The sequence below is a fragment of the Bombina bombina genome, chromosome 6, assembly GCF_027579735.1.
Source record: "Bombina bombina isolate aBomBom1 chromosome 6, aBomBom1.pri, whole genome shotgun sequence".
In the NCBI taxonomy this organism is placed as follows: domain Eukaryota; kingdom Metazoa; phylum Chordata; class Amphibia; order Anura; family Bombinatoridae; genus Bombina; species Bombina bombina.
In genome coordinates, this window is record NC_069504.1 from 572,687,213 (window position 1) to 572,759,301 (window position 72,089).

Here is a 72,089-nt window from a genome sequence, read left to right on the forward strand (position 1 = left end):
TTACAACCCACCACCCACATACCCCTAATCTAACCCAAACCCCCCTTAAATAAACCTAACACTAAGCCCCTGAAGATCTCCCTACCTTGAGTCGTCTTCACCCAACCGGGCACCGATGGACCAAAAGAAGACATCCGGAGCGGCAGAAGTCTTCATCCTATCCGGGCAGAAGAGGGCATCTGGACCGGTAGACATCTTCATCCAAGCGGCATCTTCTATCTTCATCCATCCGGAGCGGAGCCGAGCCATCTTCTTCCAGCCGGCGCGGATCCATCCTCTTCTACCGACGCCTACTCGCCGAATGACGGTTCCTTTAAATGACGTCATCTAAGATGGCGTCCCTCAAATTCCGATTGGCTGATAGGATTCTATCAGCCAATCGGAATAAAGGTAGGAAAGTTCTGATTGGCTGATGGAATCAGCCAATCCGATTGAGCTTGCATTCTATTGGCTGTTCCGATCAGCCAATAGAATGTGAGCTCAATCTGATTGGCTGATTGGATCAGCCAATCCGATTGAACTTGAATCTGATTGGCTGATTCCATCAGCCAATCAGAATTTTCCTACCTTAATTCCGATTGGCTGATAGAATCCTATCAGCCAATCGGAATTCGAGGGACGCCATCTTGGATGACTTCATTTAAAGGAACCGTCATTCGGCGAGTAGGCGTCGGTAGAAGAGGATGGATCCACGCCGGCTGGAAGAAGATGGCTCCGCTCCTGATGGATGAAGATAGAAGATGCCGCTTGGATGAAGATGTCTACCGGTCCGGATGTCCTCTTCTGCCCGGATAGGATGAAGACTTCTGCCGCTCCGGATGTCTTCTTTTGGTCCATCGGTGCCCGGTTGGGTGAAGACGACTTAAAGTAGGGAGATCTTCAGGGGCTTAGTGTTAGGTTTATTTAAGGGGGGTTTGGGTTAGATTAGGGGTATGTGGGTGGTGGGTTGTAATATTGGGGGGGTATTGTATGTTTTTTTTTTACAGGCAAAAGAGCTGAATTATTTGGGGCATGCCCCGCAAAAGGCCCTTTTAAGGGCTGGTAAGGTAAAATAGCTTTTCTATTTTTATTTTAGAATAGGGTAGGGCATTTTTTTATTTTGGGGGGCTTTGTTATTTTATTAGGGGGCTTAGAGTAGGTGTAATTAGCTTAAAATTGTTGTAATCTTTTTCTAATGTTTGTAAATTATTTTTTTAATTTTTTGTAACTTAGTTCTTTTTTTATTTTTTGTACTTTAGTTAGTTTATTTAATTGTATTTATTTGTAGGTATTTTATGTAATTAATTTATTGATAGTGTAGTGTTAGGTTTAATTGTAACTTAGGTTAGGATTTATTTTACAGGTAATTTGGTAATTATTTTAACTAGGTAGCTATTAAATAGTTATTAACTATTTAATAGCTATTGTACCTGGTTAAAATAAATACAAAGTTGCCTGCAAAATAAATATTAATCCTAAAATAGCTACAATATAATTATTATTTCTATTGTAGCTATATTAGGGTTTATTTTACAGGTAAGTATTTAGCTTTAAATAGGAATAATTTATTTAATAAGATTTATTTCGTTAGATAAAAATGATATTTAACTTAGGGGGGTGTTAGTGTTAGGGTTAGACTTAGCTTTAAGGGTTAATAAATTTATTAGAGTAGCGGCGAGGTCCGGTCGGCAGATTAGGGGTTAATACTTGAAGTTAGGTGTCGGTGATGTTAGGGAGGGCAGATTAGGGGTTAATACTATTTATTATAGGGTTTTTGAGGAGGGAGTGAGGCGGATTAGGGGTTAATAACTTTATTATAGTAGCGGTGAGGTCCGGTCGGCAGATTAGGGGTTAATAAGTGTAGGTAGGTGGCGGCAGCAGATTAGGGGTTAATAAATATAATATAGAGGTCGGCAGTGTTAGGGGCAGCAGATTAGGGGTACATAGGGATAACGTAGGTTGCGGCGGTGTACGGAGCGGCAGATTAGGGGTTAAAAAAAATATGCAGGTGTCAGCAATAGCGGGGACGGCAGATTAGGGGTTAATAAGTGTAAGGTTAGGGGTGTTTAGGCTTGGGGTACATGTTAGAGTGTTAGATGCAGACTTAGGAAGTGTTTCCCCATATGAAACAATGGGTCTGCGTTAGGAGCTGAACGCTGCTTTTTTGCAGGTGTTAGGTTTTTTTTTCAGCTCAAACGGCCCCATTGTTTCCTATGGGGGAATCGTGCACGAGCATGTTTTTGAAGCTTGCCGCGTCTGTAAGCACCGCTGGTATTGAGAGTTGCAGTGGCGGTAAATATGCTCTATGCTCCTTTTTGGAGCCTAACGCAGCCCTTCTGTGAACTCTCAATACCAGCGGTATTTAAAAGGTGCGGGAGAAAAAAAAGCACACGTAGCTAACGCACCCCTTTGGCCGCAGAACTCTAAATCTAGCGGTTTGTGTTTAAAGCGCCATTTTGAAACCTAGGTATTGTAAACGGATTGGTACAGAGCAAAGGATACCCACGGAGTGGGTTTGGAAAACAATTACATTTGCAGACAAGATTTCTGATATACGGTAGAGATATGTTAATGAAATGCTATTGATAAAAAGTGTATTTGGGGTAGTTAGTTAGTAACAGGCATAGAAAATATTTACTTACTTTTTTTGTAGTGTTAGGTTTTTTAAATTTGTAATTTAGATTTTTTAATTGGTAGTTTTTTTTTTTATTAGAATAGTTATGTTAGATTAATTTATAGTTTAAACTTAGGTTTTTCTTTATTTCACAGGTAAGTTTTTATTTATTTTAAGATAGTTATATTGTAATTTTAATTTAAAGTTAGGAGGGTGTTAGGTTTAGGGGTTAATAGTTTAATTTAATGTTTTGCGATGTGGGGGGCGGCAGTTTAGGAGTTAATAGGTTTTGTTTAGTAGTTACAATGTGGGGGGCTGGAGGTTTAAGGGTTAATACTTTATTATAGTGTTGGCGATGTGGGGAACCGGGTTTTAAGGGTTAATAAGTTTATTTAGGTGTCAGCTATGTTTGGGGCAGCGGATTAGGGGTTAATAACTTTTATTAGTGTCGGCGATGTCGGGGAGCGGCGGAATAGGGGTTAATAATTATATTAAGTGTCGGCGATGTTGAGGAGCGGCTGATTAGGGGTTAATCACTTTATTTAGTGTTGGCAATGTCGGTTGCGGCGGATTAGGGGTGTTTAGACTTGGGGTTTATTTTAGGATGCTAGGTTTAAATGTAACTTTCTTTCCCCATAGACATCAATGGGGTTGCGTTACAGAGATCTCCATTCCGTGATCGCAGGTGTTAGTTTTTTTTCCTAACACCTTCTACCCATTGATGTCTATGGGGTAAAGCGTTCACGAGCACGTCAAATTAACCCTTGGCTTTTGTGCGGAATGGAGCTTAACGCACCATAACGCACAGCGCAAGAGGTTTTTCAGTAACTCGTAATGGCAGCGTTATAGAGAGTGCAATAACGCAATTTTTGTGGCGTTATTTTTGCACCCTGTTTAGCACAAAACTCATAATCTAGGTGAATATTAGATATTAATATTGTAAAAAAATAAAATTAAGGTATATAAAAGAAAAGGGTTGCAAAGTATGTATACATTTGTATATATCTGTATACATGTGTATATATGTGATTAAATGTTGATATATGTATGTATATACACATATCTATACCCACAAACACATATGTGTTACTGCCCTTTTCATTCAAATACCTTGTCATACCATATACCGTTTAAGCCTTATAACTTTTTTCTTAATAATTATATGAATAATTTTTATCAGATGGTGTATATATATGAGTGTAACAGTTTATTTAAATTTATTTTGTTGTGTTTGGTGCAACTTTTTTTCAAGCCCTAACCCTTTACGCAAAGTCATTAGAGCTAACCAGACGGGCACAACATTGGATTGTGCTCAGCAGTATGCAATTACTTTTAAAGGGACACAGAACCCAAATTTTTTATTTTGTGATTCAGATAGAGCATGCAATTTTAAGCAACTTTCTAATTTACTCCTATTATCAATTTTTCTTTGTTCTCTAGCTATCTTTATTTGAAAAAGAAGACATCTAAGCTTTTTTCTTTTGCTTTAGTACTCTGGAAAGCACTTTTTATTGGTGGATGAATTTATCCACCAATCAGCAAGAACAACCCAGGTTGTTCACCAAAAATGGGCCGGCATCTAAACTTACATTCTTGTATTTCAAATAAAGATAGCAAGAGAATGAAGAATATTTGATAATAGGAGTAAATTAGAAAAATGCTTAAAATTTCATGCTCTATCTAAATCATGAAAGAAAGATTTTGGGTTCAGTGTCCCTTTAACTTAATATAAGCAAAGGTTAATGCGGACGTAATATAACTTATTGTGTACCATGCTAACGATAGCACACCACTTGTAACCTAGCCCTGTGTGTTTAAGGACCCTTTAAAAATGTGTTGCAATTATATTACTAAAAAGTTTATTTAATTAAATGTTTGATTATGATAGCTCACTGATTGTGCAACATGCAGACGCACTGTAGGATTTAAATAGACCTTTTGATTAACCAAGGTCACATGTGCTGAGCAGAATTTAAAGTTTTAGTAAAACTGCTGTAGATTATTTTTTATTAAAAAAAAAAAAAAAAAAAATGACGAAGTTCCAGGTGCACTTTTTTAGCATCCAGCTATTTTAAGAACCCATGACAGCTTCAGATATCTGTAGAACTGCAATGATTTCCTTAGTAAAGCAAACTTCAAAATCCAGATTTACATAATTACTTTTCTCTTTTTTCTTTTTTTTTCTTTGAAAAGTATAGGCATATAAAGTTTCATTTTTACACCTTCAGTTTGAGCTGCTATGTAAGAAAATATAGGGCTAGATTACAAGTGTAGCGCTAAATTATTGTGCTCCTGCAAACGGGCAAATTTACAAGTAGCTGTCTATTGCTACCGAGAGCTTGTGATAGCAATTAGCGCTCAGAAAATTAACCAGAGATTATATAGAGGGCATTACAGTTTTTTTTATTAGAATAAAACTAGCATTTTTTTTATTAAAAAAAAAACGCACTAGGCAGTTTGGGGGCTATAAAGTGGGTGTTCTTTTAGACCGCAATGTAAATATACTTTATATGTATATACTTATTTACATATATATTTATGTGTTAATATGTGTATATGGATGTTTGTTTTTATCCTTGTTTTGGCGGACTCTTTAATAAATTGAATGGAGTCTTACCTCCGTGCCCGCTTCATCTTGTATTTGCTGAATATGTGTATAAACACATATTAAGAGATAAATATATATTTAAATATATATTTAAAAATGCTGTCCATTTGCCATAGGAGCCTATAGAAGCACGCCCTTGTGAGTATAATGCTTCCTCGCAATGTGAATGTGAGCTTGCGTCCTCATTGCGATTTACTTGTAATACCAGCGCGCATTATTGTGCGCTGGTATTACAAAGTGAAGCGCTAATATCGCTTGCACACAAGCGTTATTTAGCGCTCCGCTTGTAATCTAGCCATAATGTTTTCAAAACCCACAGCTCAACCTAAAATATTATGCAGTAGCTTGTTACAAATAAAGCAGGTTCCTTTGCCATACAAATCTATACGCATTTGTTGCAAAAAAATCTGAACATTTGGGCTTCAGGTTCATTAATCTTTTTACAACAGAAGCTGATTTGCAGATAATTAGGTTGACTACTGTTGTAAAATAATTGGAGGTTACTGTTAAATGTCATTTGCAATTTGGGTAATGAAACAAAGTTCTGAATTGCATTCATAAATAAATGACACAGACAAAGTCACACAGGATAAAAGATAAAATAAAAAAGTTCATGTTTTGGCTCTTCTGGGTATTATATCCAAATAAATTAAAAATATATATATATTGAATTATTATTTACTGGAACTTTAGTCTTGGTGTTTATTTATATTGACAACATCTCCCAATTGTTATATACAAAGCCAATTTCTTGGAAATATCTCACAGCACATTAAACACTAGGGCCTAGATTTGGAGTTCGGCGGTAGCCGTCAAAACCAGCGTTAGAGGCTCCTAACGCTGGTTTTGGCCGCCCGCTGGTATTTGGAGTCAGTGATTAAAGGGTCTAACGCTCACTTTTCAGCCGCGACTTTTCCATACCGCAGATCCCCCTACGCCATTTGCGTAGCCTATCTTTTCAATGGGATCTTTCTAACGCTGGTATTTAGAGTCGTTTCTGAAGTGAGCGTTAGAGCTCTAACGACAAAATTCCAGCCGCCGGAAAATAGCAGGAGTTAAGAGCTTTCTGGCTAACGCCGGTTTATAAAGCTCTTAACTACTGTACCCTAAAGTAAACTAACACCCATAAACTACCTATGTACCCCTAAACCGAGGTCCCCCCACATCGCCGCCACTCTATTTAAATTTTTAACCCCTAATCTGCCGACCGCCACCTACGTTATACTTATGTACCCCTAATCTGCTGCCCCTAACCCCGCCGACCCCTATATTATATTTCTTAACCCCTAACTTGCCCCCCACAACGTCGCCGCAAGCTACTTAAAATAATTAACCCCTAATCTTCCGACCGCAAATCGCCGCCACCTACGTTATCCCTATGTACCCCTAATCTGCTACCCCTAACATCGCCGACCCCTATATTATATTTATTAACCCCTAATCTGCCCCCCTCAACGTCGCCGACACCTGCCTACACTTATTAACCCCTAATCTGCCGAGCGGACCTGAGCGCTACTATAATAAAGTTATGAACCCCTAACCCGCCTCACTAACCCTATCATAAATAGTATTAACCCCTAATCTGCCCTCCCTAACATCGCCGACACCTAACTTCAATTATTAACCCCTAATCTGCCGACCGGAGCTCACCGCTATTCTAATAAATGTATTAACCCCTAAAGCTAAGTCTAACCCTAACACTAACACCCCCCTAAGTTAAATATAATTTTTATCTAACTAAATAAATTAACTCTTATTAAATAAATGATTCCTATTTAAAGCTAAATACTTACCTGTAAAATACATCCTAATATAGCTACAATATAAATTATAATTATATTATAGCTATTTTAGGATTAATATTTATTTTACAGGTAACTTTGTAATTATTTTAACCAGGTACAATAGCTATTAAATAGTTAAGAACTATTTAATAGTTACCTAGTTAAAATAATAACAAAATTACCTGTAAAATAAGTCCTAACCTAAGATATAATTAAACCTAACACTACCCTATCAATAAAATAATTAAATAAACTACCTACAATTACCTACAATTAACCTAACACTACACTATCAATAAATTAATTAAATACAATTCCTACAAATAAATACAATTAAATAAACTAGCTAAAGTACAAAAAATAAAAAAGATCTAAGTTACAGAAAATAAAAAAATATTTACAAACATAATAAAAATATTACAACAATTTTAAACTAATTACACCTACTCTAAGCCCCCTAATAAAATAACAAAGCCCCCCAAAATAAAAAATTCCCTACCCTATTCTAAATTAAAAAAGTTACAAGCTCTTTTACCTTACCAGCCCTGAACAGGGCCCTTTGCGGGGCATGCCCCAAGAATTTCAGCTCTTTTGCCTGTAAAAGAATAAATACAATACCCCCCCCCAACATTACAACCCACCACCCACATACCCCTAATCTAACCCAACCCCCCCTTAAATAAACCTAACACTAAGCCCCTGAAGATCTTCCTACCTTGTCTTCACCATACCAGGTTCACCGATCCGTCCTGAAGAGCTCCTCCGATGTCCTGATCCAAGCCCAAGCGGGGGCTGAAGAGGTCCATGATCCGGTCAAAGTCTTCATCCAAGCGGGGCAGAAGAGGATCTTCCATCCGATTGAAGTCATCATCCAGGCGGCATCTTCTATGGTCTTCCATCCGGAGCGAAGCGGCAGGATCCTGAAGACCTCCAGCGCGGAACATCCATCCGGACCGACGACTGAACGACGAATGACTGTTCCTTTAAGGGACGTCATCCAAGATGGCGTCCCTCGAATTCCGATTGGCTGATAGGATTCTATCAGCCAATCGGAATTAAGGTATGAATTTTCTGATTGGCTGATGGAATCAGCCAATCAGAATCAAGTTCAATCCGATTGGCTGATCCAATCAGCCAATCAGATTGAGCTCGCATTCTATTGGCTGTTCCGATCAGCCAATAGAATGCGAGCTCAATCTGATTGGCTGATTGGATCAGCCAATCGGATTGAACTTGATTCTGATTGGCTGATTCCATCAGCCAATCAGAAAATTCCTACCTTAATTCCGATTGGCTGATAGAATCCTATCAGCCAATCGGAATTCGAGGGACGCCATCTTGGATGACGTCCCTTAAAGGAACAGTCATTCGTCGTTCAGTCGTCGGTCCGGATGGATGTTCCGCGCTGGAGGTCTTCAGGATCCTGCCGCTTCGCTCCGGATGGAAGACCATAGAAGATGCCGCCTGGATGATGACTTCAATCGGATGGAAGATCCTCTTCTGCCCCGCTTGGATGAAGACTTTGACCGGATCATGGACCTCTTCAGCCCCCGCTTGGGCTTGGATCAGGACATCGGAGGAGCTCTTCAGGACGGATCGGTGAACCTGGTATGGTGAAGACAAGGTAGGAAGATCTTCAGGGGCTTAGTGTTAGGTTTATTTAAGGGGGGTTTGGGTTAGATTAGGGGTATGTGGGTGGTGGGTTGTAATGTTGGGGGGGGGGTATTGTATTTATTCTTTTACAGGCAAAAGAGCTGAAATTCTTGGGGCATGCCCCGCAAAGGGCCCTGTTCAGGGCTGGTAAGGTAAAAGAGCTTGTAACTTTTTTAATTTAGAATAGGGTAGGGAATTTTTTATTTTGGGGGGCTTTGTTATTTTATTAGGGGGCTTAGAGTAGGTGTAATTAGTTTAAAATTGTTGTAATATTTTTATTATGTTTGTAAATATTTTTTTATTTTCTGTAACTTAGATCTTTTTTATTTTTTGTACTTTAGCTAGTTTATTTAATTGTATTTATTTGTAGGAATTGTATTTAATTAATTTATTGATAGTGTAGTGTTAGGTTAATTGTAGGTAATTGTAGGTAGTTTATTTAATTATTTTATTGATAGGGTAGTGTTAGGTTTAATTATATCTTAGGTTAGGACTTATTTTACAGGTAATTTTGTTATTATTTTAACTAGGTAACTATTAAATAGTTCTTAACTATTTAATAGCTATTGTACCTGGTTAAAATAATTACAAAGTTACCTGTAAAATAAATATTAATCCTAAAATAGCTATAATATAATTATAATTTATATTGTAGCTATTTAGGATGTATTTTACAGGTAAGTATTTAGCTTTAAATAGGAATCATTTATTTAATAAGAGTTAATTTATTTCGTTAGATAAAAATTATATTTAACTTAGGGGGGTGTTAGTGTTAGGGTTAGACTTAGCTTTAGGGGTTAATACATTTATTAGAATAGCGGTGAGCTCCGGTCGGCAGATTAGGGGTTAATAATTGAAGTTAGGTGTCGGCGATGTTAGGGAGGGCAGATTAGGGGTTAATACTATTTATGATAGGGTTAGTGAGGCGGATTAGGGGTTAATAACTTTATTATAGTAGCGCTCAGGTCCGCTCGGCAGATTAGGGGTTAATAAGTGTAGGCAGGTGTCGGCGACGTTGAGGGGGGCAGATTAGGGGTTAATAAATATAATATAGGGGTCGGCGATGTTAGGGCAGCAGATTAGGGGTACATAGGGATAACGTAGGTTGCGGCGGTTTACGGAGCGGCAGATTAGGGGTTTAAAAAAATATGCAGGGGTCAGCGATAGCGGGGGCGGCAGATTAGGGGTTAATAAGTGTAAGGTTAGGGGTGTTTAGACTCGGGGTACATGTTAGAGTGTTAGGTGCAGACGTAGGAAGTGTTTCCCCATAGGAAACAATGGGGCTGCGTTAGGAGCTGAACGCTGCTTTTTTGCAGGTGTTAGGTTTTTTTTCAGCTCAAACAGCCCCATTGTTTCCTATGGGGGAATCGTGCACGAGCACGTTTTTGAGGCCGGCCGCGTCCGTAAGCAACTCTGGTATCGAGAGTTGCATTTGCGGTAAAAATGCTCTACGCTCCTTTTTTGGAGCCTAACGCAGCATTTGATTAAACTCTCGATACCAGAGTTAAATTTATGGTGCGGCCAGAAAAAAGCCCGCGGAGCGTTAGCAGCCCTTTTACCGCCGAACTCCAAATCTAGGCCTAGATTTGTAAAGCAGTGAATTATTTGTTTTAGAGTCTAGACTAATCATTTATACGAATATTTTGACAAACTAGCAACTGAGAAATTATTATTATTGTTGTTATATATTTTACACCTTAAAGGGACAGTCAACACCAGATTTTTTTGTTGTTTAAAAAGATACATAATCCCTTTATTACCCATTCCCCAGTTTTGCAAAACCAACACGGTTATATTTATATACTTTTTACTTCTGTGACTAACTTGTATCTAAGCATCTCCTGACCGCCCCTAATCACATGACTTTTAGTTATCTATTGACTTGCATTTTAGCCAATTAGTGCAGTGTCTGCCACTAGCCACGGGCATGATCACAATGCTATCTATATGGCCTACATGAGCTTGCTCTCCCCTGCTGTGAAAAGTAAAAAAAATAGAGGTGGCCTTCAAGGGCTTAGAAATTATCATATGTGCCTTCCTAGGTTTGCTTTCAACTAGAATACCAAGAGAACAAAGCAAAAATGTTGATAAAAGTAAATTGGAAAGTTGTTTAAAATTACATGCCCTATTTGAAAAATGAAAGTTTTTTTTGGACTTGACTGTTCCTTTAATGAAAAGGTATGCTACTAACTACTATGGTGCTGTAGAGAGTTATAGACAACTGCCAGGTACCCACGGTGCCTCCACTGCAATAAGAAATATGGCTTCAATTAGGTTAGGGGTAAACTGTACTACAATATATGTAATACTGATAGTATACAAATAACAGTATATGTGTAATGTCCCTTTAACTGGGCTCCACCCCTTTAGCCTTTATAACTCCACTTCCCCTTGCACACATTGCTTGATTATTTTGTGTACTCTGAGTTCCTCTCTGGCTACTCAGTCACTTTTGTCTCAAGTCCTTATTTTTGTTACAATTGATGTTCCTTTGATTCCTTTACTGGAACCTTTGTGGCTAATTGTAACCTTAGCCCTCTTCAATACATTGTGCTTTTCAACTACACCTTGCTCCACTGTCTGTGGACTATTTTTGGTATGAGGATCCGGATCTACCTTACTGGCATATCCCTCTGCTCATTTCCACGCTGAGGATCACACGCTGCATACTGCTCACGCAGCTCTCACCTGCACGCTTTGCTGCTCTGTTTGCTATTTCATCTCTGGAACGACCGCATCTACTTGGATACCACCTACCTGGGTTTTGTCACGCAAGTACTTTAGCTCATGTTTGGAGTATACTTGTCTCTCTCAGTGTGTTTCATATTTATCTGCTAATCCACTAACTGCATTAAGCTGCTTTCTTCAACTGTGTCTGCTTGCCTGCCTGTATCTCACTTAAAGTGAATGTCAAGTTTCTCTCCTTTGAAAGTAGGTCTTAATTGCTTGTTAGTATAGTAATCAAACCGCCACTTTATTTTTTAAAAAAAATGTAAAATAAATATTATATTTATATTACCAATCTTCGTTCGTTTTATGGACCAGCTCCTCCCACCCGCAACTTCCTGATTTTTATTCAGTCTTACGTATACAGCGGTCCCACCCGCTGTTTACATAGAGGCAATGCGCGCTCCCGGCTATGAGAACGACCGCACATGCGTTAAACGCTGATGCAGATGTCTAGCAACATAGCATTCAATGAATGAATACATTCATACAGTACAGCAGCATTACATTGATACTTACCTAGCGCTCCAAAAGATGATGAATCAATTACTTAGTCCAACAAATTTTAAATAGCGCATGCGCGAAATGTGCACGCGCGTCATATCATTGTTAGAACAGCTTTCTTACGCAAGCGCAATACAGACGCATGATGTTAACAAAAGGGGTTTGGTCCCCCTGTGGTGGATTCAATTATTGGTTGACAAGATCAAGCCTACAATGTCAATCAATAATCCAAGATGGCGGGTGGAGGATAAAAAGTACGATCGCAACGATATAAACCAAAAATAATCGGTAATTACAAATTTATTAAAAAAATGATGAATTAAAGTGCAGGTATTTTAACTTCAATTTTAATGCTGTATTTACAATGCAGACAGAGTTTACATTCACTTTAACTTGCTTGTACTCCACCCTGAGACTATACTTAACATTTAACTGCAGCTTGCAAGCATTAACCTGTTACTCTCCAGTGTTGCTTGTACTCTACCCTGAGACTATACTTGACATTTAACTGCAGCTTGCAAGCATTAACATGTTACTCTCCAGTGTTGAATATACTTGGAAGAACTCTGCTCTCTGACATAACTTTACTTATAATCAGTTTCTACCATTTATATATATATATATATATATTCAAACAGTTTTATATATATATATATATATATATATATATATATATATATATATATATATATTCCATTGCTGGTTCTTTTCTGTATTAACTGCTGTTGATTTGATTACCAATTGTTCAGGTTCATAACTTTTGGTGTTCTGTCATTTCAGCTACATTTTTTTTTTTTATATTTTTTATTTATCTTCAAGAACAAAATATATTTTCAGTTAAACAAGTATTTGTCATGAATACAGCAAATTTCTTATACATAGCACAGGTAACACATAAAAAGAAGAAAAAAAAAAAACGCATCTTTCATTTATATCTTGTTTATAATATTGTAGGAGTACTCTTTTCTCCTAACTAAGAAGAACAAGAACAATAAATTAGACCTGCACTAATCATCATTACTGTACAGTGACTACTGGAGTTTATCATGGCATTTTTAATATTAGATTCTAGAGTCCCAACCTCCCGATATCATATATTTGTGCTATTGTTTTCTTTGTTAAACCTAAAAGAAAGAAAAGAGAAAAAAAAGAAAAAAGAAGAAAAAAAAGAAAAAAAGAGAAAAAAAAAAAAAAAAAAAAAGGGGGAAGTGCTCCAAGTCTCCCCCTCCACATCATGTTCAATATCCGCGCATAAATACTTTATAAATACCAAGCCACTGGAAATATATTCCTAAGAATCAACGTACCAAAAAGGTCTGACTTATGAAAGCTCTTTGTTAATGAGTATTGTAAATTCTGTGGTAGATCCAAAATTACAGAAAGCCATTTATCAAAGAAACATTGAGTCTGGCTTGGAGATGAGGGATCACTATTTAATTGTTCAAACATAATCTGCGAATAAACCTCTTGCTTGAATAAGTTGAATGAAGGAACATTCTTATTTTTCCAGAATCGAAAAATTAAATTACGACCCAATAGAATTAGTGTATCAATCACCTTAGAGAATTTTGCAATAGGTTCCTTAGCTAGAAAAAAAACTTGAGATGCATCTATTGCGAAATTTTCCTGAGAGATTTTAGACCACCAAAAAAAAACCTTAAGCCAAAATTGCCTAATTTTAGGGCAATACCATAAACAGTGCAGGAGGTCAGAATCCGACCTCCTGCACTTAAAACATTCTCCTATATTGCTACTTGTCCATTTAGCTAACATTCTTGGTGTGATATATACCCTATTAATTAGTTTTATATGGGATTCTTTCCAAGATGTAGGGATTTTGGCCTCTTTTACTCGCTTAATACTTAATTTAATCTTTTCTAGTGTTATATCTTGAAAATGAGGCCTCCAGACATCTGTTAGTTTTTCTAAACCCAACTGCCCTTGTTTAGACATAAAGATATTGTAGATTAATGATATAGTATGAATACTATTTTTATGTAAGATAATATAATCTTTAAGTACACCAAAGTCTTTATAGCCTTGTCTAATATTATGGACCCCATTTATGAAATGCCTTAGTTGTAAATACGCGTAAAAAATTTTGTTCGGTATATTATATTCTTGAAAAATAGATTCAAATGTTCTTACTTTATAGTCATTATCTAATAATTGTGAGACATATATTACTCCTTTCTCTTCCCATTTTGTAAATATATCCGATGACAGACCAGGGGGAAATAAATTATTCCCTCTGATAGGGAGGTATGCAGATATTCGGTAATCTACATCTAGGGCAGTACAAAGCTTTTGCCATGCAGAAATCACGTTGCAGATTACTGACAATTTTTTTATCTCTTTTGGTAATTGTGTAACTGGGCAGTGAATTATAGCTTTGAGGGAAAAAGGGACGACCACCTGTTTTTCCATCAAAAGATTAGAGAAATAGCTGGTGTCTGTAATCCAATCCAAAGCAAAGTGTGCCAAGATACAATTGTTATACCATTTTATGTCAGGTAGGGCAAATCCTCCAAATTCTGTTGGACAATGTAGTTTAACTCGAGAAAGACCGTGCCTTTTCTTATTCCATAGAAAAGAAACGCAATTTCGGTTAAAGCGTCTTATGTCTTTATTTGATACAAAGAGAGGAAGATTTTGGAAAAGATATATTATTGTGGAAGAAGAACCGATTTTATCATCATGACTCTGGCTGAAAGCGAGATAGGGAACAAGATCCATCTGCTCAATTTCTCCTCAGCAGTGATAAAAAATGTAGAAAAATTGTCGTTATACCAATAGTTAGGGTTTCTGTTTAGATTAATACCCAAGTATTTAATAGTTTCTGTAACCCTAAACGGATGATCTTTACAGCTGTCTGTATTTCGATTTATCCATAGAATTTCAGATTTGCTAAAATTTAGCTTATATCCAGAGAAAGAACTAAATTGTCCAACGATTTCAAGGACCAGAGGGATACTAAGTTTGGTGTTTTGTAGAAATAATAACAAATCATCCGCATAAAGTGACAGAATAATTCTTTGATTGCCGATTTCAATGCCCTGTAGGGTATTCCTTAATAGAATTGCGAGGGGTTCTATGGCGATATTAAATAAAAGGGGCAATAGGGGACACCCCTGTCTTGTCCCTCTTTGAATCTGGAATCTGGTGGTTGGCATACCATTGACCAAAATGTATGAAGTGGGTAGGTTATATATAGATTTAATCACAGCTAGGAATTCCCCCCTAAAGCCAAACCTATCTAATGCCGTGTATAAATGGTCCCATGTTACTGAGTCAAAGGCCTTCTCGGCGTCGGCTGCTAGAATTGCCTGATCTTGATTCGTGGCCCTTTCTTGATTGTTGACCCAAAAATATTCTATTATAGTAGTAATACGCCGTAGATTTCTAATAGAGGTTCTCCCTGGAATAAAACCAGATTGATCCTCGTGTATTATTTGGCCTATTACTGTCTTGAGTCTATTAGCCAATATAGATGTAAATAATTTATAATCTACATTTAGGAGTGATATAGGTCTGTACGAGGCAGGATTACGAGGGTCTTTATCTTTCTTAAGTATTAGCGTAACAGCCGACGCCGAGAAATACTCAGACATAGGATTCCCCAATACAAAATATGTATTAAACAGTTTAACTAGAGTAGGGAGCACATTATTTCGCAAAATCTTATAAAATTCTGCTGGTAGTTGATCTGGGCCAGGTGCTTTATTGTTCTTAGCCTGATCAATAGCCTCTGCTACTTCTCTAGTCGTAATGGGGCTATTTAAAGTCTCCAGAAAAGATGTTGTAATTTTAGGGACTCTTACTCTACTCCAAAAACTATTTTTACTTTCGATATTTATCTCACTTGCTGTATAAACATTTTGGTAATACTTAAGAAAAATTTCTTTAATATCTAAGGGGTCTGTGTAGTTTACTTGACCATCCCTAATAACTTCAATCGTATTATTTTTTTTCCTTGATTTATTCAGTCTAGCCAAAAATTTGGCTGATCTGCCAAACTGTCCCTTATACTTTGCGCTAATTCTAATATCTTCTCGTATCACCTTTTCTTTAAAAAAAAAATCCCATTCCCTCTTGGCCACCTGATATTTATTCCAAAGCATTCTAACTGGGTTATTGATATATTTCTTATAAGCATTGCTAAGCTGATTAGACAATTGTATTTCCCGTGCACTAGTTTTTTTTTTCCTTTTTACCATATATGCCTTAATTACTCCTTTCAAATATGCTTTTGCAGCTTCCCAAAAAACTTCAATTTTTCCAAGATATTCTTTATTGAAACCCTGGTACTCTTGCCATTTTTGAACAAGCCAGTCTGCAAACTTCCCATCCTGAGATAGGTATTTAGGGAAATAAAAATTATTTACTGAGTTAATAGTTAGGTTATTCGCAGATATATTCAGAGAGATAATAGCATGATCCGTAAGAACTATATCAGCTATTTGGACGTCAGCATTCATTACTAGCATTGAGCTTGAGATAAAAAAAAAATCTATTCTGGAGAATGCTCTATAAGATTTAGATTCACATGAGAATCTTTGCGTATCTGGATATTTTATACACCAAATATCATGGACTTTTAGGTGTCTACAGATCTGGGAAAATATTTTAGCCTTGATATTAGAGAAATGAGCCGTCTTTGTAGTACATCTATCTAAAAATGATGATGGGATTAAGTTAAAATCACCTACCAAAATCAGGTGTTGCCCAATATACTGAGATAACTGCATTGTAAGCTTATTCCAGAAATCTGCATCGACCTGATTTGGTCCATATATGTTGCAAAAAATATATTTAATATTCCCTATCTCGATCTCAGCCACAAGCCATATGTCTTCCTTGTCTAAAGTTTGCTTTAACACTTTATAAGTCAGGTTCTTATTAAACAAAATGGCCACCCCTCTTTTCCTTTTAATGCATGGGGTAGCAATTACATGGCCAACCCATTTAACTTTTAGTTTGTTTACTTCTGCAGCTTTAAGATGGGTTTCTTGCAGAAAGGCAAGATCAGGTTTATGCTTACCTAATTGTGTAATAACCAACTTCCTTTTAATAGGGGAAGTTATTCCCCCAATGTTCCAAGAGACACACTTAAGGTTGTCTTCTTGTTGTTAAATAAAGATCAAATGGAGGAAGACACCTTAAAGGAGCACAGGGGAAAAAAGGACAGAGGGGAATGGGAGAGAAAAAAAAAAAAAGGAGGGAAAATTAAAAAGAATAACCTATCAAGTGACGACATCGCAAAAGACCCAATACTCTATTGCACATGTTAACCAATTTCGTATTTAGACCCTAATTTTTAAATCACTACAGAATTGTCTTGCTTCTTCTTCATTTGTCAGGGTGTGTAAAGTATCTTTGTCTTCTACTATTATTTTTGCTGGGTAAATTAACCTAGCCTTATGTCCTGCATCAATTAGTTTGGTGCAGTAGGGGGCCATGACTTTCCTCCTCTGGGAGGTTTCGCTGGAATAGTCCTGGAAGATCAGGATTTTGGCATCCCCCACCTGCACCGAATCAATTTTCCTATAGAGTCGTAAAAGTGTAATTTTATCTTGGTAATTTTGGAGTTTAATCATAACCGGTCTGTATTGATTTATCCCCTTAACTGATTTCCTGTGAGGGCCAATTCTATGTGCTCTTTTGATCAATAAAGGTGTATTTTGTTGTTGCATACCTAATATTTGGGGGAGAGAAGTAGAAGCAAAGTGCAAAAGATCAGCAAACTCACTGGATTCTGGGAGCCCCACTATCTTTAAATTATTTCGGCGGGACCGGTCTTCCAGATCTGTTAGGCGATCTTGTATGTTTTTAATATCTTTAGTATGGGAAGTCAGTTGACTTGCTTGTATGTTTATAGCATCTTCTGTTTCAGACACCCTATTTTCAACCTCATTAAGTCTGTTTGAGAATTGTCTAATCTCAACCGTGAGATTAGACATCTGGGACTGTAATAGCTCAAATTGGGGTAAAAAAATTTCTGACAATTGAGGTACTAATGGCTGAATGTCAGCTTTGGGTGTTAGCGTATCTTTTACTTGTTCAGGTAGGATATCTGAGATACGGTTCCTCCTATCTTTTTGTTTCGCTGGCATATTTGGAGAAGTAAACTTGGAGGCCGTAATATATCTGTCCATAAATTATACTGTCTTTTCCCCTTAGTGCACACTCTACTGAATAGCGAGTGTACCACCAAGTGAATGGAATAGTGAAGTGTATATGTGAAAAATCAGATAGTGTCGCTAAATTCCTGAATTAGGATAATCAAGGAAAAAGAGAAAAGCCAAGTGACTACATAAGTGTGTAGGTATAGACCTACCCTTTCCAAACACAAGTATATGTGCACGTTTATATATATATACATACAGGTGAAAAGAAACACGTGGAGAGAGAGAAAAAAAAAAAAAAGAAGAGGTGAGTAACTTAATCTAGTGAGGAATATCGTGATTATAATATAAGGGGGAAAAAAAGCATTCTTTATAAATATGCCCTTGGGACCTGGATTAATTGAAGCGCTATGGAAACTATGTTACAGCTTCACCACGCCTAGGGGAGTATTAATTCAGATATTTATACTCTAAAACCAGAACCACTAGGTGTTACAGATATAGAATGACTTCTAACTTATGAATTCTAAAGTAAGAGCAGACTCACTCTGCAGTAATTATCCTAGATTCCAAAATCCCTTAAGGCAGATTACAACCCAAAATACATTTTCCACAGAACTGACTACAACAGGCACATGTTAGTTCAAAATATGTACACAAACTTAGCTAGTTCCCAGCAAAAAAAAAAAAAAAAAAGAAGAGAAACATATAGATAACAAAACTGTGTAGTGTGAACAACAATCCCTATAATAACGGCTCCTAGGTTTATAGCTGATATCTAGTTTGCTAGTTGACAGCAAAAGACATATACACAGTAATGCAAATAATACCTAAGATAAAGCATATTTTGATGAAAGAGGGAGCGTTGCTAATTAGCCTCAGGTTATGAGCTAAAAGATAATAAAAAAAATTTATATAATCTTTTCCTCCTCCTTCACCCTTCCTCCTCTTTATACCTCTTTTTTACTTCTCAAACACCGGTGGAATGAGAGGGGCTTTCAGGTTTGGGGTAAAAATATTGTTACTGCCTAGGCGGCATTTTTTATACAGGTTTAAACTCACTGTATACTGCACAGATGCATTTGACTCAATTTCTTAACCCAGACTATATTAATCTTCCGTTACCCTCTTTACCCCTATTGATCAGCTGTTAATCAGCTTACTCTAATAAACCCTTAAGCAGATATAGAAGATGTTTATACACAGTATGCTGAGTTATAAGATATAGGAAATGCCAAAACAGTAATTTGAATGTCCCACAGATTATGGCACTTGATTCTGACATACAACCTATGGTGAGTTAAGTTCAAGCTGTCCGCCAGACAATAGTGATAGCTGAAGCAGGGTTCACTTGTCTAGAAAGAGAGACTTTTATACACAGTCATGTAACCAAACCCTTTTACAAGGGCACGATACTTGCGCTCTCGAGCTCCTGGACTGTAGGGGCCTCAGCCGAAGTAAGCTTGATCTCTTCCAAACAGAGTATCAGAAAGAAAGAGGTTTTCTCTTGACCTTCTCAGGAGCGGGCACAGCCGTGAATTGTCGGCATGCAGCAGCAGAACACAAACATCAGCCTCGTATCTCCAACCAGGGAGCGCTTCTACACCTCTGAAACCGGATATTGGGGCCGCTGGCGCCGCGATGTACCTGGGTAATCCAACACGTTGGGGCGGCTAATAGCTGCTTGTTATTCTGTATGGTGGAGAAAATATCGGACCCTAGGGGACAGTTCTCATCCCACAGCGAGTTCAGTGTACGGAGACCTCTCTGTTTTCCTTTACAGCCGGTTGATAGATATTTCTTTTCCCACACATGCGGGACTCCAGAATTGTAGTGTAGGCCGTTGCTTATAGACCATTCAGCCGGAATGTAGAAATGCCGGTCTCAATTACTGTCAGTAAGTATCGGGACCGGTTTAGATACAAGCAGTCTCTTGCGGCACCGCCGCTTACAATTCTATCAGCTGGGCCTGTAATTATCTCTTGCAGGCTTCCATTCTTGCCGGTCTCTGTCACCGTTAGTGCGTACAGAAACTTAGTTCAGTAATGGGTAGTCTCTTGCGGCAGCGCCGCTTGCGGCTCTAGCAACTGAGCCAGTTCTTCGCTCTATCAGGCTTCCACACACGGGCTCTAGCTGTAACTTGCCCACCTCCCTAGGATGCAAACCCGCACCAACAACGGGAGAAAGATAGTAGGGGAGACAGGTTGTTTCTTTCGCTGACGATGCTACACGCCCAAACTCGGCGTGCTCTGCTCCTAGTCAGCTCCTCCCACCCTACATTTAATCTGTTTGCCAGTATTAAGTAATTATAAACAGATTATTACATAATAATCAAGCCTAACATACAAACCAGCAAGTATTGAACCACAAGCTGTGAAAAAAGAATTAGACACATTAAATCATAAGGTGGAATACCTTGCCAGAGCTCTCACAGATTTACAAACTGAAAATACCACCTTAAGGAATATTGTTAAAGAACTGACAGAACCACCAGAACCTCAGATTAATCCCCCAACTCTTTTCTCAGGGAAAAGGAGTGATTTCAGGGATTTTAAAAATGCTTGTTTACTGTTGTATACAATGAAACCAAAGACCTATTGTACTGAAAAAATTAAAGTTTGCACTACAATCTCATATCTCACAGGTGAGCCAAGGTCCTGGGCGAATCGATTTTTTTTTGAGTCTAATAACCCAATTTTGGATTCCTTAGATCAGTTTTTTGCAGCTATGAGTGCTCTGTATGAGGATTCAAACACCCAAATACAGGCTGAAACTAAACTAAGAGCTCTTTAACAGGGAAAAAGGCCTGTGGAAGATTTTATAACTGAATTCCAGATGTGGGCTACTGACTCACTCTGGAATGATATAACGTTAAAAAATCAATTTAGACTGGGTTTAAATGAAGCTTTAAAAGATGAAATATCTAGAGTGGAGATGCCTGATACTTTACATGGGTTAATAAAACTAGCAACAACACTTGACCGCAGAATAAGGGAAAGACGTATAGAAAGATACACATCAGAGACTCCACTCAAAAGATTACCTGTGACACCTACAGAAAAATCACTTAATTCTCAGATTCCTATGGAAATAGGAGTCATTAAAGGTCCCTTAAAGTCTGAGGAAAAGACTAGACGACGCATAGCTAACCTCTGTTTGTACTGTGCTAGTAGAGACCATGCAGTATCATCCTGTCCTAGTTTACAACGACAGAAAAAGGGTAAGCTACTGAATATCAAATCTTCTAACTCACACATAAGACAAAAATCATTGACACTCTCTCTCTCTTTACAGTGGGACCGACAGCAAATCAAGACTGAGGCTATAGTAGATTCTGGGGCTTCTGATTGCTTTATAGACGCTACATATGTAGAGCTCAATAAAATACCGTGTGTAACTAAGCAGAATCCTGTGTTTATAAGAGTAATTGATGGTTCACTTATACATAAAGGTCCTATTACCCGACACACAGTACCTCTTTTAATTTCTACATCTGATGGGCACACAGAATATATCAGTTTTGACATAATCCCAACTGCTCTACATACAGTAATATTAGGCTATACTTGGTTATTCAAACACAACCCCAGTATCGATTGGGTAAATCCCACTATCACTTTTAATTCCTCTTATTGTAATTCAACTTGTTTCCCTCATCAGATTTTGAGCTCCAATAATACAGAAATTCCTGTTCACTATCAAGACTTACTTGATGTATCTGATTTAAAGGAGGCTGAGGTACTACCACCTCATAGGTCTTTTGATTGCCCTATAGATTTACTCCCAGGGGCTAGGGTACCTTTTGGGAGAGTTTATCCACTTTCACAGAAAGAGTTACAGTATTTACGTGAGTACCTTGATGATAATATCCGAAAGGGATTCATAGTACCCTCTACATCTCCCGCAGCTGCAGGGTTGTTTTTTGTTACTAATAAAGATAAAACCTTAAGACCTATCATTGATTACAGAGCCCTTAATTCTGTTACAGTGAAGAACCGATATCCTTTACCACTCATCCCCGAACTCCTTGAACGCCTTAATGGTGCTAACATTTTTACGAAGCTTGACTTAAAAGGTGCCTATAATCTGATACGGATCAAGGATGGGGATGAGTGGAAAACCGCATTCAGGACCAGATATGGTCTTTTTGAATATTGAGTGATGCCTTTTGGGCTCTGTAATGCTCCTGCCACCTTCCAGCATTTTATTAACGAGATATTCAGAGATTTAACAGATGTATGCGTCATAATCTATCTGGACGACATACTGATATATTCTAAAACAGTTGTTGAACACATTAAACACGTGAGATGGGTTTTAACACGTTTACGTGAACACAGACTTTTTGCAAAAGCTGAAAAGTGTCAATTCCATGTACAAAGAATAAAATTTCTAGGTTACATCATAACACCTGACAAAGTTGAAATGGACCCTGAGAAGGTATTAGCTATTGTGAATTGGCCTAGACCCACTACTTTAAGGTCTCTCCAATGATTTTTGGGTTTTACCAATTTTAATCGTAAGTTTATTCAGAACTTTTCTATGAAAGTAAAGCCACTTACATCATTAACAAAGAAAAATATAAGATTTCAATGGTCTCCAGAAGCAGAACATTCATTTAATTATCTGAAGAACTGCTTCACCACCGCTCCTATACTATGTTTACCAGACCATGCATGCCAATTTGTTGTGGAGGTAGACGCCTCTGACACTGGCATAGGAGCAGTCTTATCTCAGAGAATCAGTGACAAACATATTACCCATCCTGTAGCTTATTATTCAAGAACCTTATTACCAGCTGAAACACATTACTCTGTTGGTGATAAAGAGCTGTTAGCGATAAAATGTGCCTTAGAAGTCTGGAGACATATTTTAGAGGGAGTTGATAAACCATTTTTAACATTTACTGACCACAAAAATCTTCAATACTTAAAACAAAATAAAACTCTATCATCCCGCCAAGTAAGATGGTCCTTGTTTCTTGATAGATTTGATTTTCAAATAACTTGCAGACCGGGTAGACTTAACAGTAAGACAGATGCTTTATCCCGACAATATGACGATAAACCACTAGCAGACTGTTGTTCGCAAATCATACCTAGTCACAAAATTATAGCAGCTTTGAGTACTTTAGAGCTGGACATTCTTTCAGCTTTAACTGATAATATACCCACACATACTGAGTTGATAAAAAAACCAACCGGTTTATATACTTTTCATAATAGATTATATGTTCCTCAGACTCTTAGGCAGAGACTCCTTAACCATTTCCATGATATCCCAATATCTGGTCATCAAGGGATCTTTAAGACGAAAGAACTCTTACAGCGAGATTTCTGGTGGCCTCACATGGGGGAAACTATTCAGAAATATATAACTACTTGTGATGTTTGCGCAGGGTATAAAACAGAGAAAAAGAAACCAATTGGTTACCTTACTCCTCTATCTATTCCTGAGCTTCCTTGGAGTGTTATTTCTATGGATTTTATTGTTGAGCTACCTAGCTCTCAGAACCACAATACCATCATGGTGGTTGTTGACCATCTGACTAAGTTAGCTCATTTTATAGCTATGAAATCTTTACCTACTGCCACCGAAACAGCTGATGCTTTCCTAAAGCATATTGTGAGGTTACATGGTTTACCACAATCCATTATCACAGACCGTGGGTCTCAGTTCACTTCTAATTTCTGGAAAGACCTCTGTAAATCACTCTCCATTCATCCGAGGTTATCAACCTCCTATCATCCCGAGACAAACGGTCTTACTGAGAGGGTCAATGGTATACTGGAACAATACCTTAGATGCTATGTTACACATCTGCAGGATGATTGGGTTGATCACCTTCCATTAGCCGAATATTCATATAACAATTCAGTTTCTAGTTCCACTAAGATGACACCATTTTATGCCACCTATGGATATCATCCACAATCTCTTAGACTCACCCAAACCAGCAGCAATACTCCTTCCGTTACTACTTATCTTACCAATCTACAAAATAGTTTGAAATTGTTGAAAGAACATTTACAGAAGGCTAAGTCTGATCAGCAATATTATTACAATGCTACTCATAGGCCGAGCCCTGATTACAAGTTGGGTGATCAGGTTTGGCTTTCCACAAAGCATCTGAAACTCTCAATACCATCCAGAAAGCTGGGCAGTCAATTTGTCGGACCCTTTCCAATCTCACGTATTCTCAATCCCTCAACTGTTGTTTTGAAACTTCCATCTACTTATGGTTTGCATCCATCATTCCATGTTTCACTTTTGAAACCCTACAAGACTAGCAATGAGTTCACCCGTGGAAAGATTCCTCCACCTCCTGTTATTCTGGATGACCATGAGGAATACGAAGTTGAGTGTATACTCGACTCGAGGATATTGCGCAGGAGATTGCAGTATCTGGTCCGTTGGAAGGGCTATGGTGTGGAGGAGGATTCTTGGGTTCCTCATTCTCAGGTGCATGCCCCTCTGAGGGTGGCTACGTTCCACAAGCGCTATCCCCATAAGCCATCTTTGGCATCCCCGGAGTTGATGCCTTGAGGGGGGGGGATCTGTAATGTCCCTTTAACTGGGCTCCACCCCTTTAGCCTTTATAACTCCACTTCCCCTTGCACACATTGCTTGATTATTTTGTGTACTCTGAGTTCCTCTCTGGCTGCTCAGTCACTTTTGTCTCAAGTCCTTATTTTTGTTACAATTGATATTCCTTTGATTCCTTTACTGGAACCTTTGTGGCTAATTGTAACCTTAGCCCTCTTCAATACATTGTGCTTTTCAACTACACCTTGCTCCACTGTCTGTGGACTATTTTTGGTATGAGGATCCGGATCTACCTTACTGGCATATCCCTCTGCTCATTTCCACGCTGAGGATCACACGCTGCATACTGCTCACGCAGCTCTCACCTGCACGCTTTGCTGCTCTGTTTGTTATTTCATCTCTGGAACGACCGCATCTACTTGGATACCACCTACCTGGGTTTTGTCACGCAAGTACTTTAGCTCATGTTTGGAGTATACTTGTCTCTCTCAGTGTGTTTCATATTTATCTGCTAATCCACTAACTGCATTAAGCTGCTTTCTTCAACTGTGTCTGCTTGCCTGCCTGTGTCTCACTTAACTTGCTTGTACTCCACCCTGAGACTATACTTAACATTTAACTGCAGCTTGCAAGCATTAACCTGTTACTCTCCAGTGTTGCTTGTACTCCACCCTGAGACTATACTTGACATTTAACTGCAGCTTGCAAGCATTAACATGTTACTCTCCAGTGTTGCTTGTACTCCACCCTGAGACTATACTTAACATTTAAGTGCAGCTTGCAAGCATTAACCTGTTACTCTCCAGTGTTGAATATACTTGGAAGAACTCTGCTCTCTGACATAACTTTACTTATAATCAGTTTCTACCATATATATATATATATATATATATATATATATATATATATATATATATATATATATATATATATATATTCCATTGCTGGTTCTTTTCTGTATTAACTGCTGTTGATTTGATTACCAATTGTTCAGGTTCATAACTTTTGGTGTTCTGTCATTTCAGCTACATTTAATCTGTTTGCCAGTATTAAGTAATTATAAACAGATTATTACAATATGGAACAGGCATGCAATGTGAGCAACATAAACAGCCAATGAGAAATTATTATTATTATTAGTGTTGTCATATATGTTACATCAAAAATAAAAGGTATGCTACAAAGCTACTGGTGCTGTAGAAAGCTTATAGCAATCTGGCAGGTACCCACAATGTCCCACTGAATAATTTGTTTCAGATTCACGGGCACTGTCTAGTCACAGCCCGCCCGATCGCTCCATTGTAGTGAATGTAGCTTGGTCCCGCTCTGATCTGGTAGTGGGAGCGAGCTACATTCACTTCAATGACATGACCGAGCACGCTGTGACTAGACAGCGCGCCCGCAAAGCGCTTTTGAGGAAGAGGCATATGTCCTGAAATAGCACGCTAAAATAAAGTACTGTTTGCCTTTGAAAAGTGCTTATTTATTCTCTACTGAGTATGTATGTGTGTGTGTGTGTATGTGTATATATATATATATATATATATATATAATCTATCCTATATAATAAAAGGCCAAGTATGTTTGTGTGATGCAGTCATGTGCAGTAAAGACTGTGCAAGACTAAACCCCTTAACGACCAGATACTGCGCAAGACAAGCGTGAGGGTGGCTGGTTGTTAAGCTTAGGCCTCTCTCTGCCACGATCTCGCTAAAAGTTGCGAGAACGTGCTATTTCATGCAATGTGAGCAACATAAACAGCCAATGAGAAATAGTTTTGCAGAGGTACCGAAGCAGAGAGGGACACCCTGTGTCCCTCTCTACATCGGGCAGCGATGGTGCTGATTGTTGGTGGCATGGGAGGGTTAGGCAGGAGGCAGCCCATCGCTGGAGGGGGGCTGGAGGGAGGACGGGAACTGGTGGGACCACTACACTACAGAAAAAAAATGTATGCTAAGAGCAGCAGGGAGGTGGAAGTAGGGAGGGGGGAGGAAGGAGAATGAGGTACAGGGGGATCCTAGAGTGCAGGGGGGGGGATAAAGGCTAGGGAAAGGATCTTGGAGGGGGACATTTTGGCTCATGTTCACAGGCTTTAACAATAGTGTGTGTGTATATATATATATATATATATATACAAAAGTCAATGCAGATGTGCACTCACTCTATCAGGCCCATTTATCAAAGGGCTTGCGGACCTGATCCGACACTGCGGATCAGGTCCGCAAGACCTCGCTAAATGCGGAGAGCAATACGCTCTCCGCATTTAACATTGCACCAGCAGCTCACAAGAGCTGCTGGTGCAACGCCGCCCCCTGCTGACTCGCGGCCAATCGGCCGCCAGCAGGGGGGTGTCAATCAACCCGATCGTATGCAATCTGGTTGATTTCCGGCGATTCCTGTCAGCCTGCTCTGAGCAGGCGGACAGGGTTATGGAGCAGCGGTCTTCGGACCACTGCTTCATAAGTTGTGTTTCTGGCGAGTCTGAAGACTCACCAGAAACACGGCCCTTCAAGCTCCGTACGGAGCTTGATAAATGGGCCTGTATGTATCCAGCAACTACCAGTGTGCAAACAAACCATATGCATACAGCAAAGAAATCACTGTACTCTCTGGACTTCCTTACAAAATGTAAAACATTATTTTATTAAAAACCTACTAAAAGATCAAGCCCATAACCTTTCAGTGCTTAACTAGCACCTTTGTCAAATGGGTTTTTCATTAGTCAAAGTTCAAGAAAAATATTGGGCATCACACATATTACTCCTTAAATATTCCTTATATATGCATATATGCTGTTCTTTATTTTATCAGTTTATCTGCCACACTGCACTTCAGCAACCTATTTATTTATTTAGTTATGTACATTCTGTTGAAGCCTGATGAGGCTTTCAGCAAGCTAAACATGTTTACGTGGTATTATCTCATTGTAACTATGCAGGGTATCTACTATTAATTTGCCTTGTCTATGCAGTATATTGCAAACCATTTAAAAGAGTTGATTATGGCTTTTTACAGGATTTTCAACTGTGAAACATTCCCATCTATAAAAATGCAGTGTAGGGCTTAGTATAAGCCTGGAGCAGTCTAAGGGTTAAGGCTGTAGGAGAGTGGGTTAGAAGAGAGAGGGAAGGTGCTGGGTGCAACATTGTTGCAATTTAGGGTAGGCCCCTCCTTACCAGTAGATAAGCCAAGTTCTCCCTTGCAACTTCCTCTTCTTCTCCGGATCCTGGCTGAAGCAGTTTTTTCTTAGCAGTTCTGTCATCACCAGTGCAGCTATGCATCGTTCCAGGCGTTCTACTCTGCCTCCCAGACGTTACCAGTCGGAACAGGAACCTCCTGCACCTGCAAAAGAAAAAATAAAGATAAGTTTTCAATCTATTTCTGAGGATGATTTAGATATCATTCCCCCAACTCAATATACTACTGTTGTGTCAGCCCAGGTTCATAATGTGGAAGAGCAGGGACCTATTGATATTGAGTTAGCTCAGGAATCCCCCAGACCTCAAGCATTGCAGACCCAGCAGGCTAATTTACCTCTTGATAGTGTACAGGCCTCATTTTTAAGTGCTGTACCCCCTGCTGCTATGTCAGCAGTTTCTGACCTATTGAAAAACATAATATCCGCTATGGCTGCAGCCTCCCCAGGGCCCAGTGTCACACCAGCTGTTTTCCCTCCTGATCCTTCTAGTCAGGATCCGGATCCTGCTTTAACTACCCCCAGCAGGCATCGCCCTTTCACACCTCTCATTGAGGCACCACACGTGGCAACACGCGGTCCCCAGCCCGGCCGGAACATGGCCCCTCAGCCCTCAACACCCGGACTTGCCCCTGGTCGCACCATACCCGAGGCCCATGCCATCTCAGGGCCTATGCTGCTCCCCCCGGGGCCTAGCGATCTCCTTCGCCAGCCGCGTGGTCCGGGTCCGACTTCCGGTGTCAACGCCATGTTAGTGACGTCACCGGAAGCGGACATCGGCACTTCCGGCTTGGCAGATTCCCGCGCGGTCACAAGGACATCGGCTCCCGGGGCAACGCCACTTGCAGGTGAGCACCGAGAGCCGTCCTTGGCCGTTGGCGGGTTATCAGTGGGGGGTCGGAGGGGCATTAGCAGCGCAAGCAAACTGCGCAAGCGAACGGCACATTTGAATGTTAATCCTCAGGGGCATCAAAGGGGTCGCTCCATCATAAGAGGTAGTACCAGGCAGATAGCCAGTGATAGGGGTAGGGGGACACGCAGAGTTAACCCTTCCAGGGCAATGAGGCCATTACAGTTTATACAAATGGGAGATAACGCAAATGCCGTTCAGCAGGCCGCTCCCGATATTATTAACCCACACAGGGCTGATAGTGGTTTAGTGCAAGCGGCCGCTCAGCCGCATGATATTGTGTCTAATAATAGCCTGCATGTGAATCAAGGCAATGTTCAAAGTATGCATGTTAATCAAAACATTGAGCATCATTTACCATCTCATCATTTACCATCCCCCATTGGTGTGAATGCGGCTTTGAATGGTGTGAACGTACAAGCAGCTCCTCAGGGATATAATACACCCCTGGTTGGCATACATAATGCGAATGTGCAATCTTTAAGCCAGCTACAACATCCCATTACTTTAGGCATACAAGGAGTACAACCCCTTGATCAGGGTATCCACTCCCCCATGGCAGCCACGCAGGGCGCTCATGCACACTCATTAAACCATGCACAATCAATAAGCCAGGCATGCCATAACCCTATTGTAGACCAGCAGGGTGTGAATGCTCAGACATCTGCGAATGGACAGTCAGTGAGTCAGGGATTTCATACACCACTTCATATAGCTCATCCACCCCTTGCTACTGATAATCCAGACACATCCATTGGGCAAAGTGCTCGCCAAATTCTTTCTCTTTTGCAGGGGGCAATTGGATCACAAAGTGCAGCAAAAACACGGACCAACACTGCCACAGTCATGAGTGGGGCGGATGCAGGAGTACCAGGCAGCATTACAGCAGGAGCAGCAGCCACCACTTCCACTGCACAGCAAGGGTCTTCAGGACTCGCCCTCCAAAACCAGCCAGCAGGCCAGCCCGTTTCCAGCATGGGTCAGGGACCTCCTGCCATTAGTCACGGTGAGAATGCTTTATTTACACACAATGACCTTTCTTCCTCTGACTCATCCTCTTCTGACTCAGGGTCTGAGACTGACTCTTCCTTGGGTTTACAAGGGGCAGGTCAGAAGAAAATGTTTAGAATGATTAAGAAAATTTTAAAGAGGGGGGTCAAGCCAGATACTAAGCAGGATAGCGCCAGTAACCCCGCCCCGCAAAACCCATCTACAGAGGTGCCAGCTGAACCTCTCCCTACCAGGGCCATCTCCGAAAGGCGAGCAGCCCTTTACGGGGACGCAAGCCCAGGAAAAATATACTCATTGCATAGACACCTGCGCAAAAAGGTGGTCAGTAGAATCCACCGTGGAAAATATGTTAATATATTTGACCTTTCGGTGGAGGCGTATAGGCAGAGAGAGAAGAGCGCTGAGGGAACAGGGCCTAAAAAATTTAAACGCCCAGACACTTTTGATGAGTGGCTCCAGTGCTTCAGGGTTTTTTCCTCCTGTTATATCGAAAAGTACCCCTCCCAGAGTTTGCCTATCCTAAAATACACGGACACTATTCACTGGATTCAGCGTAATCACAGTGAAGGTGTGTGGAGGGAATATGATGCTGAGTTCAGGAGGAAAATGGCAGGAAATCCTTCCCTGACATTTGACTCTACTGATAACCAGTTGTGGCAGCGAATGGACCCAAAAGGGGGTGCACCCGCTGCTGCAACTTCAACTCAGCAATCAGCGCAGCAGTCCTTTCGCAATACCAGAAGCAGGAAACGGGGGGGAACCTGCTGGCCCTTCCAGGACAAAAAATGCGACAAGGGTAGCGCATGCACCTTCAGACATGTCTGCAGGTACTGCTCGGGTCCACACCCTGGCAGTGACTGCATCAAGCGAAGGGACCAGGCCAATAAGCCCCCTTCAGCAAACTTGGGCCAGAAAGGCGGAAACGCCAATTAATGTACATGCCATGGCACCATGGTTGTGGGCTTACCCAGACCAGGCGGCGGCACGTATGTTATGGGAGGGTTTTTCATTTGGTTTTCATATCCCCACATTTAGGCAAATCAAGGGTAAGAGATTTAATAGGAACCTTATTTCAGCATACCAACACCCCCAAGTAGTGAGGGATAAAATTAATAAAGAAGTGACTTTAGGGCGAATGGCGGGCCCCTTTGCTGCCCCACCTTTACCTGATTTGGTCATTTCCCCGTTGGGGGTGGTTCCCAAGAAAGAGCCAGGGAAGTTTCGCCTCATTCAGCACCTGTCGTACCCAAAAGGTAGCTCAGTCAATGATGCCATTGACCCCCAACTCAGCTCGGTGCGCTATCAATCCTTTGATAGCGCACTAGACCTGGTCAGGAGGGCGGGTCATGGTGCTCTATTGGCGAAACTAGACATTGAGTCGGCATTTAGGCTTCTTCCACTCCACCCCTCAGTTTTCCATCTAATGGGTTGTAAGTTTGCAGGTGTGTACTACGTGGATCGCTGCCTGCCCATGGGCTGCTCTTTGTCATGCGCCTTGTTTGAAGCGTTCAGTAGTTTCCTTCATTGGGTCGTAGCTTCAGAAGTGGGCAGCGATCCCATAGCACACTACCTGGACGATTTTCTCATTGTAGGGAGGGCAGGCTCCGATGATTGTTTATCCACAATGAACATCATGCGCAGCGTCATGAGACATTTCGGGGTGCCCCTAGCAGAGGACAAAACGCAAGGCCCCGCGTCCTGTTTAGTCTTCCTGGGAATCGAAATCGACACCCAGGCTCGGCTCTGTAGGTTGCCACCTGATAAAGTTCAGGGCATGCTTGAGGCGGTCAGAGCGGCAGTCTCTAATGCAGTTATTTCCCTGAAACAGTTACAATCCCTGTTAGGTTTGCTTAATTTCGCTTGCAGAGTTATCCCCATGGGTCGGGTTTTTAACCGTAGACTGGAAAGACAGCTTAGTGGTAGGTCAAACCCGAAATCAAAGATAACCCTAGGGAGTGAATTGCTGGCTGACCTGGTAGTCTGGGAACAGTTTCTCACGCGATTTAACGGGATTCGGGTCTGGCGTACCCCTCCCATGTCTAGCCAGTTACTGCACCTTTTCACTGACGCAGCTGGATCGCACGGTTACGGGGCCTATTTCCAGGGAGAGTGGAGCGCGGAGCCCTGGCCGGAGTCCTGGGCCCCGGCGGGCCTTACTCGAAACCTGACTCTCCTGGAGCTATTCCCCGTGGTCTTGGCGGTCGAGCTGTGGGGTGGGAAGTTGTCGAACGGGACTGTTGTGTTCTGGACAGACAACATCAGTGTGGTCTTTGCGATCAATAACTTGTCAGCCACCTCAGCAAAGGTCATTACCTTGCTGCGCCACCTGGTGTTGCGCTGTCTGGACCTTAACATCCAGTTCCAGGCCCGTCATGTCCCGGGCGTCGACAATGTTGTAGCTGACGCCCTGTCACGATTCGAATGGGCGACATTTCGCAAGTTAGCCCCCACAGCTGCAGCCGTGGGCTTACGCTGTCCTGATTTCCTTTGGCAGCTCGTCCTTCCTGGATAGCCTTACTGCCGTTGGTCCGCTCCTCCTTAGCACCATCCACTTGGCACGCCTATGCCCGCATGTGGTCTGAATGGGACAATTTCTGTGCGTCCAGGGGAGCCGACGCTGCTCAGGGGTCTAGGGACAACTTACATGATTGGCTGGTGAGTTTGCATGCCTCTGGGGCCCGTCAGGGGGCAATACAATCCAAATTGGCCGCCCTCTCATTTTTCTATAGGGCATTAGCCATTCCTGACCCAACCAATTCCTTTTTTATTAGGCAGGTGATCAAGGGTTGGGGCAGATCGCAGCAGCGGAAAATAGACACGCGCGAACCCATCACCCGCGACCGCCTGGAGCGTTTGCTCTTGGCGCTCGACGTGGTCTGTAGATCAGATTTTGAAGCCCTACTCTTCAAAACTGCGTTTAATCTGGCCTTTGCCGCCGCTCTTAGAGTTAGTGAGGTAGTAGCACCCTCCAAGCAGGCGTCTGGGGCAGGTATACAATTGCAACATGTTAGAGCTGCCCCTGATTCCTTACTCCTTTTTCTGCCGCGATCAAAGACAGATCAGGAAGGTAAGGGAACCTGGATCCCCGTTCACCCTCAGGTGAACAGCGCATGCTGCCCGGTTAACTGCGTTAATCTTTACCTGGCTCAAAGGCCGCCTGGCCCGGGGCAATTCCTGGTCCATGCGGACGGCAGATCCCTTTCCAAATTTCAGTTCGGTAGGGTCCTAAAATTGGCGGCAGTCCAGGCGGGGCTGGACGCTAGCAGACTGGCCCCGCACTCTTTTCGCATAGGGGCCGCGACTAACGCTGCGCAAGCGGGCTCCTCGTGCGAGGACATAAAACGTATTGGGCGTTGGCGGTCCAATTGTTTCAGAACCTATGTCCGTCCAATTGTTTAATGTTTAGATGTTAATTCAGGATACTAAAATGTTTGTCTCCACAGGCACTACCCCCGGGGTGAAGCGAATCTGGATTGTGGGCCACTCCTTTGTCCACTGGGCCTCCCTACGCTGTGCGTCCCTCCCATTTGGCCAATCCCTAGGTCTCCCTTCCAACAAGGCATCCGTTAGGTGGTTGGGTGATAGGGGGATGTGCTGGCCCCAATTAGCAGGAACCATATCTGAGGCCCTGGTACGCTGGGGGAAGCCTCACATTATTATTCTTCACCTAGGGGGTAACGATGTGGGGGCCATACCAGTTTTACAGTTGATTAAGGTTATGCAGGCAGACATTGGGTGGCTAAGAGTACGCATCCCGGGGGTCATGATAGGGTGGTCCCATATAATACCCCGTCTCCACTGGAGGCATATGTCGGCCCATACGGCGGCATACCGGGTTAGGAAGAAGATCAATGCGTCTGTAGCGAAAACCGTCACTGGGTCAGGTGGCTTCGTGGTACGGCACGAAGCCATTTCGGCTGATAGAACCGAGCTATATAGAAGGGATAAAGTTCACCTTTCTGATGTGGGGCTGGATTTATTCATAGGGGACATTCAGAGAGCTCTGTTACCCCTCCTGTAAATCGGGTTGTGCGTTGGCGGCAAGGGTACCATTAAAATGCTTCCTTGTGGCGGGAGATCCTCGGTCCGGTTGCGCAGGAGAAGGTCGCTAGGGGTGAGTGATGGCCAGACTTCCGGGGAGGAGGGTAGGCCCTCACGTGCACGTGACGGTAACCCTCCTTCCTCCCTTTTGAGGGATGGTCACGTGATCTCTGCAACCCCTCAGCGTCATCTCCTTAGGGCAGAGACTCCTCTGCTGCTGTTCCCGTTGGGCCGGTGATCTCCTGCTGTTCTGGGTAGCTGATCTCTATGCCGCCATATATATTTTCAGTTCTATCAGTTCTATCTAGTTTGTTAGGTTAATAAAATTTTATGGCCTGTGACGGTCACAAAATTTTTCCCATAAAAAGTTTGTCTGTGGTTATTTCGCACTACATTCTCATGTACATAGTTATTTAATTAAGTTATGTTAAATCCTCTCCTCTGTGAAGAAGGATCCGGTAAGCATTTAATCCCTTAATGCAGTGTAGGGCTTAGTATAAGCCTGGAGCAGTCTAAGGGTTAAGGCTGTAGGAGAGTGGGTTAGAAGAGAGAGGGAAGGTGCTGGGTGCAACATTGTTGCAATTTAGGGTAGGCCCCTCCTTACCAGTAGATAAGCCAAGTTCTCCCTTGCAACTTCCTCTTCTTCTCCGGATCCTGGCTGAAGCAGTTTTTTCCCTCCCTCCCTTCCCCTTTTGTAATGTTTTAATGATGTTGTATTTTCGACGGCACCTTAATGGCAGGGCTATGGCTACTCACCCTAGGCCCAATAAGCCATTACTGTAGGATATGGATCTCCTCTCCCTGTTATGCGGTTTACACGGCTTGGTAACAGGGAATCCTTATCTAGGTGGAAGATCTTCTTTCACCCTGGCGGCGGGAGATCCTCGGTCCGGTTGCGCAGGAGAAGGTCGCTAGGGGTGAGTGATGGCCAGACTTCCGGGGAGGAGGGTAGGCCCTCACGTGCACGTGACGGTAACCCTCCTTCCTCCCTTTTGAGGGATGGTCACGTGATCTCTGCAACCCCTCAGCGTCATCTCCTTAGGGCAGAGACTCCTCTGCTGCTGTTCCCGTTGGGCCGGTGATCTCCTGCTGTTCTGGGTAGCTGATCTCTATGCCGCCATATATATTTTCAGTTCTATCAGTTCTATCTAGTTTGTTAGGTTAATAAAATTTTATGGCCTGTGACGGTCACAAAATTTTTCCCATAAAAAGTTTGTCTGTGGTTATTTCGCACTACATTCTCATGTACATAGTTATTTAATTAAGTTATGTTAAATCCTCTCCTCTGTGAAGAAGGATCCGGTAAGCATTTAATCCCTTAATGAAATTAAAAAATGCATAGGTTTCCAGTGGCTTTGCACCATGTTAACTTTTCCCTTCATTTGCATTTATTTGATAGTGGAACTAAGGGAATAGAATAAATGTTTCTACTCACATAAAAGCTGTGTTTATCACTCAAAATTTTACCTAAAGTTTTAATTGTTAATTAATATCTGAACTGAGCATGAGCATAAACTTAAACTTCAAAAAAGAACTGTATGAACAGCGAAGATATAGGGGCATATTTATCAATCTCCGTATGGAGTTTGTTGCCCTGTGTTTCCAGCGAGCAGAACAAAATTGGATTTCATGTGATTAAAACTGTTGAATCCAATAGGTCAAAAACTTGTATGGTTTAAAAATTATTTTCTAATGAATAAAAATATCAAGGTGAGTGTTGCCAATGCAATGGATGTGGTGAGTTTCTTTCAGCTCAGCATGTTTAATAGATGGAATGCACCAAATTATAAAATAACCTCTACTCCAGCATCATATTTTACTGTAAATTTGCAGCCCAATGAACACCACCGGAACGCCCAGCTAAGTCCCTAATACTGCTCACACTTAAGTTATGTCTAAACTACACTCCCTTAAAACGCCCAGCTAACTGCCTACTGTCAAAAAATAAATCACTATAAATCATAAACATCCCCATTAAAATATGAAGTTATATTGCTAAAGTAGACGACCGGCAAAACTTCTCCTGCCTATCCGGGCTCCTGGAATGCAGCTCCGGACTGGAATTGAGCCCTGGTTCACCACCGGTGGCCAATCATTGGAGGGTCGGCAAAAACCTAACCTGCCTATCCAGGCTCCTGGAACTCAGCACCGGACCGGTATTGAGCCTTCCAACGCAAGCAAACAGCCCAAATAAACCCAATATCGCTAGCATTCAACTGTTAGCATGGCGCTTATAATCTAGCCCTAAATGTTTAAAATTGAAAAAAGGAAACAGTAAAAAAGATTACTTTATTTGCACTTTTGTTACAATATTTTTTATTAGTCTTTTGATAAGGAAGTTAGTACTAATAATAGAACAAAAAGATGTAAGACTCTTCTAATGCATTAGAACATTTTTTTTCCTTCTGTGTATTCAGTGCATTTAAAAATAAAAATCATAAATAACAGGGCTATTTTGGCTTTCTGTAAGATGTTCCCTGCAGTTATAGAGAGGAGGAAAAGAAAATGCAGGATTAGATAGCAGTATTGTAAGATCATGGGGGGTAGTTATCAAGCCGTCAACCTCAAATACGCTGGAATTCCGCAGCGTATTTGTGGCGAGGCTGATTCGCCTTAGTTATCAAGCCCTGATGCCCAGCAAAAGTAGAATTTAGTGACGTAAGCTTCGATCTGCCGGACTCACTCTGACACAGATCGATTCTTACGTCACTCCAGATGTTCCGCACACAATCTGACTACTTTTGCTAATTATCAAAAAACTAGCAGGTGCGCTCGGCACTTTTCCGGCCCAGCGTACCTGGTTTTCAATCCACCGCCCTGGAGGCGGCGGATCCCATAGGAATCAATGGGAGTCTGACCATAGCGAAAGTTCATGTTCGCTGCCCATTGATTCCTATGGGAGCTGTCTACACCTAACACCCTAACATGTACTCCGAGTCTAAACACCCCTAATCTGCCCCCCCTACACCGCCGCAACTAAATAAATGTATTACCCCCTAAACCGCCGCTCCCGGAGCCCGCCGCAACTATATTAAACATGTTAACCCCCTATACCGGCGCCCCCAGAGCCCCCTGCAACTAAATAAAGTTAGTAACCCCTAAACCGCCACTCCTAGACCCCGCCGCAACTCTTATAAATGTATTAACTCTGATGAAGCGCATGTGCCCATGCGCGAAACGCGTAAGATAGGAGCTTACCAAGTGTCTGACGATAAGCCTGCTCCTAAATAAAACTTCATTTCATCTACTTTAAAGACTCGGCATTCCTTTTTCCACTTCTAAATGTATTAACCCCTAAACCGCCGCTCCCGGACCCCACCGCCACCTACATTATACCTGGTAACCCCTATCCTGCCCCCCCTATAACGCCGCCCCCTAGAATAAATTTATTAACCCCTATCCTGCCCCCCCCTACACCGCCGCAACTCTAATAAAATTATTAGCCCCTATCCTGCCCCCCCTACACCGCCACAACTCTAATAAAATTTTTAACCCCTAAACCTAACACCCCCCTAACTTAAATATTAATTAAATACATCTAAATAATTATCTTATTAACTAAATGAATCCTATTTAAAACTAAATACTTACCTTTAAAATAAACCCTAATATAGCTACAATATAAATAATAATTATATTGTAGCTATCTTAGGATTTATTCTTATTTTACAGGCAACTTTCAATTTATTTTAACTAGGTACAATAGCTATTAAATAGTTATTAACTATTTAATAGCTACCTAGCTAAAATAAAGAGAAATTTACCTGTAAAATAAAAACTAACCTAAGTTACAATTACACCTAACACTACACTATACTTTAATAAATTATTCCTATTTAAAACTAAATACTTACCTGTAAAATAAACCCTAAGATAGCTACAATATAATTAATTACATTGTAGCTATTTTAGGATTTATATTTATTTTACAAGTAACTTTGTATTTATTTTAGCTAGTTAGAATAGTTATTAAATAGTTATTAACTATTTAATAACTACCTAGCTAAAAGAAATACAAAATTACCTGTAAAATAAATCCTAACCTAAGTTACAATTAAACCTAACACTATATTATCATTAAATTAATTACCTACAAATAACTACAATTAAATAAACTAACTAAAGTACAAAAAATAAAAAGAGCTAAGTTACAAAAAATAAAAAAAATAAGTTACAAACATTTAAAAAATATTACAACAATTTTAAGCTACTTACACCTAATCTAAGCCCCCTAAAAAAATAACAAAGCCCCATCCTCTTCTTCCCGACGACTAACGACGAATGATGGTACCTTTACATGACGTCATCCAAGATGGCGTCCCTCGAATTCCGATTCGCTTAAAGGTACTGTCATTCGTCGTTAGTCGTCGGGAAGAAGAGGATGGATCCGCGTAGGCTCTTCTGAAGATGGCTCCGCTCCGGATGGATGAAGATTGAAGACGCCGCCTGGATGATGACTTCTATCGGATCGAAGACCTCTTCAGCGCTGCCTGGATGATGACTTCATCGGATGGAAGATTTCTTCTGCGCCCCTTGGATGATGACTTCTGCCGCTCCGGATCTCCTCTTCAGTTCCATCGGTGCTTCGGCTAAGTGAAGACGACTCAAGGTAGGATGATCTTCAGAGGGGTAGTGTTAGGTTTATTTAAGGGGGGTTTGGGTTAGATTGGGGGTATGTGGGTGGTGGGTTTTAATGTTGGGGTGGTTGTATTTTTCTTTTACAGGCAAAAGAGCTATTTTATTTGGGGCATGCTCCGCAAAAGGCCCTTTTAAGGGCTGGTAAGGCAAAAGAGCTGTTTTTTTTTAATGTAGAATAGGGTAGGGATTTTTTTTATTTTGGGGGGCTTTGTTATTTTTTTAGGGGGCTTAGATTAGGTGTAAGTAGCTTAAAATTATTGTAATATTTTTTAAATGTTTGTAACTTATTTTTTTTATTTTTTGTAACTTAGCATTTTTTATTTTTTGTACTTTAGTTAGTTTATTTAATTGTATTTAATTGTAGTTATTTGTAGGTAATTTAATTAATTTAATGATAGTGTAGTGTTAGGTTTAATTGTAACTTAGGTTAGGATTAATTTTACAGGTAATTTTGTATTTCTTTTAGCTAGGTAGTTATTAAATAGTTAATAACTATTTAATAACTATTCTAACTAGCTAAAATAAATACAAAGTTACCTGTAAAATAAATATAAATCCTAAAATAGCTACAATGTAATTATTAGTTATATTGTAGCTATCTTAGGGTTTATTTTACAGGTAAGTATTTAGTTTTAAATAGGAATAATTTATTATAGTGTAGTGTTAGGTGTAATTGTAACTTAGGTTAGTTTCTATTTTACAGGTAAATTTCTCTTTATTTTAGCTAGGTAGCTATTAAATAGTTAATAACTATTTAATAGCTATTGTACCTAGTTAAAATAAATTGAAAGTTGCCTGTAAAATAAAAATAAATCCTAAGATAGCTACAATATAATTATTATTTATATTGTAGCTATATTAGGGTTTATTTTAAAGGTAAGTATTTACTTTTAAATATGATTCATTTAGTTAAAAAGAGTTAAATTTATTTAATTAATATTTAAGTTAGGGGGGTGTTAGGGTTAGTGTTAGACTTAGGTTTAGGGGTTAATAATTTTATTAGAGTTGCGGTGGTGTAGGAGTTGCGGCGGGGTCCGGGATCCGCAGGATAGGGGTTAATAAATTTATTCTAGGTGGCGGCGGTATAGGGGGGGCAGGATAGGGGTTAGTAGGTATAATGTAGGTGGCGGTGGTGTCCGGGAGCGGCGGTTTAGGGGTTAATACATTTATTATAGTTGCGGGGGGGTCTAGGAGCGGCGGTTTAGGGGTTAGTAACTTTATTTAGTTGCGGGGGGCTCCGGGGGCGCCGGTATAGAGGGTAGAACACTGTAGTTAGTGTGAGTGCTTAGTGACAGGGATATCAATAAAGCTGTGAAAAAGCCGAAGAGCAGCGAGATCGGATGAGTGATAACTATCACAGTCAGCTGCTCATCGCCCCATACTTGGTGTGCGGCTTTTTGACAGCTTTTTTGATAACTTAGGCGAACGTATTCAGGTCCACAGCGGCGATGTGGGGCGAGCTTAGGCGGGCGTATTGGACCGGCGAAGGCAGGTAAAGTAGACGGCTTGATAAGTACCCCTCCATATGTTCACATCTCTTAGGTGAACATTTATAAGTGAGGCACAAAGAATTATACAAGAACTGCCTAAAAAATGGAGATAAGGGAGTCATTTATTAATATTTTCGCTCTGTGTAGTAATATCAAACTAGAGGTGCAGACCCTATATAAGTATTGCAAACTATTATAAATAGGGAGAAAATAAGGAAAAGTAGTCCTTATAAAAAGATAGGGAATTCAGCACTCTCATATACACATTTAAAGAGACAGAGATATAAATATCTCAAGGTATCAACCTAAGTATTAAGATAAATAGAGCAGAGTGTGAAGCCAGGTGGAAACCCAGAATAAAGACTTGACAACTAGCATGCTTGCAAGGCACTCATAATTTTATTATTTTAAATTCAAAAATAAAAATAAAAAACATGGTGCTCATTTTTGTTAAAATATAACTAACAGCCAAATTGAGAAAAATGAGAGCTCCCCCAACGATGCATTGGACACATAGGGAGGGTCAGCAAGTTACACCTAACAAGACAGTTTGTTGTTTTTCTAATTCCTATAAAGGCTAAATAGTGAGGGATAAAGTATTCTAACTCAGAAATTAAGTAAATTTAGAAACTTCTATTGTTAAGTCTCTTATAGAGACAAGACCCGGATCGAACCTGTGACCTCAAATCTACTATAAACTAAAAGTCAAATTAAACTAGTATTAACCCACTACTCTAAGCACTATAACCTATATATAATGAAGATCCAACAATTATAGATCTACAACCTTTAAAGTTAGGTAAACCTATTAACCCAATCAGGACCGGGGGCAGCTGCCCAGGGCCCAGTTTCTGTTGAGGGGCCCAAGAGTCGTACCAGACTGCTGATGTGACATGGGGAACACACACATTCAATCCTAATACTGTCACAGTCAAAAGTACTCTGTTTATATTTTAAAAACTGTGCCAGACCGTGCTGGTGTCATGTGACATGCCAAGCTATTGCAATGTGCTGTTTTAGATGTGCACTGTGCAGCACTGAATGCTAAGCCCTAACTCGGCATCCAGACATTCCCACTGCATCATAAAAGGTCCTGCTGGGGTTACCACTGTTACCAGGTCACTGCTCTGGTTGTGGGGATTGTTTCTGGGTAGGGCTGAATGTAGGCGCATGCAGCAGAAAGCTGGAGCGTCAAGCACGTGAGGATTTGAGCATCTGTGCAGCTGCACACACTGCTCTCTTCAGTCTTGAGGCTGTGTGACTCATCTCACACTGTATCCATGCAGCCTTGGACAGACAGCATCCAGTATGCTGGTCCCCTTAGCCCTGCTCTTTCTGCTGTGGCCCTAAGATCAACTAACTGAAGTTTGTTAGGGGAACAGTGCTTTGTAGAAAGGTGTCAGTGGGAAGAATAAGTGAGTGCACACACACCCCTCCCCATGCAGCATTGCCTAGTGCAAGGTGAGAGGGAACTTGTTCCTAGCAAAGAAGTGACATGTGCTGCTGTGGCTGATGTATAGTGTCATGCTGATACTTCACACATTAATGTAAGGTTTATTTTTATAGTTTTTGTTTTCTCTCTGTCTCAGATTTTACAGCTTACCATAGTAGTTCTGCTGTTCCAGTCAGTAAACTTATACTGCACCTCCATGATTCCTCCTCAGTCTTTACCTTGCTTTGCTCCTGTTGGCTGCCCTAAATCTCTTTAACCAACTAACCTCACACCAGAATCACATTCAAAAGAATATTAAATGAATCCACAGTGGAGGAATTTATATATTTATTTACTTATTAGTACTGCTTAGGTCCAGTTTCACATATTGCAATTTATTTCATTTTTTTAAATGATTAGCTCAGTAGTGGATAATCCACTGCTGGGCTAATAATTAAAAAAAAAATTGATTTAGTTGTTTTTTTGGGATGTGGAGAGCGAAATTGCATGGGGGGGGCCCCAAGAAAATTTTCGCCCAGGGTCCAGTCAATATTAAAGACGGCCCTGAACCCAATGTATAACAACTGCATTTAAGTATTCTTAAAAATATTATTAACAGTCGAAAATTTGGAGCTAAACTAGTTATAATAATAGCAAAACAAAGTCATATTAGTTCAATGACTATTTTATATTGAACATAAGGGATTGAACCCAGGGTCTAAAGGGTCTATATATCTTAATGACTTAGAAGAACCACAGTCCTAATCCACTAGCCTAAAGGTACAGTCTAGAAAAATAAACAAACTTTATAGAAATGATGCAAACTCGAGTTTTTCATTTAACCCAAATGGGGCACAAGTATGTAAGCGATAAATCCAACCAGTTTCCTTCTGGAGAAGACATTTGTCCTGATCACCTCCTCTCTTATGTGACAAACCAGTATCAATTCCTATGAACTTTAATAGTTCAAAATCTGAATTGTGGCACATCTGAAAATGACGTGCAACACTACTAGTATCTTTGTTATTTTTCACGTCATCTCAATGTTCTCTCACCCTGTCGAGAAACTGGCGCTTCGTTTTCCCTACGTAAAACATAGGGCAAGGACAGTATAGCAAATAAATTACCCCAAAAGTTTGACAATTGATTGGGTAATTAATGCGATACACTTTGCCACCTGTAGTAAAGGTTTCAGTCCTTGTAATAAAACTGCAAGAAACACACTTTCCACAAGGAAAACTACCCTTGTGTGATTGGTGTATAGTGAGCCAATTCTGTTTTGGAGTTTTAACAAAGTGACTTCTGACCAAGCAGTCTTTCAAGCTCATAGCTTTTCTAGCGGTAAGTAGGGGACGATCACCAACTTTTCTTGCCAGTTTTTTGTCTGCAAGTAAGAAATGCCAATTTTTACTTAAGATAGAACGAATTTTGTCCCAGTGAGAGTTAAATTGTGTGATAAATCTGACATGGGTATTTTCCAAGCTCTTTTCATTTTTTGAGAAGAGAATTGTTTCTCTTTTCAACTTTCTTACTCTACTGATTTTTTGGAATACCCGCGAGCCAAAAATCTTTCTTTCATCCTTATCGCATGATATTCAAAACTTGAATTTGTGGAACAATTTCTGCGTAAACGCAGAACCTGACCATAAGGGATTCCCTTTTTCAATGAATAGGGATGATTGCTTTGAGCTAAAAGTAAGCTATTAGTGGCTGTTGGTTTACGAAAAATTTCAGTATGAAGGTACCTCCCTTGTTTCTTGATCAGAATGTCCAAAAAAGATAATTTATGCAGATCAGCCTCATAGGTCAAAAGTATATTGTAAGAATTAGTATTGAGAGTTTTGATGAATGTTTCCAGGTTGGTTAAATCACCTTTCCACAACATGAAAACATCATCCACATAACAGAGCCATAACTGGACCGAGCTCTCAACTATATCATTATGGGTGCCAAAAACTTCTGATAGCTCCCAAATGCCTAGATGAAGGAAACCATAGGTGGAGGCACAAGTGGCCCCCATTGCTGTTCCGTGAATTTGTTTAAAATATTTTCCATCAAAACAGAAAATGTTATTCTCAAGGACAAATTTTAAGAGAACTGCACAAAGACAGCAAAAATCCACCTGGCCGTCCAATCGTGTCAGGGATTGGGGGAGTAACAGAAAATGTAGGTAACTTTGTAGATTTTTTCCTGAAACCTTTCCTCCCGACTTTACCTACTTATGTCAGAGATACTTCTGACCTCCTACAGAAACTTGACAATCTAATTGTGGATGAAGATGTTATCTTAGTTTCTCTGGACGTCGAAGGTTTATATTCTTCAATTCCTCACGAAGTGGGAATTGCTGCTTGTCGGTCATTTCTTGAATCTCGTGGTCCTCTATATAAAAAACACACTGAATTCGTTCTCTCTCTCTTAAAATTTGTCCTTGAGAATAACATTTTCTGTTTTGATGGAAAATATTTTAAACAAATTCGGAACAGCAATGGGGGCCACTTGTGCCCCCACCTATGCTTGCCTTCATCTAGGCATTTGGGAGCTATCAGAAGTTTTTGGCACCCATAATGATATAGTTGAGAGCTCGGTCCAGTTATGGCTCCGTTATGTGGATGATGTTTTCATGTTGTGGAAAGGGGATTTAACCAACTTGGAAACATTCATAAAAACTCTCAATACTAATTCTTACAATATACTTTTGACCTATGAAGCTGATCTGCATAAATTATCTTTTTTGGACATTCTGATCAAGAAACAAGGGAGGTACCTTCATACTGAAATTTTTCGTAAACCAACAGCCACTAATAGCTTACTTTTAGCTCAAAGCAATCATCCCTATTCATTGAAAAAGGGAATCCCTTATGGTCAGTTTCTGCGTTTACACAGAAATTGTTCCACAAATTCAAGTTTTGAATATCATGCGATAAGGATGAAAGAAAGATTTTTGGCTCACGGGTATTCCAAAAAATTGGTCCTGAGATCACTCAGTAGAGTAAGAAAGTTGAAAAGAGAAACAATTCTCTTCTCAAAAAATGAAAAGAGCTTGGAAAATACCCATGTCAGATTTATCACACAATTTAACTCTCACTGGGACAAAATTCGTTCTATCTTAAGTAAAAATTGGCATTTCTTACTTGCAGACAAAAAACTGGCAAGAAAAGTTGGTGATCGTCCCCTACTTACCGCTAGAAAAGCTATGAGCTTGAAAGACTGCTTGGTCAGAAGTCACTTTGTTAAAACTCCAAAACAGAATTGGCTCACTATACACCAATCACACAAGGGTAGTTTTCCTTGTGGAAAGTGTGTTTCTTGCAGTTTTATTACAAGGACTGAAACCTTTACTACAGGTGGCAAAGTGTATCGCATTAATTACCCAATCAATTGTCAAACTTTTGGGGTAATTTATTTGCTATACTGTCTTTGCCCTATGTTTTACGTAGGGAAAACGAAGCGCCAGTTTCTCGACAGGGTGAGAGAACATTGAGATGACGTGAAAAATAACAAAGATACTAGTAGTGTTGCACGTCATTTTCAGATGTGCCACAATTCAGATTTTGAACTATTAAAGTTCATAGGAATTGATACTGGTTTGTCACATAAGAGAGGAGGTGATCAGGACAAATGTCTTCTCCAGAAGGAAACTGGTTGGATTTATCGCTTACATACTTGTGCCCCATTTGGGTTAAATGAAAAACTCGAGTTCGCATCATTTCTATAAAGTTTGTTTATTTTTCTAGACTGTGCCTTTAGGCTAGTGGATTAGGACTGTGGTTCTTCTAAGTCATTAAGACCCTGGGTTCAATATAAAATAGTCATTAAACTAATATGACTTTGTTTTGCTATCATAACTAGTTTAGCTCCAAATTTTCGACTGTTAATAATATTTTTAAGAATACTTAAATGCAGTTGTTATACATTGGGTTAATAGGTATACCTAACTTTAAAGGTTGTAGATCTATAATTGTTGGATCTTCATTATATATAGGTTATAGCACTTAGAGTAGTGGGTTAATACTAGTTTAATTTGACTTTTAGTTTATAGTAGATTTGAGGTCACAGGTTCGATCCGGGTCTTGTCTCTATAAGAAACTTTTAACAATAGAAGTTTCTAAATTTACTTAATTTCTGAGTTAGAATACTTTATCCCTTCCCTCACTATTTAGCCTTTATAGGAATTAGAAAAACAACAAACTGTCTTGTTAGGTGTAACTTGCTGACCCTCCCTATGTGTCCAATGCATCGTTGGGGGAGCTCTCATTTTTCTCAATTTGGCTGTTGGTTATATTTGAACAAATTGCATGCGCATCTGAGCACCATGTTTTTTATTTTTTAATTTAAAATAATAAAATTATGAGTGCCTTGCAAGCATGCTAGTTGTCAAGTCTTTATTCTGGGTTTCCACCTGGCTCCACACTCAGCTCTATTTATCTTAATACTTAGGTTGATACCTTGAGATATTTATATCTGTCTCTTTAAATGTGTATATGAGAGTGCTGAATTCCCTATCTTTTTATAAGGACTACTTTTCCTTATTTTCTCCCTATTTATAATAGTTTGCAATACAAGAACTGCCTATTGACATCTGCTAAGGAATGCTGAGTTGACCTACTCTCTCTTCTGCTTTCAGGTATGTGAATTGGGTCCCTGCATTAAACTCCTGCCAACTCCCTTGTTTTGTGTCATTTGTATTGCAAGTCTCTCTTTAGGTATGTATTTGTAGTCTGTGTAATTAATTATGTATTTACTCTGCTAATATCTTGTCTTTATCTATGTGATGTTCAAACCTTGTCAATACTTGTTATAATTCCTACATTTTTAATTTCACTAATGGTATAACCCCAGCTTCCCCCATATTCTTTTGTCTGTTAATCTTACTTATCTCACCCTAAATCAAACTTTACCAATTGGCCTTTTGACTGTCTTTGATCATATCATTACCTAATTTATTGCAATCAGCTGAATGCTCTGGCCTATAAATGTAACACTGCTAAGGGGAAGCAATGCAGGATTAGCAATGCAGGTTTAGATAGCAGTATTGTAAGATCATCTGTTCATATCTCTTAAAGGGACAGTCTAGTCAAAATTAAACTTTCATGATTCAGATAGGGCATGCAATTTTAAACAACTTTCCAATTTACTTCTATTATCTAATTTGCTCAATTCTTTAGATGTCCTTTGTTGAAGAAATAGCAATGCACATGTGTGAGCCAATCACACAAGGCCTTTATGTGCAGCAACCAATCAGCAGCTACTGAGCATATCTAGATATGCTTTTCAGAAAGTGATATCAAGAGAATGAAGCAAATTAGATAATAGACGTAAATTAGAAAGTTGTTTAAAATGACATGCTCTTTCTAAATCACGAAAGAAAAAAATTGGGTTTCATGTCCCTTTAAGTGAACATTTATAAGTGAGGCACAAATAATTATACAAGAATTGAACAAGGATTGGACAAAGGATAATGCAAGTTCTGTTTTAATACTGAGTTTTATACACTGTTTGACTATTTTGTAAAAATGCCCAATATTTTTATATTCATCTTTGCCACCTTTTGTCTCTTTAACAAAATACTTTACTCTATGGGGCCTATCTATCAAGCTCCGAATGGAGCTTGACGCCCTGTGTTTCTGGCGAGCCTAAAGACCGCTGCTCCATAACCCTGTGTGCCTGCTCTGATGAGGCGGACAGGAATTGCCGGGAATTCAACCCGATCGAGTACGATCAGGTTGATTGACACCCCCTGCTGGCGGCCGATTGGCCATGAGTCTGCAGGGGGCGGTGTTGCACCAGCAGCTCACAAAAGCTGCTGGTGCAATGCTGAATACGGAGCGCATATTGCTCTCCGCATTCAGCGATGTCTGTCGGACCTGATCCGCACTGTCGGATCAGGTCCGACAGACATTTCATAAATAGGCCTCTATTACTCCTTCCACCTCACCACCTGCTCTGTTCATTATCCCATCTCTCTTAAAGGGACATTAAACCCAAAAAAATTATTTCATGATTCAGATGGAGAATACCATTTTAAACAACTTTCTAATTTACTTCTATTATCTAATTTGCTTCATTCTCTTGATATTCTTTCCTGAAAAGCATATCTAGATAGGCTCAGTAGCTTCTGATTGGTGGCTGCACATAGATACCTCATGTGATTGGCTCACCCATGTGCATTACTATTTCTTTAAGAAAAGATATCTAAATAATGAAGCAAATTAGATAATAGAAGTAAATTGGAATGTAGTTTAAAATTGTATTCTATCTGAATCATGAAAGAACATTTTTGGGTTTAGTGTCTCTTTAACCTCACCTTGCTTTTGTATTCATGAACTTCCCACATTCCTAAAGACTCTCTCTCTCTCTCTCTCTCTCTCTCTCTCTCTCTCAACCTTACAGCCTCTTTCATCTTAAAATAATGTTGCCTAGGCATAATTATGCAGAAGAACAAATTCTTTTTTTTTTTTTTATTGAAGTCATAAACAAATACAGAGTGTAGGGTATGCCCCAAACATTTACAAGTCAATGTATACACAGCGTAGTTGGGAGAGTATTGCATTCTAATATCTCAAATATTACCAGAGAATGTGGGCTATCACATAAAAAGACTTCAGTTTTGTGTTAGAGTGTCATAAACGTGATATAAGCAGAAAAGGTCCTCGCCTAGCTATGCACAAAAAAAAGTATGGTATCTATTCAAAAAAGGGTAAGACTAGGGAGGAGTTAACTCTATAGATTTATGGGGGAGGGGGGATGCAGCGGGCAAGAGCCGCTCAAAATGTAATAAGGGGGAGGGTGGAGGAAGGGGGAATGGAGCGCGGGGCCAGCTAGAGTGTCAGCTCGAGGAGCAGGTTTAGTTGGAACTAAAGGATTATTACTCAAAATAAACATTACTATACTTATCCAATTCTTTATACTCCTATAGAGGGGGCCTAAAAACATATATACACAAATTAAGACCATGAGTGGAATTTGAGAGTGGTCCAGTTAAACTCCACCAAGTTGTATAACCTCAGGGTGTGCCCCTCTCCTAGGGGAGTGCCACCTATAGGCAGTGTAGGAAAAAGGAGGAGGGATATGACCCGCAGGCAACAAGTACCAGCAGGAAAGGGAGGAGAGAGGAGTAACCGGAGCAAATAATATGTAATCCATATAATGGGTGGGGAGAGGTGCAAATTATAGAGATACATTCAAAAGTGTCTGAGCATCTATACTATCCCCTGAAAATATTAAAGCCTTGACCTACAACATCATTTTGCAGAAGGAACGAGAAAAAGGGTTTTTAGATAGTGGACAAGTTTCTTACATCTACTGGGAGCACAACATTAAAGTGTGAGGAAAAGGGCTGTAAGGGGAAATTCTGCTCCTGCATAGAAAAAAGTCACAAACTGGAATCCAAATTTAGAGAACTATAGCTTAATATATATAATTAAATCTACAAACAGGAGACTGTGCCCAACAGACAAGCCACATCTTATACACTAAATAGAATTTAGCCTGAGACTAGTACCTATATCCCTAGTGAAGTTAAATAAGGAGCGACACTAAGGTAGGCTACCTAGATAATAGAGCAGTTGTGATCTAAAACTATAGTTTACATGACCTCACACAAATGTCCCTTATGATAGGTACAACACCTAGATGTGGGAAGCCAAAAGATGTATCTTAATAGTATCCTAATAATGGTCCCAGTGGGCGTAACTATGCAAGGTAAAAACCACATGTTGCAATCTGGCATGTGAGGGGAGCGCTAATGATGAGTGTCTCATGGGCTGTGGCCTTATAATATGTCCACATAATAAGGTCCCTAGACTTCATGGGCCTATAAAATAAATAAAGGGGGTCTAAGTAACATGGGGGATACAGTTGGAGTGTTTTATTGGGATACTCTCTGTAGGACTCAGAGTAGAAGGGCATGTATGCTGGGAGCAAGTATCTTTTGTATATTCACTCATGAATGTATAGTATACAGTACAAGTACTCATACAACGTGGAGGTTGTGTCAACTTCCAAGGACTAAAGCTTAAACGATTGTAGTTGTCCAGTAGTGTTAGAGATCTTCTAGGTTAGAGGTATAAGATAATGGATCATACAAACCCCACACATGGAACCTTAACATTATATCATTATATATGAAAACTTGCAGGAAACTTAAACATCGCTAGGTAAGTTTGCTAACTAAGACCCCACAACAAAAATGGTTCTGAGAATATAACATAGGGGGTACAAAATATAAAAGTCTATGTGGGATATTGGAGGATAAATTATGCTAAATTCTGAACTGTAAGTTACTGTTTATGATACTTGCAGTAGGGGGGGATATACATCAGGAACTAAAAGTGTGGGGGGTGGATAGTCTTCTCTAGAAACTATGAACATATGTTTCAGGTATAAAGGTATGGTAAAGGGTAAGATGGGATCATGGAAGGCAACATTTAAGAAAATACATTCACGACAGAATTTTGGCGTCAATCCTAAATCAGTAAAAGTTATACTTATGCTACAGTCTCGGGAGAGAAAAGCTAGTTACACAGCATTTTGAACGTGGGTAGGTTTCAGATCCTTAGACCGTCATGCGGGAGATATATTATGAGAAAGTTTGTGACCCAGGGTAGTGCCGACATCTCTGCTGCAAATATGTTTGGGGAAGAAAACACAAAACTTTAAAATAGTATGTGTAGTGTGGATATATGTATCGTTCCAGCCATATAGCAGAATTGCAGAAATTGTGGCATATACATAGGAGTCCCAGCACATAAGCCCTCATGTTCAGTTTGTGCTGTTATCGGCATCCCTGTTCTTTACCCGATGCCCATATCAGATGTAACTCCCGCTCCAACCATCAGTTCTATTATAAGGAACACACATAGCCAGTTACCCAGGACCTGCAGAGTACTACTATGACACAGGCTTGGGGAGTTGCGAAGATCAAGGTAAGTGTCAAGGCTTTTAATTGTATGTCCGGTTCTACTACTAGCTGAACTAGTCCCAAGTAGTGATAAATACAGGGGTCCCAGGCATGCGATGCAACTACTCTCTCATCAGACGGCCCAAGAGTGGAAAGAGGTGCATTCCCATCTAATACCTTGGTATCAGTTATAAGCAAAGGGGGATAAGGATCAGAAACCCCAGCAACTGGATTTGACTTGCCTAAATAGGTGGTTCCGTGAGGGGTGTGAAATCTTTTATCTGGAGGTTCAGGTCTGTTTCCCCATGAGAGCGAGTGCTTCTCCTGATGCTTCTGGGACAATTGCGTATATTCAGCTCCCGCAGGGGTAGCGTTGCTATGAGCAAGGAATGCCTCCACTTCAGCAGCCAAACTCCTTAGATGATCCTTGATATCTATGTATATCACGGTGGTCACTTGTTCCCCACAAGTTGTCATGCTGGTTTAGCGGGAGTTGTCTCCTATTACAGATCCGAAGCTGTGGTAGCGTGTCAACAACTGCACCGATGTAGCCTGAGCATATGCCTATCACTGTGGATTCTGTTGTGTCGCCACCTATTCACAGCCTGTTACTGTTGAACTGGAGCGGAGATGAGGCTCAATGCTCTGATGGTTATAAGATGTAGCTTATATGCTGCCAAATGAGATAAGTAGATGAGCTTAAGTGGAGTGGTAAATAGCCGTTAGAAAGTGCAGCAGGCTACTTTTCTCTCCTATAAGGGTTCCCTCGTGTAGTTAAAGATGGCTGCCTTCTGGAGCCCCCCGGGTGACTATGCCTCACGATCTCACTGAGGAAACTCCAAATACAGTAATCCACAAACTTCAAGCTGCTCTGTGGAGATCAATGAGCTATAAGAGAGCCTTCAATGATAATTTTAGTTGAGCCGAACGGTCTAAAATATGATTATTGGTAATAGATAACAGGAGCTATGAAATAGTGCGACCGTTCAGGCTCAACGCTGGCTCCGCCCCCCCGAACAAAGATTCTTTATTGCAGATAAACAAAGTAAGAACAGACTAATATCAAGCAAAGTTCAATGTAACAAGATACTTCAGGCACGATACACAGGTCCTTGGAATAGCAATGTAATAGGAAACTCAGGTACTTGGCTGAAGCAATGTAACAGGATACTCAGGTACTTGGAATAACAATGCAGGTTGAATTACCACTTCTCAGCACTGGCTTGTATAACACGACTAAGGGGCCTATTTATGATTGTGCGAGCGGACATGATCCGATATAGCGGATCATGTCCGCTGCACATCGAAAAATGCCAACAGCATACGCTCGCGCATTTATCATTGCACCAGCAGTTCTTGTGATCTGCTGGTGCAATGTCTCCCCCTGCAGATTTGCGGCCAAGGGGGTGTCAATCAACCCAATCATATTCGATTGGGTGGATTTCTGGCAATTTCTGTCAGCGGTCTCAGAGCAGGCGGACAGGTTATGGAGCAGCTTCATAACTTCTGTTTCCAGTGAGCCAAACGGAGCTTGATAAATATGCCCCATAGACTTGAATTAACACTTCGCAGTACTGACTTGTAACAGGACACAGACTTGAATTAACACTTCGCAGTACTGACTTGTAACAGGACACAGACTTGAATTAACTCTTCACAGTACTGGCTAGTATAACATGACACAGACTTGAATTAACTCTTCACAGTACTGGCTAGTATAACATGACACAGACTTGAATTAACACTTCACAGTACTGGCTAGTATAACAGGCTGAAGGATACACAGTACTTGGATTGCAGCTTACAAAACTCACAAATTGAATTGCAGCTTACAAGACTCACAGGCTTGAAATGCAGCTTACAAGACTCACAGGTTTAAAATGCAGCTTATAGGCCTCACAGGTTTGACGAGGCTCCCAGAAACAGACAGACTGGATACAGATAAATCCATATAATGCCAGAGCACCTGAATAGGGGAAGGGACCGCCCATTTATAGTTGAGCAGCCAGACAGGTGCAAGCAGGAATCACAAAAGGATGAGCCCTCTTGTGGCAAGGATTAAGATTCTACAGAGGGAATTAAAGGGACGGATACCATTCAGGTAAGAATGTGACAGCAGAAAACAAGAAAACAGGAGTTCTGAGTTTAATCCTGGGAATGGATATTACACACTCTCCCTCTTGCTCATACTAGCTGCTGGTGACATCTTCCCTAATCCTGGTCCCCCATAACTTCCTTGCCTTGTACACCCACGTGTGCCCTTCAATAAACTTCAAAAACAAAACTCTGGTAACCTTAATCTTATTCCTCTTGCATCTAAAGCCACCACCCCTTTCATTTGTGCACTATGGAACTCTCGCTCTGTTTGAAACAAGCTCACTTCTATCCATGACCGCTTTATCTCAAACTCTCTCAATCATCTGGCTCTCACAGAAATCTGGCTCTTTCCTTCAGACAGAGCTTACTCTGCCACACTGTCACATGGGGGTCTCCACTTCAGCCACACTCCTAGGTCTGATAATAGACAAGCAGGTGGTGTTGGTATTTTACTTTCCTCTCATTGCAACTTTCAACAAATACAGCCCTTATCTTCCCTCACATTTTCTTCATTCGAAACACAAATGATTTGCTTATGCTCTCCACTCTCTATACGTGTTACAGTCATATACCGCCCCCTGGCTTCTCAACTTTATTTCTAGATCACTTTTCCACCTGGATACCTTATTTCCTTTCCTCAGACACCCCTGCCTTCATTCTTGGCGATTTCAACCTCAATGTTGATAATCCCACTGCCTCCTCTGAAAAACAGCTTCTGCAACTCACTTCCTCTTTCGGCCTGTCACAATGGACTGACTCTCCCACTCACAAAGATGGTCACTCCCTTGATCTGATTTTTAGCTATCAATGCCCTATCTCAAACTTCACAAACTCCCTTTTTCCTCTTTCTGACCATCACCTCCTCACTTGTAACATCACTTCCCTCCCTACAACTCTCCCTCCTTCTACCCCTCACACCAAACTTCACAAAAAGAATCAAGTCATTAGATCAGCAACAGCTCGCTAGCTCTCTCGTACCTCTCCTCTCTTCCATACCCTCCTTTTCCTGCCCTGATGAATCTATCTGCCACTAAAACTCCACCCTTACATCAGTCCTTGACAATCTGGCCCCACATACCATAGCTCGGAAATCATACACTCATCCTCAGCCCTGGCATACTCCTCTGACACGGTACCTACGCAGATGTTCCTGTACTGCTGAGTGACACTGGAGAAAATCTCAGAGTTTAGTTGACTTTCTTCACTACAAGTTCATCTTGAACTCCTACTATTACGTCCTTAATCTATATAATCAACATTACTTCTCTACTCTTACCTCTACTCTTTCTTCAAACCCAAAACGTATGTTCTCAACATTCAATACTCTTCTCCGCCCACCCCACCTCCCACTACAACTTCTTTCTCAGCTCAAGATTTTGCCAGCTACTTCAACAACAAAATTGACTGCATCAGAAATTATATTGGCTCGCAACATACTACCGGTCTCCCCCCCCCCCCCTCCAAAAGCTCACAATCATCCAAAACCCACATAGCCAAAAATTTAGCTCTTTTGCCCTGTTACAGAGGAAGACGTTTCTGCCCTTATACTATCCTCTCACCTCACTACCTGTCCCCTCAACCCCATCCCCTCACAGCTACTCCCCTCCCTCTCTTCTACCCTTACCCCTATACTCACACATCTTCAATCTCTCCCTCAGCATTGGCATATTTCCCTCATCTCTTAAACATGTACTGGTCACGCCTATCCTCAAAAAACCTTCTCTCGATTCAACCTGCCCATCCAACTACAGCCCTATTTCCCTACTCCCTCTTGCCTTAAAGCTTCTGGAAAAACTAGTATATGCATGTCTATCCCTTTTTCCTTACATTAAACTCCCTCCTTGACCCACTGCAATCTGGATTTCGCCCCCTATACTCAACAGTGACAGTAATTGTTAAGGTTACCAACAACCTACTTACACCAAAATCCAAAGGCCACTTCTCTCTACTAATCCTCCTTGATCTGTCTGCAGCCTTTAATACTGTCGACCACCCTCTTTTGCTCCAAACCCTCCATTCCTTTGGCATCTGTGACACAGCTCTCTCATGGTTCTCTTCCTATCTCTCTAAACGTACCTTTAGTGTAGCCTTCTCTGTGGCATCCTCTGCCCCGTAATCTCTTTCTGTTGGGGTACCACAAGGCTCTGTCCTTGGCCCCCTCCTCTTCTCAATCTACACATCCTCATTAGGTTCCTTAATAAAGTCCCATGGGTTTCAGTAACATTTGTATGCCAATGACACCCAAATCTACCTCTCTGCACCTGAGCTATCTCCTTCCTTGCTAACCTGTGTCACTAATTGTCTCTCTCATATCTCATCTTGGATGTCCTCTCACTACCTCAAGCTAAATCTCTCCAAAACTGAGCTCCTTATTTTCCCCCCTTCTTCCAAAATCTCCACCCCCCCATTTCTCTATAACTGTTGATAACTCCATCATTGCCCCAACCCCACATGCCTGATGTCTTGGGGTCACACTTGACACAGATCAATCTTTCACTCCTCACATTCAGTCCTTGGCTAAAGCCTGCCGCTTCCACCTTAAAACATCTCTAAAATTAGACATTTCCTTACACAAGACACAACTAAGATTTTAATCCACTATCTCATCCTTTTCCTCATCGACTACTGCAACTCCATCTTCTCTGGTTTCCATAGCTGCCGCCTAGCTCCTTTACAATCCATAATGAATGCCTCTGCCAGGCTCTTCATCTGCTGCACCTCTCTGCCAATCCCTTCACTGGCTTCCTCTTGCCTCCAGGATTAAACCCAAAATTCTCATTTCAAAGATCCATTTATTCTCTAATCTTAGTAAACTATTATGTATGTCTTTACCCCTCCAGTTATTTTCAACTCTCGCAATTCCTGTGTATTTTAGACATCTAGTATTTGCTTTGTTACAGATTGAGAAATGTCTTGGTATAGGGAGTTCTTTATTTCTTTCCTGATCATGGTTCTCAATTAACAGGATGTGTTCCCTAATTCCGTCCCTAAGAGGCCTTTCTGACTCTCCTATCTATTGTAGGCCACAATTACATTCTAGAAGGTAAACAACATTTTTGTCTGAACATCTGATTTATGGGTTTGATTTTATAGCTCTTTCCTGTAACGTTAGATTTTATTTCTTTAGTCTTCTTTAGCTTACTAAGATTAGAGAATAAATAGATCTTCGAAATGAAGACCCTTACCCCCAACGGGCTAAATCAAGAATATGAGTATGGCTGCTTTCTTTCAGATTAATAATCTAGTATTTTAAATTATAATAAAATGAATCAATTTATCTACTTCCCTTAAAACATTTTCACAAAAAATATCTCTTTTTTAATATATTTTTAATATATTAATCTTTTTAATATTTTCAATAGCGATTAGTGTACCAATAAAATTAGTTCCCAATGAAATTAGTTTTAAATAATAATAAAATTAGTGTTGCAATAAAAATCAGTGTATTAATGTTTCAATCTAACTACCTATATATTGCCATAATTAATTTTGGAATATCTATAATTTATTTTAGGAGTATAATCTAGGATTTATTAACTGAGTTTTAAATATATATTTTTATACCTATATTTTTATAACTAATATTTTGTGACATCTAATATATACATAATATCAATGTTCTGTATCTAAGTTCAATATTAGATTGTAAGCGTTTGCAACCAGCCTCTTTATAAGGAGAATATAAATTTATTTGGACCGTTATTAATATAATACTAATTTGGTCTTATATGTGTATTTTATATTTTTTTATCTTTTATTTGCCTTTTAAAATCTTCCATTTGCATATCGCTAATATAACACAATAGAGCTTTTGATAGTTAAATTTATAGATCTATGATTAATTAAATATATACATTGCACTTGGCAATACCCCTATATAAGGCACTAGATTTCATCCGTAAGGTAGAGCTTGACAAAGGCATAAAATCCGAAACACATTTCTTTATTTCTGATCCGTCTGAGGATCCATACTTGAATTTTCAGTGCTCCAAAGCCCCAGACTAGCAACTCTGCTAGTTTTGTATGATGATTTAGAAAGAAATGTCTATGTTAAAAATTAAAAATTATATATACACTATATATACAATAGTAAGTAATGATGTTGGATTATCAGTAATAAATTGAGTTATATTATTTAGATAAAATATTGGATATGTACATATGCCTTTCAGAACCAAGTAGGATTAGGCTATCATTTGCCCCAATATAAAAATGTGTAAATATATTGTTAGTAAATGTCCCTTTAAGAGAGAGAAAAGGTGATGAGTTGCCTGAGGGTTGGGCTTAAGATGTATAAAGAAAGAAACACAGGTGTCTAGGATGATGAGGCCCCACTTGATGATTTCAAAGGGGTGAAACGTACATGGCGTTGGCTTGCTGAGACCTTATATGTAGGGTGACCATATTGCCGCTTTAAAAAGGGACACATATGAAAAATACATATGTCAGGGCTGTTTTCAAGGCTGTTTAAATACATGTTTTGTATAAGGATCCTAACATTTATTTTTTATGTGTCCCTTTTTAAAGCGGCAATATGGTCACCCTACTTATATGGTACTTTGATGGCACTTTAATACATAGCATTATCCTTTTTGGGAGCCAAGGAAGGTAGCCCCCACATGCTAAGAACAAAACTGGGCTTTGATTTGCTGTTAAACTTCCCCAGATTGCATCACACACCTGCTTGAAAACACTACACCTGGTTGCAGTGAGCAGAGGGCGCTGACGTCAGACCCAAGAGCATGCTGGGAAAACCTGCATGTGTGAGGAGCAGGGAGACTGTTCACCATGAGAGCGGTGCATCTTGGAGGTCTATACTTCTGATGATCCAAATAAATGCCTGCGATTTCCACGGATCCGGTAAGAGGAGGAGGTTAGCGGGGGCAGTTTGACCTAAAGAGCGATTTTACGCTGGTATTACTGAGTGGAGCGCAAATATCGCGCTCATGTAAGCGCTGTTTTGCACTCCACTCGTATTCTGGCTCTTTTTTGTTTGCAAAATTTTAAAGGGACATGAAACCTAACATTTTTCTTTCATGATTAAGATTGAGCATGTCATTTTAAATAAGTTTTCAATTTTATTATCAAATTTGCTTCATTTTCTTTATATCCTTTGTTGAAGGAGCAGAAATGCACTACTGGGAGCTAGCTGAACACATCTGGTGAGCCAATGACATGAGGTATATATGTGCAGCCACCAATCAGCAGCTGGTTCCCAGTAGTGCATTGCTGCTCCTGAGTGTTTTTCAACAAAGAATACCAAACTTAAGTTGATAAAAAGTCCACTAACTTCTTGCTGTTCTTAGGAAGTCAGGTGACATATAAACTACAAACCAACAAGAATTCTACATGTAAAAAAATGTAAATATTCTTCTATCATTACAAAATGAAATTTCATATATTTCTGCAATAGTTTTAAGAATGCATATCAAGCATGTATAATATTCATGGAGTCATAACCTTTTCTACCTAATTAGTAATTGCAAAGGGAAACATATAGATTAGTTATAGCTGTTTCTATTAATTTCTAGTGGGGAATGATAATCATAGAGAAATGCCAAAGCCAATTAGTGGAAATATTAAGAATTTCTTGAACTTCAAATTCTAATTGAAGTCAGCTTGCCTGAAATAAATGTTCCAAATCAGGAATGTGTATTGAGAAAATGATGTTATGTTCTTTAAATATCATACAATGTTCGCTATATATTGGATTAAATATTCACACATACAATTAAAGTCCCTAAGAATATAAATTAAACTGTGGTAAAGACGATGGGCGCGATCCGATATACGGTGCAGGTTTCGGCACAAGCGTGGAAACCTGCGCCGCCCGTAGTTTCAGCTCGCTATCACATATACGGCGCCAGCAGTTGCTAATGTGCCGTAAGTCGGACAAACTAGCGATGTCCAGAAATAAGCGTAAGTACAAATTTCTGGAGTCGCCAGTGACTTACGGCACTTTAGGACCTGCCGCCGCATAAAAAACTGACTAAAGTCTTAAATCTCCCGTTACTGTCTAACAAGCCTCTCAAAAATAACTCGACACATATACCCCTCTATCCACAATCCCCCCCCTCTCACTCCTAACAATAAATATATTAACCCCTAAACCGCCGCTCCCGGACCCCGCCACCAGCTACATTAAATGTCTAACCCCCTAATGGGATCCCCCTACACTGCCGCCAGCTACATTAAAATGATTATCCCCTACACTGCCGCCAGCTACATTAAAATGATTACCCCCTAATGTGATCCCCCTACACCGCCGCCAGCTACATTAAAATGATTACCCCCAATGTGATCCCCCTACACCGCCGCCAGCTACATTAAAATGATTACCCCCTAATGTGAGCCCCTACCCCGCCGCCACCTACATTAAAATGATTACCCCCTAATGTGAGCCTCTACCTCGCCGCCACCTACATTAAAATGATTACCCCCTAATGTGATCCCCTACCCCGCCGCCACCTACATTAAAATGATTACCCCCTAATGTCACCCATAATGCAATTTTCTTATTTTACATTTTCTAATGTTATTTGATGCATCCATCTATATTTAACTATTTAATAGCTACCTAGTTAAAATAATTACCAAATTACCTGTAAAATAAATTCTAACCTAAGTTACCATTATACCTAACACTACCCTATCAATAAATTAATTAAATAAACTACAATTATCAAAACTAAAATACAATTAAATACACTAATCTATATTACAAAAAACCCCCACTAAATTACAAAAAATAAAAAAAGATTACAAGAATTTTAATCTAATTACACCTAATCTAAGCCCCCTAATAAAATAACAAAGCCCCCCAAAATAAAAAAATATCCCTACCCTAAACTAAATTAAAAAAGTATTCAGCTCTATTACCAGCCCTTAAAAGGGCCTTTTGCGGGGCATTGCTCCAAAGTAATCAGCTCTTTTACCTGTAAAAAAAAAAACAACCCCCCATTACAACCCACCACCCACACACCCCTACTCTAAAACCCACCCGATCCCCCCTTAAAAAAACCTAAGTCTAACCCCCAAGTGGTCCTTACCTATCCAAAAGACCGGCGGAGAAGGTCCTGTTCCAGGCAGAGAAGTCTTCTTCCAGGCGGCGACCTCTTCTTCTTCCAGGAACCAGCCGGCGTGGAGCAGAGGATTTGAAGACCGTTGAAGACCGATGACCGGGGAGCTGAAGACCGGCGATGCAGGAACTGAAGATCGGCGATGCTGGAACTGAAGACCGGAGCCATGGAGCGTGGCGATCTCCGCCGTACACTGAATAGGAATTCAAGGTACGCGATTAAAAATGGCGTCTCTTGAATTCCTATTGGCTGATTTAAACATTCAAATCAGCCAATCGGATGAGAGCTACTTTAATTCTATTGGCTGATTTGAATATCCAATAGAATAAGAGCTACTGTAATTCTATTGGCTATTCTAATCAGCCAATAGAATTACAGTAGCTCTTATTCTATTGGCTATTCAAATCAGCCAATAGAATTAAAGTAGCTCTCATCCGATTGGCTGATTTGAAATTGAAGGCTCAAATCAGCCAATAGGAATTCAAGGGACGCCATTTTTAATCGCGTACCTTGAATTCCTATTCAGTGCACGGCGGCGATCGTATGAAGAGGATCCTCCACGCTCCATGGCTCTGGTCTTCAGTTCCAGCGTCGCCGATCTTCATTTCCTGCATCGCCGGTCTTCAGTTCCCGAGAGGACGGTCTTCAGCTCCGCGGTCATCGGTCTTCAACTCCTCCGCTCCGCGCCGGCTGGTTCCTGGAAGAAGAGGTCGCCGCTTGGAAGAAGACTTCTCCGCCTGGAACAGGACCTTCTCCTCCAGTCTTCAGGACAGGTAAGGACCACTTGGGGGTTAGACTTAGGTTTTTTTAAGGGGGATCGGGTGGGTTTTAGAGTAGGGGTGTGTGGGTGGTGGGTTGTAATGGGGGGGTTGTTCTTTTTTTTTTTTACAGGTAAAAGAGCTGATTACTTTGGGGCAATGCCCCGCAAAAGGCCCTTTTAAGGGCTGGTAATAGAGCTGATTACTTTTTTAATTTAGTTTAGGGTAGGGAATTTTTTTTATTTTGGGGGGCTTTGTTATTTTATTAGGGGGCTTAGATTAGGTGTAATTAGCTTAAAATTCTTGTAATCTTTTTTTTATTTTTTGTAATTTAGTGTTTGTTTGTTTTTGTAATATAGATTAGTGTATTTAATTGTATTTTAGTTTCGATAATTGTAGTTTATTTAATTTATTGATAGTCTAGTGTTAGGTGTAATGGTAACTTAGGTTAGGATTTATTTTACAGGTAATTTTGTAATTATTTTAACTAGGTAGCTATTAAATAGTTATTAACTATTTAATAGCTATTGTACCTAGTTAAAATAAATACCTAGTTACCTGTAAAATAAATATAAACCCTAAAATAGCTACAATGTAATTATTAATTATATTATAGCTATCTTAGGGTTTATTTTATAGGTAAGTATTTAGATTTGAATAGGAATAATTTAGTTAATATTATTAATATTATTTAGATTTATTTTAATAATAATTACGTTAGGGGGTGTTAGGGTTAGACTTAGGTTTAGTGGTTAATATATTTAATATTGGTGGCAGCGTTGTAGGGGGAATAGATTAGGGGTTAATAATTTTAATATAGGTGGCGGCGGTGTAAGGGGGTCAGATTAGGGGTTAGTACATATAATATAGGTGGCGGCAGGGTAGGGGGCTCACATTAGGGGTTAATGTAGTTAATATAGGTGGCGGCGGTGTAGGGTGATCATATTAGGGGGTAATATAGTTAATGTAGGTGGCTGCGGGGTAGGGGGCTCACATTAGGGGGTAATCATTTTAATGTAGGTGGCGGCAGGGTAGGGGCTCACATTAGGGGGTAATCATTTTAATGTAGGTGGCGGCGGTGTAGGGGATCACATTAGGGGGTAATCATTTTAATGTAGCTGTCGGCTGTGTAGGGGAAACACATTAGGGGGTAATCATTTTAATGTAGGTGGCGGCGGGGTAGGGGCTCACATTAGGGGGTAATCATTTTAATGTAGGTGGCCGCGGGGTAGGGGCTCACATTAGGGGGTAATCATTTTAATGTAGGTGGCGGCGGTGTAGGGGGATCACATTAGGGGGTAATCATTTTAAATAGCTGTCGGCGGTGTAGGGGGATCACATTAGGGGTAATCATTTTAATGTATGTGGCGGCGGGGTAGGGGCTCACATTAGGGGGTAATCATTTTAATGTAGGTGGCGGCGGGGTAGGGGCTCACATTAGGGGGTAATCATTTTAATGTAGCTGGTGGCGGTGTAGGGGGAGCACATTAGGGGGTTAGACATTTAATATAGCTGGCGGTGGTGTAGGGGGATCACATTAGGGGTAAGACATTTAATGTAGCTGGCGGCGGGGTCCGGGAGCGGCGGTTTAGGGGATAAGCACTTTATTAAAGATTGCGGTGGGGGATTGCGGTTGACAGGTAGATAGACATTGCGCATGCGTTAGGTTTTATTTTGCAGGTAGTTTAGGGAGTTACGGGGCTCCAATATTAAGCGTAAGGCTTACTACACCTGCAATTTGTGGTGAGGTGAAAATGGAGTAAGATTTCTCCATTTTCGCCACGTAAGTCCTTACGCTGTATATTGGATACCAAACTGCGTGGGTTTGGTATATCACTCTATGGGCCAAAAAACTACGGCCGAAGGGTGAAATATACGAGCGTAACTTCTATGTTACGCCGTATATGTGATACCAAACTAGCGCAAAATTTGGCATCGCCGGCTTTTGCGTGCGACGCTGCATATCGGATCGGGCCCGATATCTTTAAATTACTGGGACCCATTTTGTTTTAAACAAAAAAAAAAAAAAAAAAAAAATTATTACACTTACACAGACTATGTAATAAGCAACCACTTCACAATAATTTGGTAAACATTTTAAACATTAAAATATATTATTACACTAGAAATTCTCCGCTTTCTTTTCATATTATAGAAAATGCAACTAAAATATGTATCAGACTCAAATTTGCAATGTTTGATTTTCTAATGGCAACCTCACTAAATGCATGAAATAATAAACTGAATGCTAAACATTTTATTCATATTTAGTTCTCTTGAAAATGCAATATTTATTTAAAGGGACATGAAACACAATTTTTTTATTTAATGATTCAGATAGAGAATGCAATTTTAAACAACGTTCCAATTTACTTCTATTGTTTAATTTACTTCATTCTTTAATTATTGTTTGTTGAAAAATAGAAATCCACATAGGTGAGTTAATCACACAAGGCATCTATGGTCAGTCAACAATCAACAGCTAATCAGCCTATTTAGATATGATTTTCAACAAATGATTTTAAGAGAATGAAGAAAAATTAGGTAATAGAAGTAAAGTGGAAAGTTGTTTAAAATTGCATGCTCTTTCTGAGTCATGAAAGAAAAAATGTAGGTTTAACATCCCTTTAAATATAATCTAGATTTCTTAATAAATGCTCAATACATATATTAGTAACTAAATACATCACTATGAAAGGGAGAACGAAATTAAGATTAATCCATTTCTAAGCCCTTAAAGCCCACCTCTTATCTCAGTGGATTTTGACAGTTTTTCACAGCTAGACAGCGCTAGTTAATGTGTGCCATATAGATAACATTGTGCTCACTCCTGTGGAGTTATTTACAAGTCAGCAATGATTGACTAAAAGAACTGTCAAAAGAACTGAATGAAGGGGGCAGTCTGCAGAGGCTTAGATACAAGATAAACACAGAGGTAAACAGTATATTAATATAACTGTGTTGGTTATGCAAAACTGGGGAATGGGTAATAAAGGGATTGTCTATCTTTTAAAACAATACAAATTCTAAAGTAGACTGTCCCTTTAAGGAAACTACAAGGCTATATAGTACATAGCATTTAATTCAATATATGAGGAGTTGCCCTAGTTTTAACTTAGAACCTAAATTAGAAGATAAAACTGTTTTTGGAACACCCTTCAGTATTATGTGAAAGTATTAGAATTATGATTGACAGTGTGCCTGAAGAGACAGTGACAATTATTAAAGCCTCAACAGTTTCAAAGAAGAAAATGGGTTATCATTATATTGTCCACCAATATAACACAGAAGAAAGAGATATATTATTTTTTTAAAAGCATATGCAATGAAACACGTTGATTTCTAATTGTGTTAGATCCTTAACATCTTAGAAATATACAAAAAAGTAATACTATATTGCATCCTGGTCATTAGCGATAAAGGATTCTAAGATTTATAAATTCCTTTATTTTATTTTAAGCATGGCTTATAGAAAGTCTGAGGCTCAAAGTCTACTTACCTTTTAAAAATGCATTGTTGTTTTCCAAAATGCCTAAGACCTTCCACCAACATCAAAATGTGTAATCCTGTGATTTTTAATTGAATGAAAACATTTATATTCTAACTTGGATGCTTTTGACTTCATTTTAAAAGCCAAATTCAAGGGTCAATCATAATCCTGTAGAAAAGTTTATCTAACAAATTTTCTACTAAAGTCACCAAATGTGCAAGTCTATGCCCAATTTTGTAGGTAAATCATTTTCTACAGGACTGATCTACTCCTCAGTTTGAAAAATTGTCCATTACAGAGGCTCAACTATGAGGCCCTCGACACAAAACAAAATGCAAAACTGAATTAAAATAAACCTGACTATGAATTGCTGGGAATTTTGCTGTAATCTGTCCCTATGTGCATTAAAGTTCACCCAATCCCTTCATATTGGTTTTTGCAAATATTAAACCTTATTTCATTCTTAATGCAAAAATTTCTCCCAAATTAGTACATTCAATTACAAGTCTCTTGTGTCAGAGGGGCCGATTTATTATATGGCGGGCGGACATGAAACGCTGTCGGTATTTATCATTGCATAAGCATTTCTTGTGAGATGCTTGTGCAATGCCTCCCCCGGCACATTTGCAGCCAATCGGCCGCTAGCAGGAGGTGTCAATAATCCCGATCGTATCTGATCGGGATGATTGCAGTCCGCCACCTTACGACCGCTGCTTCTTAAGTCCAGATTCCGCCAAGTCGGAAAGGCTCACGCGGAATGAGCAGCATACGATGCTTAATTAATCGACCCAGAGTCTCTACTAGAATATAACATTTGGGTGTGCAACAATTTGACCACAAGCTTAAATCTCAAGGTTGCAGGGGTATAGGTAGAGGACCTCATCTTCTACTATCAATTCCTACTTTTTTCTATAATTTTATTAATCCGCCTTTACCCCTATCTGGTGCTGTGTTCTACATTGATGACATTACAATAACATGGAATGAGCTAGATAGTCTGTTGCTGATATAATAGTTTTTTGGGTTTTGTTTTTTTCTGTTTCGCTTTTTTTTTTAACCATGAAAACAGGTTTTTTTTTGCTTTTTTTTTCCCTTCAAATTAACAAGTTAGATGAAAGATAAAAGCAGTCGTTCTTTACATGGATATTGAAGGAAAAGAAACATAATTTTAAGGCATGTATGAAGTTGTCACTTAAATCTTTAGACAATATACACCTCAGGGTCAATTTCTCAGAGTAAGAAAATACTGCTCTGAAGGGGAAGAACTATGCCAGAATAATACTATAATGTTTTCATACTATTAGTGCCAGGCTATTTATTTATTTTAAAATTAGATCTCAGATCAGAATGGCCCCAGACACAGAAGCTGCACTGTAAGTACTATAGCCAAATAAAATCTGGCCTCTGGCCCTAAAATACCCAAGTCAGCTACATACCCAAATTAGCCCTCAGATGAAACCCTCAACTTCCAACCCTTTACTCTGCCCAGTACCCACTTCAAACCTGAGAACACACACCCTTTTCTTTCACCTACTCTATCAGCTCCATGCTCAAATCAAACTTCAGATCTGCCCCTTCAGAGAGTAGGAAATAGAAATAGGAGAGAAAGTTAAGAGAATGAGACAGTGGTGAGAGAGACTGATACAGAGAAAAAAGACAGAATATATATATATATATATATATATATATATATATATATATACAAAACACGGAAGGGAACTGCACTCTCATACCGGACCGGGTACACATCCCATGACCCTGCAACATGCTCAGCCCTGGGTGCCACTGGCACTCACACAGCCACTCACTTACAAGCTCTCAGCTAAGATTTAAAAGCAAAAATGGAGAGGTTAGTTACCGCATCTGGCCAAATGGGACAAGCCCAGGTACCTTGTCAAGGTCCTTTCAAATTTGAAAGCTTGCATTGTGTGGCTGTTTTAGGGTCCCAGGTATTGGAAAGGACCTTGACGAGGTACCTGGGCTTGTCCCATTTGGCCAGATGCGGTAACCTTTCCATTTTTGCTTTTAAATCTTAGCTGAGAGCTTGTAAGTGAGTGCTGGGTTTTCTCTGTGTGTTGTATTAATTTGTTTTGTAAATTTTCCCTATGGATCTTGCACCCAGACCTTTCTGGGGTTAACTGCCTGTGGCTCTGGGGACAGCACAGCTTCCTGTGAGTGCCAGTGGCACCCAGGGCTGAGCATGTTGCAGGGTCATGGGATGTGTACCCGGTCCGGTATGAGAGTGCAGTTTCCTTCCGTGTTTTTTATATGTCTAGGGTGATTACATATGCCTGTGCACCCTTCCCTTATTCCCAGTTTGTTTGGATTTGAAAGCTTGCATTGTGTGGCTGTTTTAGGGTCCCAGGTATTGGAAAGGACCTTGACGAGGTACCTTGGTTCGTCCCATTTGGCCAGATGCGGTAACTAACCTTTCCATTTTTGCTTTTAAATCTTAGCTGAGAGCTTGTAAGTGAGTGCTGGGTTTTCTCTGTGATATATATATATATATATATATATATAGAGAGAGAGAGAGAGGGGGAAGGGGAAAAATAGAAAGGATAGAGTGGAGAGAGTAAACATTAAAGAAAGGATAAAGTGAACAGAGAGAATAATTATCAATGGAAAGAATGGTGAGAGAAAAAATAGAGCACATGAAGAGAGAAAAGTTGAGAGAGAGGAGAAAAATAGAAGAGAGTTAAGTGAAAGAGGAGAGAAAAAGATGAGTGAAAAGGTAGAAAGAGAGAAAATGGAGAGTGTAAAGGTAGAAAGAGAGAAAATGGAGAGTGTAAAGGTAGAAAGAGAGAAAATGGAGAGTGTAAAGGTAGAAAGAGAGAAAATGGAGTGTAAAGGTAGAAAGAGAGAAAATGGAGAGTGAAAAGGTAGAAAGAGAGAAAATGGAGAGTGAAAAGGTAGAAAGAGAGAAAATGGAGAGTGAAAAGGTAGAAAGAGAGAAAATGGAGAGTGAAAAGGTAGAAAGAGAGAAAATGGAGAGTGAAAAGGTAGAAAGAGAGAAAATGGAGAGTGAAAAGGTAGAAAGAGAGAAAATGGAGAGTGAAAAGGTAGAAAGAGAGAAAATGGAGAGTGAAAAGGTAGAAAGAGAGAAAATGGAGAGTGAAAAGGTAGAAAGAGAGAAAATGGAGAGTGAAAAGGTAGAAAGAGAGAAAATGGAGAGTGAAAAGGTAGAAAGAGAGAAAATGGAGAGTGAAAAGGTAGAAAGAGAGAAAATGGAGAGTGAAAAGGTAGAAAGAGAGAAAATGGAGAGTGAAAAGGTAGAAAGAGAGAAAATGGAGAGTGTAAAGGTAGAAAGAGAGAAAATGGAGAGTGAAAAGGTAGAAAGAGAGAAAATGGAGAGTGAAAAGGTAGAAAGAGAGAAAATGGAGAGTGTAAAGGTAGAAAGAGAGAAAATGGAGAGTGTAAAGGTAGAAAGAGAGAAAATGGAGAGTGAAAAGGTAGAGAGAAAATGGAGAGTGAAAAGAGGTTAAAGAAGAGGTGAGGTGAGGTCGATTGGAGGTTGGGGAAAGAAGGAGAGAGAGGAAAAAATATTGTGAAAGGTATAAAGAGAAAAGAGTAAGAAAGAAGGGACAGAAAGAAGATAAAGAGAATAGAGGCCAACGTTAGAAGAGGAGAGAGAGAGAAAAGGAGGGAGAGAAAGAGAGAGAGAAGAGAAAAAGGAAAGGAGAGAGTGGAGAGAAATTGAAGAAGGAAATAAAAAAGAGACAAGAGAACATAAAATAGAGAGGAGAGAGGAGAGAGAGAGGAAGGAGGAAAGAATGGAAAGATAGTGCAGAAAGAGGAGACGAGAGTAGGAGACAGAGAGCAAAGAGAAGTATAGAGGGAGAATATAAAATAGAGGAGAGAAATAGAAAAGAAAGAGAATAAGGGAGAAAGAGAGAGAGGCGAGTGTGGGGAAAAAAGAGGTCAGAAAAAGAGGGGGGAGAGAAAGGAGATTGAAGAGAGATAATATGAAATAGTGAGTGGAGAAATACAGAACAAAAGGGGAGAGGGTGTTTATTGAATAGAGATAGGGAGATAGGGACAAGAGAGAGCATGAGAAAGAGAGATTGAAGAGAGGAAAGAGGGCATAAGTGAGACAGAGAGAGAGTGAATAGAAAGAGAATATAGGGAGGGGGAGAGAGAAGGAGAAAAAAGGAAAAGGGGAAGAAAAAGAGCATCAGCATTACAGACAGTATTATCCTCTGGAGCTCCCTTAAAAAGGCTATCCCATGCTTCCTGCTTCTTTTCAAGCAGTGTGTGGCTAATTCTCACATCTTTAGGTTCTTCAATTGATCAGGCTAATCTCTACTTTCCTCCATTTCACACCTACATATATCTACTTCTGTGTGCGATTCACACGGTGCACCATAACTGCCCTGCATGGTACTGTTTGAAACAGTAAGGAGACAGCAGGGGTGGTATTTAGACATGCAAGATAGGAGGTTGTGCAATAAACTCATCAGCCACAACTCTCCTTTTACAGCACTGCATTTTAGAACCTGTTGTCCCCATAGTACAATACAGTAGTAACCGGCAGAATGTCAGGGAAAGTGCTCACAAACATTTCCTATGCTTGTATGTCAAGAAGCCAATAGTGTTTTCTCACAGGTCTCTCACTGCTATAGTCCCTTTCACTTTTCCGAGTGCAAACTTCTCAATCCCTTTAATGCTGAATTAATGAATATCAGAATTATGAAACTGCTAGTTTCATCATCATCTTTTATGGCAACACAATGTTGAAAAATTCTACGCTTGAAATCTCTTCTTTTTTTCAAAATAAAGCTTGGGACTTGTACAAGACAATAAATAAAAAAGTTTGGTAATCTATTTCTTTTTTTACAAAGCGTGGCTGGTTTTTGCTACCGTGAGCTTGCAGTAGCAATTAGCACTTATAAAATTAACCAGAGATCAGATTCTGGTTACTTTTATAAATGTGCCCCAAATGCCCCCACAATACAGTGCAGTGTATTTTATTAAAAAATAAAGATAGCAGCATCTTTATTTTTTAATAAAATAACTGCAATAGGAAGTATTTTCGGGGTAAAGTTGGCGGGAGTGGGTGTTAGTAAAAAACGGCACTGAAAAGTGCCTTTACATTGCGGTCTAAGGCAACTTTGTGTTCCCTGTAAATATATATGTACCTGTATATGCTTATATACAACATACATATGTTAATTTGTGTATATACATATATTAACCCATAAATATATATGCATATAATCATCTTGTAATCTAGCCCTTAGTCTTTAAAAAGGGACAGTATACTTAATCCATTTCCAATTACTTTTTACCAACTGCAGAATATAAAATGTATGAGATTTGCTTTTTAAGGTTTATTTGTGTATATTAATTAGCTGAATTTGTGTTTTAAAGCCACAACCTGATAAAAGAGGTTGAGCTTGTAGGTATAATCAGATCTCATTATGTTATCACATTGTGTACATATACATGCTTCTTTATCTTATATCTGTCCATAAACCAATCACCAATAATTGGAGAGAACAATGGAAAATTAACATTTTATTACCGTATCTCTTATATACCCCACTGGTAGTGTAATTTCTTCTGCTGGCTGTGTTTACACAGCTTGGCCTGAAGGCCAAAAACTTTTAGAATAGGTAGGGATGCCACAGGCTAAATCAACTATTTCAAATGCCAATATAAGGGTAATATAAATACTTGTAAACAATTTAATACACTCCAACAGGTAAAGTGGATCATTGGGAACAAATTAAAGGGGAGGCAATTTTTGAGTAAACTGTCCCTTTAATGCTAAGGGCCTAGTGTCTAGTAGTTATAGAGGGTGAGGAACCTAATGCTGGTATGTAATAGACAGCAGGCCTGTCATATCACTGGTCTGATGTGAGGTTTAACTTGGCTATGGGACAGAACGAACAGATGCAGGGAAATGGGTACAGATTTGGGGTGACAAAGAGACTGCAGGGCCAATAGTATAGATGTGTATATGTGACAAACAGAGGGGCTACAGTGCCAAGGGTCTGAGTTCATATTCTTTCTTTAATAGTGTTTTTCAATATTCATTCATTATTATTAGGAAACCTGATTCAAAAACTAAGACATATCATGCTGAGTCACTTCATACTATTACTGTGGCACAGTATTCATAAAACACTGCCGACCCTGTGCTAGCATAATAGTTTAAAAGACAGTGAGTGAAATATTCTGCTACACTGCAATAAAAGCTTTATGTTTCTTTTTGTTAGGTTTGTATGGAAAGGAAATGTCAAGATGGCTATTTAAAGATTATAGTGTTAAGCCGCCTAGTTTGCTACAAATCTACTGTAGTCATAAATAGCAGCTCCAAACTCACAAGTAAATGCCTAATGTAAGAGAGTGAATCAAATACAAATACTGAAATATGACAAATTGCACTTATATCTAGCTAGATTGGATAGTGAATCATAATATCTCATCAGACATAATACTAGCTATTCTTTTTGTAATATTCTTCCAGCATTGAGCTAGAATTTTCATGGCCCATTCAGAACATATCACATACTTAGAATTGATGTGCTTTAGAAAGTTTAATGGTGTGTGTGTTGCAGACTTCATTCTTCCATTATGGTAGCAAATAACTTTTTATTCTGCACTGAATCAATATATGGAAATGTTGCTGCACTGCGTAACAGATACGTTTGTAAAGAGAGACATAATCTAGATGTATATTAGGGAACATTCATGGGGGGATATTTATCAAAGGTCTGTTGGACCTGATCCGACAGTGCGGATAAGGTCCGACCTACCTCGCTGAATGCGGAGAGCAATACACTCTCCGTATTCAGCATTGCACCAGCAGCTGCAACGCCGCCCCCTGCAGACTCATGGCCAATCGGCCGCCAGCAGGGGGGGGTCTCAATCAAACTGATCGTACTCGATCGGGTTGAATTCCGGCGATGTCTGTCCGCCTGCTCAGAGCAGGTGGACAGGATTATGGAGCAGCAGTCTTTAGACCGCCGCTTCATAACTGCTGTTTCTGGCGAGCCTACAGGCTCGCCAGAAACACAGACCCTCAACCTCCATCTGGAGCTTGATAGATAGGCCCCATTGTCATCATTATTTGTCAAAGAAAACATTTTTTTTTAAAAAGTCATCATTTATAAACTCAAAAATCTCTTCATCTTTCAGCAATCAATTCTCTGCGGAATACTAAAGTTACTGATCTAACTGTAAGCAATATGCAGTTTATTTTATGAATAGGGGTATTGTAGTTGAAAACACATTTCAAAATGCTTAAATGGACAGTCTAGACCCAATACATAATTTTGATTACTTATTGTTACATACCAGAGAAGCATGCTGCAACTGGTTCCACATCTATAAGCTTGTAAGACGTACATGAAACATTTAAATATTCATTCACGAATATGGCCGCCATGCACAACCCACCTATTGCGTATATATTTTGGTATGTTGTTTCTCCAATCACGATCAACTCTTAAATAAGTTTTCCTATTCACATATGCTGATTTGTGCATGTGCAATTTGAAATAGCTAACTGAAAAATATTAAATGTGCACTGCTAAACTGTCGTACAAGAAATGAACTAACTGGACAAGAAGAAAGCTGTGGGCGGAGCATGGCAGCCATTTTCAGCTGCTAACAAACAATCATTATTTAAAAGTGTCATATACTTCTTACAAGCTTATAGCTGTGGAACCCATTGCAAGAGGCTTGTCTGGTATGTAACAATAAGTAATAAAAAATACGTATTGGGTCTATATGTCCCTTTAAGTACATATGCTTAGAGTGCGCTTTGCAAAGTAAAAGCTATCAGTTAAAAAGAAGCAATTCTTATAATATAAGTGTGTTGCAAAAGTGCTTTTTTCTTAAAGATAAAGCAGTAAAATGAGTTGTACAACAGTCTGTGAAGCAGAAGCACTGGTAGCATGCGCTTTCTGTCAGTGATGTGAGAGGTATAGCAAATGATTATACTGCCTACAACCCAAAACTGGAAAAAATAAAGAGGGGGATAAAAATGAATAAATAAGTGTCATACGGCAGCTTTTACTGCACTACTTGATGCATACTTTTACATGCATTGATTTTACAATTTATGTTTACTGATCTTTTAGGGCTAAATTATGCTAAATTATGAGTGTCGCGTGAAAAGGAGTTTATTGCAGCTCTTTGCACACGGCAGAAGTAGCACGTGTATTACAAGTTGAAAGTAAATACGTTTGCTCAAGTGCAATTGAATTTAAGGCGCAGCAAGATATTGCAACTTCAGAGCTCTGGCTAACTGTTACGCTCAACCTTAAAGTTGCACAAAAACATAAAAATACAGTTACACTCATAATAACACTATCTAATAAAAAAAATTAAAATTGTGATAAAAAGCTATAAGGGCTCAAAGATATGAGGTCTCGGGTATTGAAAAAGAGGCTACAAAGAGCTTTAATTTACATATACATGTTTAAATTTGTATATGTACTGTATGTGTATATATATATATATATATATATATATATATATATATATATATACAGTATCTCA

The 72,089-nt window shown here is 39.8% G+C and overlaps 1 protein-coding gene across 2 annotated transcripts; it reads left to right on the forward strand.

The window, feature by feature from the left end:
• The first annotated feature begins 27,637 nt into the window (after nt 1-27,637).
• On the forward strand, nt 27,638-34,909 carry LOC128663285 (uncharacterized). Of its 2 annotated transcripts, XM_053717540.1 has the most exons (3): nt 27,638-29,652; nt 32,152-32,312; nt 33,101-33,250. In XM_053717540.1, exons 1-3 carry the CDS (start codon nt 27,816-27,818, stop codon nt 33,116-33,118), a joined length of 2,016 nt encoding a protein of 671 aa, XP_053573515.1. In that variant the 5' UTR covers nt 27,638-27,815; the 3' UTR covers nt 33,119-33,250. The 2 variants fall into 2 exon arrangements, with proteins under 2 accessions (XP_053573515.1, XP_053573514.1); XM_053717539.1 differs by lacking the exon at nt 32,152-32,312 and having other exon boundaries at nt 27,643-29,652; nt 33,101-34,909.
• Nucleotides 34,910-72,089: the final 37,180 nt, after the last annotated feature.

Coding starts and splice junctions, on each gene's coding strand:
- LOC128663285 (XM_053717539.1), top strand. CDS start 27,816: ATGCATCGTTCCAGGCGTTCTACTCTGCCTCCCAGACGTTACCAGTCG. Junction 29,653..33,100: donor ACCTCCTGCCATTAGTCACG/GTGAGAATGCTT, acceptor TTGTCTCCACAG/GCACTACCCCCGGGGTGAAG.